This window comes from Populus trichocarpa, chromosome 15 (genome assembly GCF_000002775.5).
Source record: "Populus trichocarpa isolate Nisqually-1 chromosome 15, P.trichocarpa_v4.1, whole genome shotgun sequence".
Taxonomy (NCBI): Eukaryota; Viridiplantae; Streptophyta; class Magnoliopsida; order Malpighiales; family Salicaceae; genus Populus; species Populus trichocarpa.
Window position 1 is genome coordinate 9,134,721 of NC_037299.2, and position 61,326 is coordinate 9,196,046.

The 61,326-nt window shown below is 33.5% G+C and overlaps 5 protein-coding genes across 6 annotated transcripts; 2 read left to right on the top strand and 3 right to left on the bottom strand.

Annotated features, from left to right (window-relative positions):
* Window positions 1-4,143: 4,143 nt before the first annotated feature.
* On the top strand, window positions 4,144-8,471 carry LOC7474841 (grpE protein homolog 2, mitochondrial). Of its 2 annotated transcripts, XM_024585929.2 has the most exons (6): window positions 4,161-4,428; window positions 5,673-5,901; window positions 5,986-6,179; window positions 6,322-6,489; window positions 6,614-6,742; window positions 7,864-8,471. In XM_024585929.2, exons 1-6 carry the CDS (start codon window positions 4,273-4,275, stop codon window positions 7,951-7,953), a joined length of 966 nt encoding a protein of 321 aa, XP_024441697.1. In that variant the 5' UTR covers window positions 4,161-4,272; the 3' UTR covers window positions 7,954-8,471. The 2 variants fall into 2 exon arrangements, with proteins under 2 accessions (XP_006374496.1, XP_024441697.1); XM_006374434.3 differs by having other exon boundaries at window positions 4,144-4,428; window positions 5,673-6,179.
* A 4,263-nt stretch (window positions 8,472-12,734) lies between these two features.
* Window positions 12,735-18,636, top strand: LOC7474843 (trigger factor-like protein TIG, Chloroplastic). Its single transcript, XM_002321498.4, has 13 exons — window positions 12,735-13,081; window positions 13,217-13,300; window positions 13,411-13,539; window positions 13,751-13,839; window positions 14,054-14,237; window positions 14,735-14,825; window positions 15,956-16,110; window positions 16,691-16,783; window positions 16,874-16,966; window positions 17,195-17,275; window positions 17,442-17,591; window positions 17,796-17,891; window positions 18,351-18,636. The coding sequence occupies exons 1-13, from the start codon at window positions 12,818-12,820 to the stop codon at window positions 18,426-18,428; spliced, it is 1,587 nt and encodes a 528-aa protein (XP_002321534.1). The 5' UTR covers window positions 12,735-12,817; the 3' UTR covers window positions 18,429-18,636.
* Window positions 18,637-20,580: 1,944 nt separating this feature from the next.
* On the bottom strand, window positions 20,581-29,238 carry LOC7474844 (ATPase 11, plasma membrane-type). Its single transcript, XM_024586651.2, has 22 exons — window positions 29,073-29,238; window positions 28,900-28,979; window positions 28,669-28,788; window positions 28,484-28,582; window positions 28,235-28,372; window positions 27,910-28,044; window positions 27,642-27,821; window positions 27,345-27,551; window positions 27,139-27,258; window positions 26,939-27,058; window positions 26,693-26,815; window positions 26,498-26,602; window positions 26,188-26,332; window positions 25,609-25,773; window positions 25,213-25,451; window positions 25,106-25,138; window positions 24,921-25,002; window positions 24,444-24,604; window positions 23,913-24,098; window positions 23,646-23,828; window positions 23,359-23,537; window positions 20,581-21,109 (listed from the first exon to the last, which is right to left on the bottom strand). The coding sequence occupies exons 2-22, from the start codon at window positions 28,951-28,953 to the stop codon at window positions 21,013-21,015; spliced, it is 2,871 nt and encodes a 956-aa protein (XP_024442419.1). The 5' UTR covers window positions 28,954-28,979; window positions 29,073-29,238; the 3' UTR covers window positions 20,581-21,012.
* Window positions 29,239-36,720: 7,482 nt separating this feature from the next.
* LOC7474845 (uncharacterized) lies at window positions 36,721-40,668 on the bottom strand. Its single transcript, XM_002322092.4, has 2 exons — window positions 39,990-40,668; window positions 36,721-37,642 (listed from the first exon to the last, which is right to left on the bottom strand). The coding sequence occupies exons 1-2, from the start codon at window positions 40,559-40,561 to the stop codon at window positions 37,198-37,200; spliced, it is 1,017 nt and encodes a 338-aa protein (XP_002322128.2). The 5' UTR covers window positions 40,562-40,668; the 3' UTR covers window positions 36,721-37,197.
* A 5,572-nt stretch (window positions 40,669-46,240) lies between these two features.
* LOC7462523 (calcium-dependent protein kinase 30) lies at window positions 46,241-50,133 on the bottom strand. The gene is made up of 7 exons (XM_024586932.2): window positions 49,264-50,133; window positions 48,991-49,134; window positions 48,727-48,879; window positions 48,277-48,392; window positions 48,004-48,171; window positions 47,140-47,370; window positions 46,241-46,964 (listed from the first exon to the last, which is right to left on the bottom strand). Exons 1-7 carry the CDS (start codon window positions 49,952-49,954, stop codon window positions 46,791-46,793), a joined length of 1,677 nt encoding a protein of 558 aa, XP_024442700.1. The 5' UTR covers window positions 49,955-50,133; the 3' UTR covers window positions 46,241-46,790.
* Between the last annotated feature and the right edge of the window lie 11,193 nt (window positions 50,134-61,326).

Below are 61,326 nucleotides of genomic sequence, written 5' to 3' on the forward strand. Positions count from 1 at the left end.
TGCTTTGCTCTCCTCTCTCTCTGTGGATGTGTTGCATCTCGTGGTTGATTGCTCTACCTCGCATTGTGTTTGGCGCACTCTTGAGAAAGCGCTTGCCTCTTCGTCTAATTCTCGCATCATGCAACTTCATGGCTCATTTCAAGACCTTCGGCGAGGTGACTCATCGGTTAGTCTATACATGCAGCAAGCAAAATCGTTATTTGACGAATTGGCTGCTACTGGTCGCCCCATGTCTCTTGAAGATTTCAATCTTTATGTGTTTCGTGGCCTTCGTGGCGAGTTCAAAGACTTGGTAACAAGTCTCATAACCAAGGCAGAACCACTATCCTATATTGATCTTCACAGCCACCTTCTTACCCATGAATTTCTGCATAAAAACTCTTACCATTCCATGGATGTCGCTCCCTCTCTACTGTCTTTTTCTTCTCTGCCGCAGCAGCCACTCTGCTGCCAACACCACAGTTTTCTGCACACCATGCTATGTCTCATCACAACCCCAACTTCAGCCGCAACAGGGGTTGCTCTAGAGGTAATTGGCGTCCCCACAGCAACCGTTCCACTCCCCAGAATAGGGGCCAATCTGCTGCAGATTGGCGGCCAAACCACTGGCAGCAGATCAAACGCAATTCAGGTGCTGGGCAGTGGTCTGGACAGCAGCATGTACGTTGCCAATTGTGCTCCGATTTTGGGCACACAACTCCTCATTGTTCCCAGTTTCGTAGCAGCACTCAGCAGCCCTCTGCTCATCTTACTGTTGGGAATATTTCTGCTGCGACTTAGTTCCCCGACACCGGCGCAAATCAACACGTCACACCTGATCTTGGAACTCTGACCGATTCTGCACCCTATCTTGGTAATGATTATTTGCATGTTGGTGAGGGTAAGGGCCTTGACATATCTCATATTAGACATACTAAATTACATTCCCCAAAACGCATGTTTACATTATCTAATGTTCTCCATGTGCCTCACATTACCAAACCATTGTTATATGTTCAAAAATTCTGTCGTGATAATCATGTTTATTTTGAATTTCACGCTTCTATGTTTTATGTGAAGGATCTCATCACCAAGGAAGTTCTCCTTTCCGATCAGAGTCATGATGGTCTTTATGTCCTCTCCGAGTCTTCTGCCATGTCAGTTCCTCAAGCTTTTTGGTCTCCTTGCATCTCTGCGACTGTCGACCTGTGGCATCGTTGTTTAGGTCATCCAACCCCTCGCATTTTCAATTTGTTAGTTTCCAGTAATAAAATCGTATGTGCTTCTAGACGTTCTCTTACTCAGTGTCAAGCTTGTCCTTTAGGAAAGTCGTCTCGTTTGTCATTACGACTTACGGGTCACAAAACTTCTGCCCCACTTGAATTAATTTTTAGTGATGTTTAGGGTCTTGCCCCTATGTTTTATTCTGATGGCTTCCGCTATTTTGTTATTTTTGTCGATGCGCATACCAAACATATATGGTATTATCCGCTTGTTGCGAAATCTGATGTTTTTTTCACTTTTCAACGTTTTCAAACACTTGTTGAGCGTCAATTTTCCCTTAAAATTAAATCTGTTCAAACTAATTGGGGCGGTGAATATCGTAAATTAAATAAATTTTTTCAGACCATTGATATTCATCATCGGTTAATTTGTCCTCATACTCATGAACAAAATAGCACTGTTGAACGTCGTCATCGACATATTGTCGAAACTGGCCTCACCCTTTTAGGCCAGTGTAGTGCACCATTGCGATTTTGGAACTATGCTTTTGAATCATCGGTATACCTTATTAATCGCATGCCTACTCTTGTTCTCCAAAATAAATCTTCGTTTGAGTGTTTGTTTCGTCACCCTCCTGATTATAACTTCCTACGTACTTTTGGGTGTCTTTGTTTCCTCTTTTTGCGTCCATATCATGCTCACAAATTAGATTTCTGGTCTTCTCCTTGTGTGTTTTTAGGCTATAGCTCATCCCATCTTGGTTATCGTTGTCTTGATTTAGAATCTCATCGTATTTATGTCTCCCGTCATGTTCGTTTTCATGAAACTGTCTTTCCTTTTGAGAAGTCTGAACAGGTAACATCCTCACCGGTACCTCCCACACCACCTACCTATCTTTCATCCTTGAACCCTCCTCCATGTTTTCCGCCCACTACTCCCCAACCTGCTCCTCCAAATAATCCAATTCTGCCCTTTGTCGCACCCCACCAGACCATCCCTTTAACCATAGCTTCTGCCACCCCTTCATCCCCATTCCACACTGCCATACTATCACCATATGCTTGTCTTTCCAATGATTATTGTGCAGGAACAGGTTCTCCATCATCAGATGCACATGTTCTCTGGTTTGTTATAGCAAAGCAGCCAGGTTCTGCTGTAGAACATCTCAGCTCTATTATAGAATGTACTTATATAGGAAATATTGTCTACATGCTCTTGTGTGGTAACCTCCACCATTGCTATTGTATATTGCCCTACACATATATATAGAAAGGGTTGGCTAACCATTAAGTTAAGTCTCCCAATTATTCTCAACTGAAGGAATTGGAAAGAAGAAATGAGGAACATGAGAAGAAGAGGAAAGGGTCAGGATTTGTATCCCTAAAACAAAACGAGATCGTTTTGTTAATTAAAAAAATACATGTCAAGTCTCTCCCTGTTGCAGGATCAACTAGACTCATCCGGGTCAAATGCAGCTCCAGTTTTTACCATAGTTAAATCAGGTCGACTGGGTTCGAGTTAACCCATAAGGCGGAGTTTTATTACTAATGCTCCCATACCGCTTACCACTTTCCATTCAACACATTTAAAGGCATAATTTTCACTAAAGTATTAAAATCCTCAGTTAAATCATTTACAGTACACAAGGTAGTGACTCAGTACTTTTTGTTTTTTTCTTAATTAATAATAATAATAATAATAATTCAAAATAGTGTTTGTAGTTGTATTATTTAAAGTTATTTAATAGAACTCTAGCTTGACTAGTGCAAGGGATCATTATTGCTAAAATTACGACTCAACTCATAAAATTTAGTCGTATAATTTATGATTTTACGAGTCAATATCTATCTAATATGTAAAATCAAACTAGAAACTCGAAAACCAATAAAATCAGACTTAACTTGTGCAAAATCGGTAAACTCGGTCTGATTTTACGAGTTTACTAAATTTGTGATATAAACCAAGTTGGATCCAAATTTAGCCTTAAAATGTTTGTTGACCAGTGTTGCAAGATTGAACATATCTTTCAAACCGTATATTGGATAAAGCTGAAATTTTATAGGGAAATATTAGACACGTGAAAATATATTATGGTAATTTTTCAGATCAAATGGAGTGCAGGAACATAATATTTCAGAGGTTCAAAGCTAGTAGATGAATATTGTTAAATATGTCAAACTAGATCTTCATGTATTGTTTGAGACATATCTGAAGCTATTAATAGAATTTTGTTACGATTAAAGTTGGGCTGAAAACTAAACATCTAAAACTTTTCAACCATATATTGTAGACCCAGTAATTCATCCAGATGAGAGAGAACGACATGTTTGAAATTAGGACTCAAATCTGACAAGAATATGCGAAAATTGGAGATTCGAGCTACATGGAGGAATTTTAACATGAAGACTTTTTTCATTATTCTATTTTATTTATTTATTTATTTAATTTTAAATAATTATTTTGAATTTAAATTTTTTTCTAGCTTATTAGACATTGTTTAGGGGTTTATTTGATTATTGAATTTATGTTAGTTAATTATTAGTTTAGGTTCATTAATTTTCAATCCAAAAAGGGACCATTAGGTTCATGTTTATTTCATACCTTTCAGTAATTCCTCTATATTAAGAAGTTTTATTCTAAAACTTTTTATTTCTTAATATTATTAATTTATTGATTTATACTATCTATTTATCTCATTTTATTTAGATCACTTATTAATTATAATATTGTTGACTCACTTTATCATATTTTAATATAATTTATTTTTTTAGTTGGAATTGTCACTATATAATTAATTAAAAAAAATTACTTATAAATTTATTATCTGAATTTATATTATATTTTTAAATATTAAAAAAACTATTTTTAACCCCCTTGGAAGGTACCATAAAAAAAATTGAATCAATTAAAGGGATAAAATTCGTGACATTATTTTATTTTTATTTTGCCGAAAAGAAAAAGAAAACCTAGAACTTGCCTCGGCTTACCATTCCTCTTTCAGTTTCCTAATCAACCCTTTATATTTATACTCTCATTTTCTCTGGTAATAATTTATCATACCAGGCAAGGATGTTGATGACCAGGATGTTGTCACGCCTTTCGAGGAGCGTGGGCCGACGCTCTCTGGTTCTACACTCGCCGTCTCCGTCCCATAATCACCACCTCTTGCCGATCCTCTCTCATCAGTTTCACTCTCTTGTTCATGAGTATGGATATCCTGACAAGGTGCGTTCCTTTTTTACTAATCAATTTTCACCTCAGGGTTCTCGCTAGGGTTTAAGGATTTGACTCTTAATATTTTCCTTTTTCTCCTTGGGTTTTTCTTTTCGTGTCTGATTTCCTTTTAGGTTTTTGTTAGGGTTTAAGGATCTGACGTCAGAATTTGGTTTTTTATGGGTTGTTCTTTCTTAGTTTTTATTTTTTATTTTCTAGGGTTTAAGGTTTTTGATTCAAATTACTCAGAATTGATTTCTTGGTAAGTTTTTGCTAGGGTTTAAGGATCTGACGTCAGAATTTGGGTTTATATGGGTTCCTTCTTTTTTTTCCTAGGGTTTAAGGATTTTGACTCAAATTACTCAGAATTTGGCATCATGTCTGAATTCATGGTTATCCTAGGGTTTAAGGATTTTGACTCAAATCACTCAGAATTTGGCATCATGTCTGATTTCATGTTTTTCCTATGGTTTAAGGATTTTGACTCAAAACACTCAGAATTTGGCATCATGTCTGATTTCATGGTTATTCTAGGATGAGGATTTTATTTGTGCATTTTGGTTTTTGTTATTCATGGGTTGGGTTTTGCTAAGGTTTAGGAAATTTCAAATTTTATGACTTGAAGTTGAGATTGAGATAGCAGTACACCATTATTTAATTTTGAAATCATTACATGACCAATGTTCACTTGTTGCCTTTTGCTTCAAATTTGCAAGTTCTAATAGTTTACTGAGAGATCAAGTAAAATCTAATTGCCTTTCTACTATCATTTGGGGGTTTTAATCAAGAGTTTTTATTCTTATTTCATTTATGTTGTTGAATTAATTGAACTAACCTTGAATTAAAACATCTGATTACGTTGTCCATAACATGCAATAAGTTATGTGTGGGTATCGTAGTGGGTATTGTCAGTGCCATTTAAATTTTTTGGGCTCAGCTTATGGAGGGGAGCAGTCTGGAGTTACTATCCAACATTGTCAATGTTGGAGTTCGTTTTTTCTATGTTGAAATATCGTTCCTTTTATGATTGTTGTTTTATGACTTCTAATTAGTGTGCACATGTGTGTTAGTTCCTCTAATCTATTTAAGTGTCCACTAATATTTCTTTCATAATACAAATAGTTGGATTTGACTTTCAGTCATTTCAAAGTACTTCGGGTTTTTTAATATTTGATTGCTTCTTGACTAGTTTGAAATCCCCTTTTTAATTTTTCTCCAGTGTTTTAATGTTTTATAACTTGCATGTCCTATTTCAGTGTATTACAAGGAAGGTGTGTCTGTTTCATCATTCAGCACTAAACTCCCCTCCTTTTCAAAATTTTGGGTTCACTTCATCTGCATCTCCTGAGCCTACTGAAAAGGAGCAGGGGAGTGCTGTAGACTCCAACTGTGATCCCACAAATGCAGAGTCAGGAAAAACAAATGGAAGTGCAGACCTTTCTGATAAGACAGAAGATTCAGTTTTGCATGAGACCAAAGAGTCAGGTTTCAACTCAGAGTCCCAACAAACCATATCCCGATCTGGTAAAAGGAGGAGAGTTACTAAACGAACTGCCTATTCTGATTCAGATTCTGAGGCTGGGAGTGATCTATCTATGGATGATTTGGTGAAGCTTGTGGCGGAGAAGGAGGAACTCCTGGAGGCAAAGCATAAGGAGATTGAGACAATTCAAGATAAAGTTCTCCGCGCATATGCTGAAATGGAAAATGTCAAGGAAAGAACAAAACGTGAAGCAGAGAACTCTAAAAAGTTTGCCATACAGGTCAGCTTCACCTAATGACGGCATGCTTTTCTTCCTTCCTGTCATTCTTTTTTTGTTGGAAATGTGGATTCATTAATTATCTTTTTGGTTATTCTTGTATCTGGAATTTTAACTGAATGTGTTCTCAAAATATGTGCCTCAGAATTTTGCAAAGAGCCTACTTGATGTTGCAGACAATTTGGGAAGAGCTTCATCAGTTGTCAAAGGCAATTTCTCAAAAATCGATGTTTCTAATGACACTGCCCAGGTAGTGCCACTCCTTAAGACGCTTTTGGAAGGAGTTGAAATGACTGAGAAACAGCTTGGAGAGGTATCATTTCTTGTTACATCATCAGCCATCACCTCACCTCACCTCACAGCCTTCTCTTTATGCATACATTTTGCATTGGTATTAAATCATTGCTCAAACAACCATGTGATGTTTTGGATTTCAGGTATTTAAGAAGTATGGAATAGAGAAATTTGATCCAACAAATGAGCCATTTGATCCACATAGGCATAATGCAATATTCCAGGTTCCAGATGCTTCTAAGCCTCCAGGGACAGTAGCTGCTGTTCTCAAGGTATTCATTGAATATAATCAAGCTCTTTTATTGATTAACCATATAGCTCACTGTTGCAAACCATTTGATTGAAATTATTGTTGATACAGTTTCTTTATTTTTCATCAACTGGAAAACAATATTTAGTTATTGATATGTGATTATGATTTTCATTGTTTCTTTTTGTTATTGTTCCATTGTTGCAACTAGAATTATTTCTCGGGGTATGCTAGCAGTAGTCAGTTGACAGCTTTTCGCAACAGTCGCCTTAATATTAAGCCATGTAGTAAGGAGAGTTAGAAAGGAACACGGGAAACCAGTTACACTTGCTATATTAACTTTTTACTTTTAAATCGAAAAAGACACTCTCTTGGCGCTCCCCCCCCCCCCCCCATCCTTTGTCACTCTCCCCTTAAATCATTTTATCAATCTGAGAATTTTGAAACCATTTGTGAACTGTGAAGAGACAGACCCAAAGCATAAATAGAAGGGTGAAACAGACGGACCCTTTTCTTTGTATTTTCAGTTTCTTTCCTACATCCAGCTAATTTGACATGATGCTCTTATCCCCAGAGGTCATGCAATTTCAATTTTGAGGTTTGCCTCCATGATCAATTTGAAAAGAAGCCCTGTTCTCGTACTTTTTTTTTTATGATGATGACCTAGTTGGAGATCTATAATCCAATTTGGTTTTGAGCATACTCATCCTACTGTATGGGGTTATGAGTTAAAATCTTTGATTCATTCTAATCTAACATGGATGGGATCATATATTGGAGATTGTTTATAAGTGAGATATGGGGGGGATGGTGTGGTACTTGCTCTTGTTGTGTTGTGATAATGTTATAACTCAGTTTTTCTTTTTCTTCACTTTACTTTTTAACTGGTTGCCATGGATGTTACTGGCTATGTGGACATTAATGATGGGGAGTGTTACTAGTAACTGTCACTGGCATTCCCCTTTTTATCTTTAGGTAGAATATCTTTCCTTGCCTTTCTCTATGACCAAGCCTGATGCATGTGGTATTGCTATTAATCGCATTTGTAAAGCCTTTCTGGCTGTTTCTGAAAACTCACAGTTGCTCGTGACTAGTATTTGATTTAAAGTGTTACTGAAATGCTACCTTGTTGTATCTTTACAGGCAGGATACATGCTCCATGACAGAGTTATTCGACCAGCTGAAGTCGGCGTTACTCGAGAAGTGGAGAATGGTGCTGAAGCAAATGAATAGGGAGTAGGAAGGCACTTATACTTGAAGATATGACATGGTAGAGATTCCTAAGTTTTGTGTTCTTCCCAGAAGAATGAGATGTAACATTTCTTGTCACATTCAACTGTGCCTTGAAAAGGACTTGGCTTTTTTATTTCTCCCATGATCCCTTATAGTCCTCGAAGATGATGCAATGATAGGGCCTTTGCTCTGAATATTCTTCATGCTTTAGATGCTGTTTTGAGCTAGAGGAGGGCAGACGGCAATTTGTTGACAGTTAGGGATATATCATTGGGAGTTGCTGGTATCACTGCTGTCATGTTATTTTGTGTTCGTGACTTTAGAGGACTGCTCTCTGTTGTGTTGTAGAAAAGAAGTGTCTCATCATGGAAGCAAGTGTTCGCAATTTGTGGGAGGAGATTCAACCAAAATATTCAGATAATTATCGAACCCGCGCGTATTGCACTTCTGGAAGCGGAATCAACAGCAGTGTTCATAATCCTCGCCATGACTTTTGAGTAATTCTGGATTTGAAACAAGTCTCATGACGTAGATGGTTCAACATTTTCAATGGTTTTCTGCTAACGCCTAGTCTTGAGAAGCACTCAAGTCTCGAAATTATAGTGGCATGTGTTCGGAAGAAATAGATAATAACCATTCATATCAAAACCTGCAAACCCCTAATACGCAAGACCGGACTATGCAAATTCAAAACACTCGTGCAAGCATGCACAACGTTGGAGGCGACAACGAGGACCAAGCCTCAGGCAACAAGTATATGCCTGGGGTTGGAATAAGTCACCGAGTATAATAGGCTTGGGGGTTGAAGGTGCTGATTTCCTGGCATTATATCTTCTTGCAAGAACAAAGAATTAGGACTATTGTTGTCTTTGAAAGACATTTGAACAAAGAATTAGTACTATTGCTGTCCTTGAAAGACATTTGATAGGGCAAGACACACATATGGACCCCAAATATAATTCAATAAAAAGAATTAGTCTTTTGAATTTAAATAAAATGTTAGCAATTTCCATTATAAAAATAGTGTTAAGAGATCTAAGAATAGTATGCAATGAATTATTTTTAAACTTTTAGTTTTGAACTTGAATATCCGGGCTACCTCGAATTTGCCTAGAAATTATTATTTTTTTATCTTAGTTTTTGCAATTAAGTCCTTAGTTCCCAAATTTCAATTCACTCCATTGTTATCTCTTAAATCCTCATTTTAATAAAATAACCTGAATCTTTTTAGAAAATTCAATTATAAATTTTACAACTTTAATACATTGAAATGAGATTCATTATAACTTGGTATTAGAGCTACCGATCATGGCAAATGGAACATGCATGTCACAATTAATTGAAGCAGTAGTGGGGATGAAGTAGCAATAAGAGGAGCAACAATTAAATCAACATATACAACAGAGGATACTTGAGGATCTAATGCAACAACTAAAACAATTTCAACCAAAATATATCATATTGCAAAGGCTAAAGGGAAAAGACTAGTAGATTCACCATCTAACAACCCCATCACTTCAATTAATGGGCACCACCGACAAGAGATGGAGCCACCGAATGACCAGTAGATTCAGTTGAGAACGATCATATTGGATTTTTCCGAGGTTTAATAGGGAAGATCCTATGGGTTGGGAGTACAAGGAAAACCATTTCTTCAATTATTATAATACTCAGCCACAACATAGATTGTTCATGGCTAGTTCTCACATCGAGGGAAAAACAATCGTATGGTTCCAAGAAATGGACGAGACAAGAGTAATGACAAGTTGGGAGTCGTTGGTAAAAGCTATACAAATTTGTTTTGGAAAGTCTTTCTATGACGATCCTATGGAATAATTAATTTCTTTAAGACAAATGACCACGATGGAGAATTACAAGTCCTAATTTGAAGTCATTTCAAATAAGATCAAGGGCCTATCGGAGGCCCATAGGTTAAGTTATGTTTCTTTTAATGAAAAGAAGAGGTTAAATTGGGTGTCTGAATGTTTAACCCGCCCAACTTAATTGTTGTTTATGGGCTGAACTAATTGCAGGAGGATAGCTTAAGAAACCTCAGAAAGAAATGGAGGCCCAATGCTAGTTTAAATTCTATTAAGTCAGGGGCAGAGAGCTCAAGAAGGCCAGATGAAAAATCTAGCATTACTATACTGAGGTTAACTCCTGTTTAATTAAAAGAAAAAAAAGGGAGAATAGGTTTTGTTTCAAGTGTAACAAGTGGATTCCATGTCATGATAGGCAATCCTAATCTGAGGATCATGAGGGTCAGGGCTAAGGTTGGTAATTTAACTATAATACCTCTGATTGACATAGGTAGCACTCATTATTTTGTTCCCTCTAAAATGACTAAGAGGATAGGGATAGAGATATCAGCTCAACGATTTATAAGAGTAAAAGTTGTTGATGATACAGAAATTAACAGTGAAGGGGAATATGCAGACTTCAAATTCAAAATTCAAAGAAACCATTTTGTGTCACAGGCTATAATGTTACCCTTAGGAGGTTATGATGTAGTTTTGGGGATACAATGGCTACAAGAGTTAGGATCCATCTTATAGGACTTCTATCAACTCACACTGGAATTTCAATTATTAAGTTGAGGTATCAAGCTATGTGGATTAGAGGTTGAAGAATTCGAGATTGACTATGGACCTAAATTTTTACAGGATTTAAAAAAGGAAGCTAAGGGATTGATCTTGTAAGTTTAGGAAATGAAGGTCGAATCTGACTCTGGTTTGCCTCTCTAGCTACATGAGTTGTTACAAGAATATTAGATGGTATTTTCAGAGCCTCAAGGACTTCCTTCATTCAGAATTTATGACCACCTTATAAGGCTCAAGGATGGAACTCAACCCATTAGTGTCAAACCCTATTAGTATCCATTTTATCTGAAGGCTTAAATTGAAAGGATTGTGAAAAAATTAATGGAGTTAGGAACTATATGACCAAGTCAAAATCTTTTCTCTTCACTTGCATAGTTGGTAAAAAAGTCTGATGGTTCCTAGCAAATATGCATTAAGTATCGAGCGTTGAATAAGAAAACCATCAAAGATAAGTTTCTTATTCCTATTGTGGAAGAATTGTTAAAAGAGTTATATGAGTCTAATTTCTTCTCCAAATTGAATCTAAGATCAGAATATCATCAAATTTATATAAAGACCAAAGACATTCCAAAAACTACTTTTCAAATTTATAAGGGTTATTATGAGTTCTTAGTGATATCATTATGTTTGACAAATGCCCCATCAACTTTTCAGTCTCTTATAAATGAGGTATTTAAGTCTTATTGAGGTATTTAAGTCTTATTCATGCAAGTTTGTTCTAATTTTGTTTTTATCATATAATAATGTATAGTAATACTGAGGTTAAACACACAATCCATTTAAGAAAAGTATTGAATATTCTACCTAAATATCAACTATAAGCAAAGAAATCTAAGTGCAAGTTTGTTTGCTTAGAGGTAAACTATTTGGGCCATATTGTGTTAAGAAAGGATATAGAGGCTAATCCTAAAAAAGGATTTTTGGGTTTGACAGGTCACTATCATCGGTTCATAAAAAAATATGGGTCAATTGCAGGACCATTAAAAAGATTATTGAAGAAATGAATATTCTAATGGAATGATATGACATAAGAGGCTTTTATTAAACTTAAGGAAGAAGTCACTAAGTCTTTTATAATGGCTTTACCTAACTTCATAAAACCTTTCACAATTGAATGTGAAGCTTTTGGAATGAGAGGTTGAGTTATTCTGATGCAAAAGGAAGGCCTTTGCATGCTATAGTAACTGTTTAAAAGGAAGAGAACTAACTTTATCAACCTATAAAAAGAATTCCTAGCCATTTTATTAGCAATTCAGAAATGATATTCTTATCTATTAGGGCAAGCTTTCAAGATCAAGTCTGACTAGCACAACTTAAAATATCTACTAGAACAAAAGGTCGAAAACCCTACACAGTAGAAATGGATTTCTAAGTTTCTTAGTTATGATTTTACAGTGAAATATCAATCCAGTAAGGAAAATGTGGCAGTTAATGCTCCGTGAAGGAGGTCAGAAGGGAAAAATCAAAGAAAGATACATACTTTTACCATGTTTATTGCCAGTTGGGCTGAGAAACTTAAGGAGAGCTATAATACTGACTTAAAGATCCAACAACTACTATAATTAATGAACAAGAACAAGAACATAGTGGAAAGTCTAATATACCAGTTGAAGAATAACATTATTTTATACAAAAGAAGAATCTACATCAATAAGGAACATCCTCTCATTATAACCCTGCAGCTAGTCATTTAGGGTATGAAAAAACCTTAGATAATGTGTATTTAGGGTGATACGTCATTCCTTTACACAATTAATTTTTTTATTTAAATTTTAAAGACTAATTAAGATCCATAATGATCAAAATACCAAGAAAAACTTTATATTTTGTTAACCAATAAAATATAATAATTCTTTATTGTTTTAATTTACACTGAAGAATCATAATTTAAAAAAATGATTTTCACTATGCCGCATCCAAAAAACTTCAAATCCAAATATTTACAATGAAGTTGTCTAATTTAGATGTCTAGAAATTACTTGTCCAGAGATATCTCTTTCATTTGATGGCGTTTCTAAGCGCTGAAAATGAAGGACAATATAGTAATTGAATTTGAAGCCCAATTCAGGAAATAAGACACGTTATAAGGCACATGAAGCATAACATAACGCAGGGGCATTGTAGAGATATTGCGGCCTCTGGGAGTGTGGACCCTTTCCATATCTATATTTCTATCTCACTGTTTCACTGGTTAAAATGAAAGACCAAAGCAGGAAGGGAAAGGGAAGTGATTGCAGCAAGCAAGCAAAGCAAATATCCAATCCATGGAGCTCAGTGTCAGCTCCACTTCATCTGCTCTCCTCAAACTTAACCACCATTTTCTCTCCAAAAACTCTCTTCCCATCAAAATCCCAACTCTCCATTTCGCAAATGACAAAAAGCTCCCTTCGTTTTACCGCCAAACCAAACGCCCTTCGTTCCTTCGTAAATTCGCTTCTCCAGCTTCTTCATCAATTGCTGTTGGACCCAGCAATGACCGCCTTCCTGCCGATATTAAAGTCACTGAAACCCCAGAGCCCAACTCAAGAGTCAGTACTTCTCTCTCTCTTTTTCATGGAAAAACCATTATGCGAAATTCAAGTCATTTATTTTAGGTAATTTTTCATTATCAATTGCTGGCATTCCCCTTATTTGTTTTGCTATTTATTGTTTTAAATGTGCAGATAAGACTGAGTGTAGAAGTTCCACCAGCTGTATGTGAAGATTGTTACAAAAGGGTCATGAATGAGTTCACGAAACAAGCTAAGGTTCGTTGAGTTTTTTTGTTGGCTTCTGATGATATGTTAAATAGAAGAATTGTTTGCTGTATGGAGTAATTAGTTTTGTTGGTTTTTGTACGTATGCTTGCTTTGCTCAGGTGCCTGGATTTCGTCCTGGAAAGGATGTCCCAGAGAGCATTCTTTTAAGTTATGTTGGGAAACAAAATGTTCAAAAGGCTACAGTTGAATCTATTTTGAAAAGGACCCTTCCACATGCCATGTCTTCGGTATGTTCCAGTTAGTTAGGTTTCGTTACATTTAGTTCCCAAGTTCAACTTGCTTCTTGTTTCTCAATGTGCAGGCAACCAGCTAATTGATTATATTAATTAGATGTTGATTTCACTTTAATGGATTAATTACTCCAATTGTTGCCCTGATATTTAAATTATTTTAAAGTACCGTGCAAATCTATTGAGGATCTGTTCTCCCAATCCACAGGTGACTGGAAGGGCTTTGAGGGATTCGGTGCAAATAGCAACCAAATTCACAGATATGGAGAAGACATATTTATCTCTCAACTCTCTCAGGTTGTTACCTACACATCCTCTAAGTTACCTATTGCTTGCATCTTCTTACCTCAGACAACTTCTCAGAGAAGTAAAATGTGCAGCTCTAGCTTTTGCCTACATTTTTTGTGTGTTTTGTTTAAACGAGAGAATCTTATATATGAAATTGGGCAGTATGTGCATTTTGAAATTGCAATTATATGATCTGTGCTCGCTGAGCTGGCTTGTGGTGCAGATATGATGTTGTTGTTGATGTGGCACCTGAAGTCATATGGATCCCTGAGAATGGCTACAGAGATTTGAAGATTGTTGTTGAAATAGATAGTGAGATAGATGCACAGAGAGCTTCTGAACAAGAATTAAGACAGCGCCACAAATCCTTGGGTTTGATGAGAATTATAACTGACAGAGGACTACAGGTAATAAATATTTTAATTTATAGCCCCTCCCTCCTTTTGTTATTAGTTAAAGTTTATTTGACGCTTCATGGAAAGATCCAGGATATTAATAAGCGGGTCTATGCTATAAGCAGCAAATGCAATACAAGGGAGAAGAATTTATATCAGGTCTTAAATTCAATGACTTTGGTAAACGTTGTGTAATGTGGAAAATGGAAGGGAGGGAAGAGGAAGTTGGCTTGTTCTTTTGGACTAAAAGATTATAGTTTAGAAATTGTTGAATATCTGTTAAGTAATCACATATGCCACCATTTTTTTCTTTTAGTTTTTTGGGGCTTTATACTCTCAAAAACTATGAACCCCTTATTTTATTTTTTTATACGACCTTCAGGAACTTTCTCCTTTATGGTCAATTTGATGTGCTCTACAGCCTGTTAATTAAATTTAGAAGGTTGCATTGCATTTGATCTTTCCTATTTGTCATATGAGGCTTACAACTTATGTTGAGATCTCCACAGATTGGTGATGTTGCAGTACTTGATGTTTCAGCAACAAAAATTGACAAGGATGAATCAAATGTTCAGAATATTCCAGCTGCAGAGAGTAAAGGTTTGCCATTATGTTCTTCTTCATGTTTTTTTTTTTTTTGTTCCCGTCATTATTATATTTGGTGATGTTGCAATTCCTATCCGGAACCATGCCTAGAATCATTGTATAAGGGCATGACCTTGACATTGGTGGCACAACTATTGAGATTTTAACTGTTGGGAAATGCGAGTTCTTAATAGTTAATACTCCTTTGGTCCCAATCTGATAGTCCATTAATTCCTTTAGGATCACCAAAGTTTGTTCCACTTTCTAGCCATAATGACTTGGTGTTTTGCAGAAGGTTTTAGAAAGTAATGGGTATGGGTCAGTCTGACTGTTGAAAAAACTGTATTCTTTTTTCTGGATCATTTGTGTCTTGGAGATCCTCCAATTGAATGAGATAAAGTGTCTTCTAAAACTGAAAATTGCTGAGAGAATAAAAAACTGGAAGAACAAGCGCTCACCAGTCAAAAGAAGATTTTCCGAGTTTAGAAAAGTGGCCGCCCAATCTCTCATATTCTTATTGGAGAACATACTTGGAACACGACTTTCTAGTTTTTCAATTCTAGATAAAAAGAAAAAAAAAGTTGGTTGTTTTGGTTTGGTGGGAAAAAAAGAAAGAGGGAGAGAGAGAGCTTTTAATCTAAATATACACTTCATTTTTTTGAATGTTAACCTGAAAAGTTAACTGTCTTGAATTCAAAAGGACATGACACTAGGTTACTATGAAAATATTAAGGCAGCAGTCAAATGATGGTTCATAAGATGCTGATTTATATACCAAGGCACAACAGGTAGGGATTAGCATTTACTTTTTTTTTTTGCTAATCCGGGCAACTGAAATAATTTTACTAATGAAATGTGAACAATAAATTACATGAATGATGTTCCGGTTTTGAACTAGTTGCCTGTCATTTTGCTACTTCAATTTAGTTTATTTTTACAAGCACTTAAATTTAGCTGTTCTCTTTTTCTGCTTTTACAGTATTTGCTAAAACTTGAGGAACATGGTAGCTTGACCAGAGGAGTCCATTGCCTTAAAGTCAAAATATTCTGTGTTTTTTGTTTGTTCCACCTCTAAAATTTGTTTAATAATTTTATTTGCACGAGTCTCAGATTCCTTGACATTGCTACTTCTTCATTCTTTGCAGGTTTTCATTTTGATACAGAGCATGGTGATAGAGTGATACCTGGTTTCCTTGATTCAATAATAGGGATTCAACGAGGTGAAACAAAGTCCTTTCCTCTTGTATTTCCTGAATCATGGAAACAAGAAAATCTCCGTGGTGTTCATGCTCAATTTACTGTGAGTTCCTTTCTGTTTTGAAGAATTTGCCTCTTGAACAAGATATAGCATTCCCAAAGAAAATAATTTGATCAATTAATGGAGACATAAATACATGATAAGTCAGGTTGCTTTGTTCTTTTCTCTTACAATTTTGGCCTGTTTGTTCAGTTTAATTGGCAGTGGTCTTCGAGCCCTCCCCTCAAATAGTGGAGGTTTTAGTAGGCTTTACTATTGTATGTTCTCCCCCTGCATTGATGCAACTTGTCCCCTTATTAGTGTCCCAAAATGCATGCCTGTGATTTTGATGAAGAAGAAATAAAATAATAAAAAAAAAACTCTGTTTGGTGACCTTAAATTATGGAACGGGGGAGTTTTGTGGAAAAGAAATAATTTTAGCAAACTAGGTTGAATCAGCAAAACAAATGATAGCTTCTGCTGTGCTTCAGTTTGAACCTTCATGTTCCTTTACCTTAGGCACTCGGTTAGAATTTAAATTGGAGAGCATCATTGTAGACTGACAAGCATACAAATCGTCTGTAAGTTCAGTAGGTTTTGTATAACTGTATTAACCATCCAAATGTATTATGTTGCTCTTTAGGTGGAATGCAAAGAATTGTTTTATAGAGATCTGCCAGAGTTGGATGACACATTTGCTGACAAACTCCTTCCTGGGTGCACCACCTTGCAGCAGGTGATACTTGCATGTGATCTTGACACAGTTCTAGATTCAGAATTTTTCATAGAGCTCATAACTAAGATATGTTTCCTTGCACGTTTGCAGGTCAAGGAATCACTGTTACAGAAGTTCCTAGAAGTGGAGCAAACAGCAAGAGAACAAGCAACTGATAATGCAATTCTCGACCAGCTTTGCAAGGTTTTTGTGTGTTCTGAAATATTAATTTGTAGATTGTTGCTTGCCCATTGAGGTCTATAGCTAGCTTTTCCATGAATTGGATAAGGGTGACCTTTTTGCTGTAGAGTTTTTTGATTTTCCATGCAGTTCCCCTGTTTGCATTATCCTCAACTGATGATGTTTCATGGATTCAGCAGGTCACTCTACTAACTGGCTTGTAATTTTTTGGATGTTTTATCATACATTCAGATGGTGGAGATTGATATTCCTCAATCCTTGTTCGAGGAACAAGGTAGGCAGCTTTATGGAGCCAAACTTCTCCAGATTCAGGTTGGTTCTAAAACAGAGTGCTAGTTATTTATTTATTTATCCTGGGTGTGTGGGTGGGTGGGGGGGTAATGGGATGCAAAGATTTAATTTAATGTTTCTAGATTCTTTCAATTTAACATTCCTATTGTGTAGGGTGTACTAGTCTCATCATATTACATTTGTGCAGGCAAATATGAAATTAAATGAACAGCAGCTGGCTTCACTATCAAGTCCAAAGGCAGTTAATGAGTTCCTAGAAAACCAAAAGGAGAATATAACAAGGGTGATAAAACAAAATCTGGCAGTAGGAGATATATTCAAACGTGAAAATTTGCAGGTGTGTCTTTTTAGTTGAGATTTTATCCTCCATTTACACAAGTTTGTTTAGCCCAGTCTTACACTGCTTTGTGTAGTAATTTAGTGAAACATTGATTTGACATAACCTGAGTCAATTTCACCTGATTGGACCAACCTTTTAAATGTCAGCTCTTGGAAAGTTACAAAGTTTTTCACTATTCACATATGCTGCATTTTGCTACAGTTTTCTACAGAAGATCTTGTCAAAGAGGTTGAGAACTCCATTGCTGAATTCAAACGACATAAACAAGAGTACAATGAGGAGCGTGTGGAGGAACAGGTCAGTAAATCCCACCCTTGTCAAGAATTGAAGTGTTCTGCTTTCTCTTTTCCACTGTACTTCTGAAAATGTTTTGAATATGCTGTTTATTTGGGTCTGAAATTTGTTGAATTAAAAGAGACTAGAAGAATAACATAAAACATGATTTACATTAGTCAGAAATGGCATTAGCATTGTCAAAGCTTAAAACCAGAGCTTACAGCTACAGTTTATTTTCTGGGATGGGTTCCATTCTACTATGAATACCAAAAGGATGATGGTGGCTCTTATTTCTTGTCTGGTGGATATTGTGAATCCTTTTTATTTGCTTCTTCTTTAAAGGATGTCTAGACCTTGCGTTCCATTCTCTGTCTGGGGGCAGAGGCTATGTTCTTTACAAATTACAGCTGAATTCTGCATTGTTCAAGCTACTTCTTGGGTTAGCTTGTTAACTTTACTGGTGCAATTGCATTTGCATAGGTGCAAGAAGTACTGGAGGGAGCAAAAGTGCTTGAATGGTTAAGAGAACACTCAGAGATTCAATACATAAGCAGGTGATGTAGAGTTCAATATGCTTGGAAAGAGTTGAGAAGAACTTGCACTCTGGACAGAAAATGCCGTTTTTCAAAATTTTGTTTCTGAAATAAATGTTTTAGAAAGTAGATCTTCTGTGTAGCACTTTTAAAAATGATACAGGACATGATTCTGCTGGCAAAGATTAGTACCTGTTCTGAAATTTGCAATGAGACGAGGCCATTGATTCGAAGTTTTAAGATTCCGAAGTCAAGTGTAAGAGATCACTTGATACCAATCCCCTGATAGGGAGCTAATTGAACTAGTTTGTTTGGCTTTTAAAACATAGGAATTAAGAACATGAACTCGAATAATGTTTCAATATTTACCAGTTTATAGTTAAGATAAAAATCACTCTTAAAAACTTTGTACTAATTTATTTGATTATATATTGAAAATAAAATTATCAATAAGTATGATATGCTGGGAATTTTCTGGGTGGTGAATTCAGTATGACACCAATAACAGTATTATTGTTTTTGAATCATATTATTTTAAAGAGGAATAGATATTAACAGCCCATGAATGCATTGAATAAAAAATTTATGAATTCTTTTGTTAAATAGATCTATCTTCTTATGATAGTATAGTTTGTTAAAAGGGATCATCCAAATTTCATGAATCTTTTTATCCAAAACAAAAGGTTACAAGTAATGTAAGAAAAAAATTACCTTATAAAAAATTTCTGTCCAGGGACTAAAAATTAACTATCAAGCTTTGTCTAGATGATAACGTGATTTATCATGTCATGGATGAAGAATCACCGGCGGTAATTTAGGTAAAACTAGAAAGTTAGTATGTGTCTAGGTTGTTGTCAAACAAATTTTATCTTAAAGAGAAATTGTTTGGTTTTAAGATGTTAAAGGGCGTAAATTTGAATCAACATGTTCAATTAAATCGTTAATGATTTGAAGTGAATTGATGTATTGAAAGAGATGACAAATGTCATATTAAGCTTTAATTTAAAAAAGAAAATTGGTTATGAAAATTCATAAGGAAAAATTCGCAACAAGGAGTAATCAAGAGCGTGAAAGAAACAAGTCCTATTACAAATTGAGAAACAACAAAACAGGACATGTTATAAGTGTGGAAAAAACAAGGTATATAAAATGAGAATGTCTAGACGGAAAAACAAAAGGGAGGGAATAAAATAACAAAGAGGATTCATCAAAGTCTATAAATGTAGTAGAAAAGAGCGATTAAGATTTAGAATGTTTTTAATATTTTTAAAATAATCTTATTTAACAGTATGGAATTTTTTATAAGTTTAAATGTATTTTGGTTACAGAAGTAAGTTTTTATAATATCTTCATATTTTTGGGTTTTTTTTTTTAATTTCATGATATCTTAAGGGGGCTTATTGAAATATATTAAAAAATATTAAAGATCCAAATTAATAATTTGATTATTTTTTATAATTAATTAATTTGATATTTTCCTATTTTAATTTAACTTCTTTGAACATAGATCTTTAAATGTATTCTGATTATATATATATATATATATATATATATATATATATATATATATATATATATATATATATTAGCATATTCTTAGCATTATTCGTGCTTCAAGTCTAAAGAATAATCCTAACCATCCATTTGTTCTTAAGGACTGATTGATCTGATGATAAAAGAAAAGAAAAAAAAGGACTTTGATGATGTGTCCTGTTTTATAAGAATAATCCTCATTTTAAAAAAAAAAAAATGTTGGCGATGAGATAAAATTACCATATATGTGTAGAATTTAGGATCCCTGTCAAGTTGATGAGTTTAAAATTTAATATTACTTAAAATTAAGATTAATGTATTGAATAATTAATTTATTTATTTATTTATTTATTTATTCAAATAATTTAATTTATTTTTTCTAGTTAAAATATCTGATAACTTAATATAAAAAACTAAATACCTAATAAGCAGTAAAAATATATGTGAGTTTGAAAACTAACTTTTACACTGCGCTGTATTTTTAATAAGCTATAGCTAGTAGTAATTAAGAGGCAGTTTCCATAACCTAATCCTAATCCTAACTCCAAACTTATTCTTGAAGTTCTACCTTGTCTATAAGACCAGGATATAATGGGGGATGAAATGGTGCGACAACAGATGACAAAAAACAAAAAGACAGCAGCTGAAACAGAAGTTATATCACCCAACTATCAGATTTGCAAAGGTTCTTGGCCCCCAACGACATTGACTACCATGATAATTACTAAACCGAACATGAGTTTGTGTCTGATACAGTGGAGAGAAAGAAGGGCAGTACCTTGATGATCACCCACCACCTACTATGAGTTTGTGCATAATACAGTGTAGAAAACAACCAGCGGCCATGACCTTACTATATAAACATAAATGGCAGAAAGACGAGCTTTCCCTCTTGTGGGCATTGCAGAGGAAGAAGGGACCAGAGAAGAAGTACAGCCGCATCACTGTTAAAGTATGGAACTCCGAACGTTGTAGCCATAGGTGGCGTTGTTGTTTAAGGTAACTACAGACTATACGTCTCTACTCTTCTTCAGCAAGATGCGCCATTATTGTGTTGTATTCTCCCCAGACGATCCTCAGACTGTGTATGCTTGTTGAATTGTGTCTATATCAAGGCCCTTCAGTCTCACCACCGATTCTACATGACCCTTCAGTGTATGGAGTTCCCTCAGCCTGCAATCAATGCAAATATATCAGGGGAAAAACGGAGGAGAATTATACTTCAAATACAATCTTGATCACCGGTCAAAACATAACTTAGTTTTTAAAAAAGCTTTGAAGATGACAATTTAAAAAAAATAAAAAAAACAATAGATTAGATTGATCTATCTCCCCTAGCAACCCTGAACTACATTGAATTTAATAAAAAAAAATTATAAATTTTTTTTTAATTATATGATAAAAATATATATTCGTAAAATTAGGCAACAAACTAAAAATAAAAACTTATTTAAGATAGTGATAACCCTATAGAAAACAAACAAAAATAAATCATGCAGTTTATTTCCAAACTAATATAATATTAAAAGATAAAATCGAGAACTAAAATTAAAAACAATTACCGGATAAAAAACAAAACAAAAATAATAAAAAATTCCAACCCTTGTCCCGGGTCATCAGACTTGAATCACCATACATGACATAATCATGAAGCCCAATCCTTAGAAAATGAAATATTGAAGTATAAAATAAAAAAAAATACAAACAAAAAATCTAAAATTAAAAAATAACAATTAAAAGAATTAAGGTTAAAATCAAAATAAAAAATAAATTAAAGAGCAACAACAAATTTTCACTTTGAGATTTAAACCGAAAAGAACAAAAATTTTAATAAAAGGAAAAAAGATAAGGACGAAAATGAAGAATAGAAAAAAAACATTACTCTATCAATTTGGATTGAAGGATGAAATTATAAACAATTATACTTTTCTAAAATGATTAATTAAAAAAATAAGAAATCATAAGACTAAGAATTAAATTGATAACTCCAATACATGGTAAAAAATTGAACATGTAGAATTTTTCAACGTATTTTCTTACATTAAAATAAATCATAAATATGAATTAAAAAACTTATACACGCATCCAATTAAATCAATCATTAACTACTGTGTAAATAAATGAAAAATAGTCATTACCGATAAAAAAAAATGTAAATGAAGAAATTGAGAGATAAATCAAGATATTTAATATCTAAACACGGGTTATTTAATTAGTTATGTTAAATAAATTGGTTTATCAAAATCAATTTATAATATAGATCAACACATATAAAATGTATTTAATAAAATTTAAAAAATACTATACAAGGATGCACATATTCAAACAATTATAAAAATAAATATTTAATCTAAATAAAATACATTAAAAAAAATTACAAATAAGACATACCAACTTCTTAACAAATTAAACACACCCAATATAATTAAAAATAATCATTATTTAAAAAAAAAGGCTAAATAAGCACACAAACAATATAGAGAAAGGCTATTAATTAAAATATTAATTTAAATGTTTTTTAAAATATACATATAAAAAAGTATTAATTTAAAAAAAAATATTAAGGTCAAGGGCTCCCGCACAGGCTGTATTTTTTTAAGTTAAAGGGGCAGACGATTTAAAAAAATAATAATACATCTAAGATCCCAATATCGATCACTGTGTTGATCTGAAAAATAAGATCCATGGTTTTTTCCATCCAAAAACTTATTTCCAACCCCTTTTTTTATCTAAAACACATAGGAAACACCTTATGAACCTTGTTAAACCAAACCATGGCCTCCAAAAATGCAAAAAACCAGTCCAAAACCAAAAATCTTTCCAAGTTCGGATCTTTTCTTTAGAAGTTTTCAAGGTAAAAAAAAAACATAATCTTAGCTCCCCCCCTCATTATATAAAATCTTTTGACAGAAAATAGACATTTTGGTTGCCTAAATCTTTCCCATCAGCAACTTTATCTCTCTATGCTAGAATCCAGCAATCCTCACTTTCCTCTACCCAAAAAAAAATTGGAAAAAAAAATTAAGTTTGATATCAAAATATATTTTTTGAAAATTATAGGGGCTGAATACCTAATTGCTTGAAAAGATGAGGGGCAAAAATGAAAATTTCAAACAAATTGCATACTTGCCACCAATTTTACCCGCTTTTGTCACTTTAATCCCCTTTCTTTCAATTCAACCCTCACCCTAAAAAAACATGTAATTGGACTCTAATTTGGACTCAATTGTGCACAATAAAAAAGTTCAAGAATCAAATTGAAATTTTTCAAAATTTTCACTGCTTTAATTCACAATAAAATATGAGGGTGAACAGTAATTTAATGAACAGTGAAAAGGCCACCCATTTTAGCTTTATACTTAATACTTGATGTTAGATGTCACATGCAAAGCTGAAAATGACGGCTAAATATCAGTGCCTACCTTGCAATTTCAGCTCTCCTTTTAGCTTCTTCAGCCATATGATTGAGTTCTGTGAAATGGGTTCGCTCTGTGAACATCTTTGTGTCTGGTGCTTGCAGCCCATGCAATGTTCTCTGAGCATGTGCCCACTGAAGCTCACGCTGTTCCTTCCCAAAATCTTTTTGCGTTGTGAAAGCAATCTACAGAACAAGAAATACATCTGAGAAACAAAACACACACACACACACACACGTAGACAGACCACACTCAAGTAAATAGTAGCCCCATTAAGCCAACGGCACCCTTACCCTTTGCTCAATAACAAGATCCCATGCTCTCCCACTCAAAGCATAGCGGATAATGAACTTGATTAAGTCAAGTGGGATGTAGAAGACGATGTTATAGAGCCAAATTACACCAGCCCAACCCCAACCGATCCCTTCAATTGCCGCAAAGCTCCAATTTGCATAGACTGCAATCAGAGTGGCAATCTGAACAAAATCAAAGGTCACGTTAATGTTCACTTCCAAATTATTTGAGATGTCACAAAAAAACAATTAAGGCAATTGGCTCACCAGCTGAGCAATGACAAAAGCCACCACAAGTAATATCCCAGGACGTTCAACATACGACCAACTTCGAGATCGGGTTACAAATATAAGTGCTTGACTGATAGTGCTCACTTGCAAGTAAATTGCTGATGCAAGCTTTCGGAAGTCATCGTGAGCTGTTTTCTCCAGAGTTGACACTCCAAATACCCTCTGGAAATTAACAGCAATGACCAATTAACTTTTGAGTATCATCAGTTCAGTAGATATGCCATACAAAAGATCCATCCTGCATACTGAAATTACAGGAAGACAAATTCCAAATCCACTGAAGATAGGCAACATGCGTACATTGTATCAGTTACCCACAGCCTTTCTAACTTAACACCGGCTACACGATTTTCATATCCCCATGAAACCTTGTCACTCATTCTTACCAAACATGCCAAACATATAAAGTACTTGAGAGTTTATGGTCCATGGTACTTCATAATAAAATGCATCTTCCATGATCAAAACAAACTTCATAATAAAATGAAAGAAGGCTTGTCATCTTACTGGGAAGAAGTTTGTTTTATATGCTGCCCAAAAGAATATGACTGTCATCATAGCCAGATAGCTACCAAGAACAACTCCAGTTGTAAATATCTCTGCCAACTTCCAGCTGTCTGGCAGAGGAGATGGCTTCACCCTATCTTTCGATATTGTCATAATGGTACCTGAAATTACGTGGTGTTAGTAATCTCCCAAGAAAACAATTGGCAGGTCATAACAATGATGCATAAATAAAGACAAGATGAAAAGTGAACCTACTGACAACAAGATACAAGGAAAATTAAACAAACTCAAATCACTTTGCATAACAGAAAACGATTTTCTTAGTGTGTCAACAATGCTAAACTAAATCTGAAACTGGACAGAGCATGGAAATTTTCTACTTTTTTTAGTTTATTTGATGTATTTTACATGTGTGAGTGCATGCGTGCATGTGAGAGAGAGAGCGGAGGGGGAGGGAGAGGATAAGAAGCAACAAACCATCATTGAGAATAGCAATGATAAGCACCATAAAGGGTGGAAAGTCAAACTTCCATATGAGAGCCAGTAGCATGAAACCAAGCTATCACCATATTAAACCAAAACAAGGGTAAGCAAACATCAAAAATTTCTTCCCAAGATCCATCTACTTTACACACTCACCCACACACAGAGATCTAACCTACCACAATACGGATTGTAATGGAAACTGCATAGATCTGCCAAGGGAAAAGGAAAATGTAAGCCAACAGTCTATTAACAAGATATGACATGGTGAGAATCCAGTGCTTACGGTGTAATTTTTCATCCTCTGAAAGATTGCTCGACTTGTCAGGACAGCACTGATAATGACACTAAGGCCAGGTTCAGTAAGGACAATATCAGAAGCACTACGAGCTGCATCAGTTGCATCAGCAACAGCAATCCCAATGTCAGCCTTCTTAAGAGCAGGAGCATCATTAACTCCATCACCAGTCATCCCACAGATATGTTTCCTAGCTTGCAAACGTTTTACTATCTCATATTTGTGCTCTGAAATGATAGGCATGTCAAGCCTGTCAATATTAGCAAGGAAAACTAAAGATCCAATGCCTATATAAAAGAAACAGCTAAAACATTTCTGTCAAGCAATGCATCAAACCCAAGTACAGAGTTCCAAAACTGAGTTAGAGAAATAAAAGAAATGCACCAGGGAAAACGCCAGCAAAGCCATCAGCCTTTTCAATCAATTCATCAATCGGTAAAGCAACAATAGACTCATCTTTGTCTTGCCCTAGCAATGCAGATGAAGGGTACATGTTGGTTCCCATTCCTAAACGACGTCCAGTTTCCTTCCCTATCGCCAGTTGGTCCCCTGATAAAAGCCACAAGGGTCAAAACTCAAAACAGAATGCCAAAGGTAATCCGACATCTTTTGGAATGAAATGGTGTTAGAAAGATTAGACAAGTGCAACACTTGGAAACATGATTAACAGAATTGCGAAGGCAGTGCAGTAAAGCTTGACAGATGAAAAGGGACCCACATAAAAAATTTCTGACACGAGTTTTAAGAAATGTACACTTTCTTGGCAAATAGTAATGAATTTCCCATTCTATAAGAATTCAGGGTTACATTTATGGAAAACCTATACATAAGCATGTCCCAAGTGAAGAATAACATTTTATTCTACATGACATCTTTAACAGCTATAGTTATTTCTCCACAAGTAAACATAACATAATTTAAGGGAAGTTTTCACAAGGCTTGCAACTAGGGAACAGAACAAACCAGTGATCATTTTGACATTTACTCCAAGATTCAAAGCCCTCCTAATTGTCTCTGCACTGTCATGTCTTGGTGGATCAAAGAGGGGCATGAGGCCAATAAATTGCCAAGGGCCTCCAGCACTCTCTTTCCTTCCTTCTGGAACTTTCTGCAATAATGAAGAAGCAGATCATGAAAGCTAGTGGTGAAAAATAAAATCAACAATGAAGCCAGAAACAAACATCTATGAGAGAAGAAAGAGAGAAATAGGATTGTCATTACCTGGTCACAAACATCTAAGAAAGAAGAAAGAGAGAAATAGAATTGTGATTACCTGGTATGCTACTGCAAGAGAACGTAAACCTCTTTCTGCAAATTTATCAATCACAGCATGTACTCTTCGCTCAATATCTGACTTATTGTGTGCAAGATTCAGAATCTAAACAAATATTTGCAGCCAAGAATTAGGATAGAAGGCAAAATATAGAACATCCAATGGCAAGTATAACGAGCATTGTGAGCAGATTACCTGTTCTGGTGCACCTTTGCTGACTCTGTGCATTATACCTCCACTGTCAATATAAGTCAAGGCTGTTCGCTTATCAGTAGGATTAAAAGGAAGGAAATGGACTTCCTGAATTCCAGCACGTGCCTTTTGGAACAAGGAAATAAAATAATTCATCATATATATATATATATAACCATGTTAAATTGATAATTACTAATTAGACAGTGACCAAAAATTAAAAAAGAATATACCATATGGACCAATTACCTCCTTTGGATCAGCCAGCATTCCGACAATAGCAGTATCTATTGCATCTTGGTTCTCTATTCTAGAGGCTTGAGCAGCCATCAACACAACAGTATCTGCATCTACTCCTTTTGCAAAAACCTGAAAGTTATACCGAGGGACATATAAGCAAGAATTGTGCTCGGTAGTAGACGTTTGAAAAACAGTTTTCACTAAACAACCTCAATAAGATTTTTGTCCACGGTAAGTTTGTTTAATGTCAATGTTCCAGTCTTGTCACTGCAAAGCACATCCATGCCAGCCATCTCTTCTATTGCTGTCATTCTCTTTGTGATGGCTCCCTGGATCATATTCAAAACATAATCATTTTACACCAAAAACTCATCATTCCAGGGTCAATTAGAACATTCCCAAGACCTTGGCTAACCTGCTGAGATAACCTATGAGAACCAATAGCCATTGTGACTGAGAGAACCGTAGGCATGGCAATTGGAATTCCTCCAATGAGAAGCACAAGAAGATTGTCAATTCCAGGACGATACTGCCTATCTTGAATGGGGTACATGACAATAAGCTCTATAATCATCCCGATTGCAATTGAACATATGCAGAAGTTCCCTATTGCAGTCAAGACCTGCACCAAAGAGTAAACAAATCAGAATCCGAATCACAAAAGTGAAGCTTAGAACTCAACAAAGAACATGTAACAATTATATCTCCTTGCCTTTTGGAAGTGACCAACTTGGTTAGTTGTATCCACAAGGTGAGCAGCCTTCCCAAAAAAGGTGTGGACACCAGTGGCAATAACTACTGCTTCAATCTCTCCTTGCTTGCAAGTAGAACCAGAGTAAACACCATCTCCAGGGCCTTTTGTCACAGGAAGGGACTCGCCAGTAAGTGCAGACTGAGAAACCAAAACGAAGGTGGTCAGTAAAACAGCCATACATAGACCAAGCCAACATGAAGTGGTAACTAAGTATTCGAAGACCAACTTGGTCAATTTTAAGAGGATCTCCTTCTAGTAAACGAGCATCAGCTGGGATAATATCTCCAAGTTTGATACTAATAATGTCACCAGGAACTAAAACAGCAGCATCTTGCTCACTCCATCTTCCATCTCGAAGAACCTTGAGAACAATATTATGAGAGATGAAACAAAATTAGGACTTCAATCTAATTACAAGTGCATCAGTCAGTCATATTTGCAATTTTGGATTTGGGTTTCGTCCAAATCTCAAGTAGTCGGATATAGAAGTAAATTCACAAATTTAAGGAAACAGATGTACAATGAAACAAAAGTTCGTTAGATTCACAAACCTTTGCTTTGGGAGCAAGACGTGCCATGAGAGCAGCAGCAGCATTACCTGCATTATTTTCTTCGATAAAACTGATGGTAGAGTTAATGAAAAGAAGTGTAATAATACCCACAAAGTCTTGCCAATCTGGAGGCTTTCCCTAAACACAAAAAAAAAAAAAAAGTATATGACCAACTTCTTAACACAAGTCCCAAGACAAACGAATCCATAAGTGGAATTTTCATAAAAACCAGAACATCCTCCTACTTACTCCTCCATTTGCAAGAGCAATAGCCATGATAGCAGCAGCCTCCATAACCCATGACAGAGGATTCCACATAAAACCCAAGAATTTCAAGAATTTTCTCTCCTGAAACACACCCAGAAGATAACTTCGAGTTAAAACCTGAATTAAAAAACAGTAAGAAAAATGTTCACGACGATAAAAGGCACTACCTTTTTCTCTTCAAGCTTGTTGTGACCAAAAATAGATAGCCTCTCCTCAGCAGCCTGACTTGTGAGACCTTCTCTGCTACATCTCAGATTCTCAAACACTTCCTCAATGGGTATGTTCTCCTGCGATAAAAAAAAAAAGTTGAAAATGTTTTACTCAAAACAAACAAAGAACACTAAGACAGATAGCAACCAAACCAAACAATGGCTTCAAAGTATGCTCTGATCTATTACCAAATCCACAGTTTCCTTCAAGACAGCCTCCAAAACTTCAGCTTTTTCCCCCATCTTCTCCTTAACTAAAATTTCTCTCTCTACAGACCAAACCAATTAAAGATCAAACTTCACTACGCGACCACCATGAAAAGATGCGAAAACTTGAGATATTCAGTCAAGCCAAGCAATACCAAGTTAAAAAGACTGGATTTTGAGCATGAACTAAGAGTTTAGGGGCCAAATGAGGACATCCCACCAACACCAAATCTGCGAAGAAAGCCAACAACACGAGGAACCAAACCGCTATAGAGTAGTGGCAAAGAGTGTGGAAGTAACAGTCCACAATCATTTTCTATCTTCCCTTTTGGGTCATTTCCATAAAGGTATACAACTTATGTTTTTGTTTTTGAAAAGGCCCCCACACTTGCTTCGATTATTGTGCTGGATGCAATTTAAAGTTGTACTTCAGGTCGTGTTGAAGATTTTGAAGTCTTTGGAGGACTGAATTTGATTAAAGTATTTTTTTTCTTTTCTCTATCTGCAGAAATAAATGTGGTCTCGATTTCTACAAAAAGACAAGTGTCTCTTAAAAGTAGCCGCTCACCAGACAAACATCATTCCAATGTTCGTTTAACTACTAAACTAAAAATACTATTTAATACCATGTAGTTTACTTTCAAACTAAGATAGTATATTCAAATTCAAAAAAATCTACTACTAATACATTTGTTTTGATTTTTAAAAAAAATTATAAAAATAAGTTTTTTATCATTTGAATATATTTTTTACATCCAAGAAATACATTAAGTTATTATTCTTTAAAAATCATAAAGAAAGTAGTAATAATAATAACATAGTAAAAGTGGTGGTGTTATAAATAATAAGTTGATGCAGTGATTAGGTAGTGAGTGTGGTGGTTCTATTATTGATAATAATTATAAAGCAATTACAGTGGTACAAGACTGTGAATCGTAATGAAATGATCGTGGTTAAGATTATTTAGAGATGATATTAATGAAATAATGTTGTGAGTTCTTGATTTCAAAGAAATATTTAGAGATGATTGTAAAAGAAAAGGAGAAAGATTGTGTTCGTTAAATTTGTTTATCGGAAAAGTAAAAAAATCATCATTTAACTTTGAATTGATTTGATTTAAGATTTGGTGAATGGGTATCCTTGTTTATCTGTTTTAAAAATATTTTAAAAAAAAATTAAAATATTTTTATTTTTTTTTTATTTTAAATTAATAACCTTTTAATATTTTTAAATTAAAAATTAAAAAATATTATTTTAATACACGATAAGAAAAAGCTAGTGATTCTGTTTTCCCTTAATTTCAGCCTGCTTTTCGCTACCCTTCTTTTCTTTTCTTTTAAAACTACAAATCAGTCCCTCAACTATATGCTTAAGCCGTACAGTCCCCAACCTTCAAAACCTGTGCTGATTTCTTCTTAAAGGTGTCTTGGTCGACACCCCGCATTCATTTTATTTAATCACTTGTAGCCATGGGCTGAGTTTCTTTATGTGCTGAGACAATAATTTTATTTCATAAACAGTTGAATGCTTGCTTTATTTCTTATCAATTAATTAATAAATAAATAAAATATCAAGCCTTGGGTGAAACAAAAAAATCGAGTAATATTATACCAATAATTGTTAATTTTTATGCACATACATGTCTGGAAATTACTCTTTTATATAAGATTGATCATTTAAAATTCACACTTTAATATTTACATGTTAATATTAGCAATTATTCCTTCATTTAAAGATTTTCTAAACAGATTTATTTCAAATATTATTGGTTATCCTTCTCAATAGAACGGTCATCAAAGCGTGTGTGTAACGTAAATTATGCTTAATATTATTGGTATATTTCTGACAGAAGTATATATTTTCATTTGTATTTATTAATTTTTTGATTGTGACTTTCAATTTTTTAACCAAACTCTATAAATATACTTTGTAATGCAACATAAAAATAATTTTTTTTTAGCACATTCGTACGAGCATGCATAACAAATTAAATCTCAACATATAAAACATACTAAGAGTATGGTTGCGGTTGTTTTTTAAAGTGTTTTTCACTCGAAAATACATTAAAATAATATTTTTTTATTTTTAAAAATTATTTTTGACATCAGCACATCAAAATGATATGAAAACACTAAAAAAAATATTAATTTGAAACAAAGAAAAAATAAAAAATTTAAATTTTTTTAAAAGCACTTTTAAAATACAAAAACAAATAAGGATTAACATAACTTAAAAAAAAAACAACAAAAAAAAATAAAGTTTTATAACCAAAATGAAAAATGCAAAAAGTTTTAGGCACCTTGAAGGAAAAAAGAGGTTGCTAACAGGGGAGAAAACAAGTACATTTACAATGAATCACCTAACTCTCGATAAAATTCAACATATAATTTATTATTAGAAAATTTATGTATTTAAAATAAAAATATAATATATTATTTTATATTTAAAAATTAAAAATTAAAAATATTTTATAGGAACCCGAGCCTTGGTCCAGCTCACCTCCCCTTGGTTCCGCCCCTGATTGCCAATACGACTCCTCCACCCTCCCCTTCCCTCTTCCTACGTTAAGATGCACGCACTCCTCTTTTCCATTTATAAGAAAAGCAGAATTTAAGAAAAGCAAAGGAAGACTGCAAGTTGCAAGTAAACCTAAAGACAAATCTGTGAAATCAGTGTCACAGAGAAAGTGACAATCTTGGAGATCAGAAGGGTAATCCTTGTACCAATCCAACGGCTGAAATACGCAACTAAAGCCGACGACGATGGTGCTAACATGCACGAAGCTGATGGCAAGTCCCATCAAGAAAGACAGACGAAGCCGATCCTGCTGCTGCTTTTTTTCTTTTGATAATGGAAGATGAGGTGTTACGGCCTTGGTACGGACTGTACTTTTTATTAAAGGGACTACTAGTTCTAGTTTTGGCCTTTGCAAGCGTCTTAGAGCTAGCTTTTTGGTAATTCTAGCATGCAGCCAGACAAACACCTTTGGCCATGTCCACCGGACCACCACCACATGGCTGTGGGGTCGTTTCAGGCCATCTGCTTTACCATTTCACATGCCCTCGCAACCACGCAGGGACCCAGCAGCACTAACATCTTTCCTGCTGTTTTGAATTCTATCTTCATTTCAGTGGATTGTCCACGTAAACCAATGGATCATCCACCAAGATAGTACTTTCCTTTCCGGATAATTACACCCATGGTCCCACTACTAAGGAAGTTTTGATCAATTGGGTCCTCCTTTTTAACTACAATTTGGACTTTCAATCCCCGAGATTTGGCGTATACTAAGTTTACATTTAAAATGGATGCATGGAAAATAAAAAAATTTTTTTTGTTATAATTTCCATAAATTTGCAACAATTTTCTCATATTTGTATCCATTAAATTAAATAAATTTCTAAAACTATCACCCATAAATTAGAGTTAATTACCCCCACTGACCTTCATTTTAATTGTTGTTATAATTTTCCATAATTTTGCAACAATTCTTTACCCTACAACTAATAACGTCCTCCTGTTATTACCTAATTTTTTTACCCTATTTTTCAAAAATAATTGAAAAAATAGTTGTAGGGTAAAAACTTTCTTAGTATTTTATAAAATTAAAAATTAAAAATAATATCATCCAGTTTTTAGATGAGAGAAGTCCTGGAAAAGGGAAGTTAAAATTGTATATTCTCACCCAAAATAAAAAGAAAGCACACACAAAATCCCAAACCACGAGACAGAGTGAACAATTCCTTTTCAAAAGCCAGCTATATATATAACATACTTGGCCAACATCGATCGTGATATATGTATGGGAACCCTGCTGGATGGCAAGAAATTAACGGCAAACTGGCCAGACATGGCCCCATCAATATTAAATAAGCTGCTGCTCATAATTAATGCCAGCTATGGGAGCCCATGTGATGCTGATCTTGATTTTGTGTTGACCCAATGAGTAGTAGATGATTCACAACTCTGGTGATATTGAATCATCCCTTTGGATTTCTCTGTTGCAGTTGATGATATTAGGCCTAATAAGTTGCCAAGGCCTACTTCTTCCTTGCCTGTATCAGCTGCGAAGAATTCATGTATTGCGAAAAAGGTGTTTGTGGAAATGTTGAAGTGAATAATGGGTTGCAAAGGGAGGAGTCTTTATTTGTTTTCAAAGATTAAAGGCAGGAGCTTTTAATGAAACTAACGTTAATGTTGTTGTTCATGAGATTACTAGGATTGTTCATGCAGAAAATTGCACAGCATCAATGGAGAGAGGCTAGATAATGTGGGGTTTCAGGTAGAACCAAAGTTTGATGAGAAAGTATTGAAGAGGTGCTATAAAGGACCACATTTAGCTTATAGATTCTTCAATTGGGTGAAGATGAAAGATGGGTTTTGTCATACAACTTAAGTTTGCACAAGATGTTATTGAATTGCTTGGCAAAGTAAGGAGATGATAGTGCAGTTCAATTGGTGGTTGATGACATGATTAGGGTTTCTCAGATTCTAAAGAATGATGTTTGTTGTAAGGATTTTTTAGCTATTAAATTAAAAATAATAATAGTATGGTAAGTAATTATATATTTTTTGTTGAATTTTTTTTTTTTGAAGAGAATGTTAATATATGATCACAATTTAAACTAAATATATGATGTTAAAGCAAATATATGATATGATGTTAAGGATAATATATATATATATATATATATATAAAGGGCACTAATTAAAACTAAAAAAAAAATCATAATTAAGAATAGAAAACAAAAGAGGCTAGGCGGTGTTGGACTTGGTAGGTCGGACCCATACAACCAATTAAAAAAAAGCCACGCGTGTGGGTTTGCTACGGCAGACTCGTGCTTCTAGTCTTTAATTTTTTTTTAAAAAAAAAGTAGACAACATGTCATCTGTTTTTTTAAAAAAAAAACAAAAGTAAATGATGCACCGTCTCCCTGCCTAGTTTTCGATCACCATACAGTCGATCACCATACAGGTGGTTAAAAAATCAGGTGGTGTTTTTTTTTTTACGTTAAAGTATAATGTTCAACACAGATAAAGACAATAAAAAACAATAAAGATGAAGAACCGACTCAACAAAAAAGATAAAGACATAAAAAACAATAAAGATAGAGAATACGCCATGAATAAATCTTTAAAAGGAATATAGAAGTTGATAAAACAAGACTTATTGTCAAGGGTTTCAATCAACAACTAGGTATGGATTCTTTTAGATACATACTAGCTTTTATGAATAATAACTTTTCATACATATTTTAATAGTTATTGCAATTAACTTTCTAAAATAGCTTTTCTAAAGGATGACCTCAACAAAGACGTCTACATGAAATAACAGGAGAGGTTTGTTATTAAAAAAAAAAAGTATGTAAACTATTATATAGTTTGAAATAAGCTTTTAAACAATGATATAAAAACTTTGATGAGATCACGTTATCAAATGAGTTTATAATCAATGAGATTGATAAATATATTTATTTAAAAAACATAAATAAATATTATATCATTGTATATCTCTACATGTATGGTGTTTTAATCTTGGAAATAATGATTACATGATAAGTTTATCAATAAAATGTTAATTAATTAATTTTATATAAAGAATCTTAGTAAATGTCGTACTAGTAATAAAAAAATTTTAAAATATTTAATGGTTTGGTACGTTCCAATCTCAAATTCTGAAAAGAAAAACAATATTTACTTTCTAAGAAAACATTTTAAAATGATATGTGAACTAATAAATAGGTATTAGTTCAGATATCTTTTTATTAATATTATTATTTCGTAAATTAAAAGACAAGAATTTGCATGGGGCAACATCCCCCCAGAAAAGAAAAGAAAAGAAAAGAAAAAAAGAGTCCCCAAAAGCAAATCGTTCTGTGAATGGACAGTGTATTGCCTTTTTATCATATGCCCAAGTGGATTCTGATATGGATCTTACTTTTACGTCGTTTCACTTTTCCCTCACACAACTACTTTTGTTCTTTACTTTACTTTTCTCTAATCTTTTCTTTTTATTTTTAGGATTTTCTTCTTCAAGAGAATTCAAGAGTGCATATGATTGCAGCTTCATTACTAGTGTGCAGAGGCAAGAACAAGACAGAAATTACCAGGAGAGACGAATAAGAATCTAGGCAGCTAGAGACATGATACAGATGCCTGCTGCCTGTTGTTCTAACCCCTTCCTTGCTTTTTCATCGAATAAAACAAGAGCGAATAATTGAAAAAAGTTTTCACTAATGGAATAGCATACCAGTAGCTGGCAGAGCAGGCCATTTCATATATATATATATATATATATATATACAAAGTGGCCGTCACGTATCATTTTCTACGTGTTGTCCAGGACATACCATCCATCTAAAGAAATTGCATTTATTAGCTGTGTTTTTTTCTGGTTTAGGATTGATTTCACTTCAGTTTAGTTTTGATTCGGTTATTTTATATTAAAAACAAAAATTTATATTGTTTTTTAGGGTTTTTATAGACTTTTCTAAAGGATTCGGTTCGGTTCGGTTTATTTTTCCGATTTAGTTTGGTTTTTCAGTTTTAGGCTTACGAAACCGAAACCAAATATTTTTTTAATTATTCTAATCGGTTTTTCTTCATGGTTTCGGTTTTATCGATTATTTTTTTTGGTTTTCTCAGTTTAATCAGTTTTTTAGTTTTTTTACTCACCCCTAATATTTATGATTTTGCTCGGTAGTATGATAGTGTTTAAATTATTTTTTACTCGGAAATATATTAAAATAATTTTTTATTTTAAAAAATTTATTCTTAACACCAACATATTAAAATAATTTAAAAATATTAAAAAATATATTTATATATAAAAAAATTCAAGTTTTTAAAAACAACGTTTAAAAAACAAACTAAGATGATAGCATAACAAACCAACCCATGGCATGAACGAAAGACTGTGATTAAAGCCAGTGTCACACTTCAGCCTCATGACACAACATGTTCACTGATAATTTCCATTTAAACAGAATCCTTGATTTGACTTGTATTTTGCAACATCATTCAATCCTTCACATCTGTTTCTATTTATGCATGTAATCAGTGAAAACCCTGCATTGAAATGGCCACGTTCAAGTTCAAGCAGAGCCCCTCTTGTTCTTTAGCGTTTTGCTGTCGGCTTTACAGCACGTACACACTCCAAAGCCCAGATCCATATAGAAAACGGGAAGACGAAGACGATCGACTTTCCAGGTCAGAAAAGGTGTCGTGTAGCCGAGAAGAATATTCAGATGCCTCCCCACATACCTTTCCGCTGGGACCATACCGGAGTTAAACAATTTACCAAAAAAGGTTACAGATTCGTCAGTCAGGGGTCCATGCTTGCTGTATAATAGCCATTACCAGCACGAGAGAAAGACAAGAGAAAAGGGAAGAAATAATAACCATCGAATTTACCTGTGGTATAAGCGAGGGGGGCAACTGGGCCTGAGGCATTGCGGTCTTTCAGCAGGGCTGGTTTTCCAGGCCCGAGTCAGAAAACTCAAACAAGTAAAGCCTGCCGTATAGATGGCAAACCCTGCCTTGAAACTAGCCTTCAATCTGTATCAAGGAGAAAACTGCACAGGCAACATCCACCAACAGCATCCCAATAACAATAAGGTGTCAAATATTTTCAACATCCACCAACAATGGCGACCTCTTGCCCGACACCCCAGGGACCAGCCAACTGTTTACGGACGGTGAACTGGACTTTTAGGCCAAGGAAATCAGCATAAGCATACAAAGTTTTGCTGTATCAAATCGCAAGTGGTTTCTATTATAAACAGGCCTACGACGAGGAGAAAATGAAACAATGAATTATATCCATATATTTAGGAATCAAGATAATAACAAGCATTTCCATGGCATCTTGAGCAATAAATGAAATCCATATTTCTCAAAGTGAAAAAAGAAAAAGAAAAAAAGATCAATTTGCTCCACGATGCTCAAACCCATGCACCATGCTTCCAAGTACATAGCATCCAAACATGCAAGCTAAAAATGCTAGGCAAACATCAGAAGCCAGGTAGGATTTTTATTGCCCTCCTATTTCTTTTGGTTAGATGGTGCATAGCCCCACTATCAAATACATCCCTCTTACCACATGAGTTCTCCAAGACTAGACACACTAAACCCTCAACTTCCCATCCAACCAAATAAATTTCCTAAGATTCACAATCTACGATAGCGTGCCAGAGCTGCATGCTATATATTCATCCAACAATAACTGCAGTAATTACTAGTGTTAATATACTCCAGTTCAACAGCTAAAGCAAGGAGCCATCATGAAACTCCTCCCAAAACCCTTCTTAGCTCGAATTTTTGTTCTGAAGTAAGCCTTGATGGGTACCTGACATCAATCTTGACTCTCAAATTTCCCTTCTTCCCAGGTTCTTTAGAGATTGGCATTCCTTCATTTGGGACAACCACTTCAACACCGGGTTTGACAATATCTGTCAGTGGAAGCACGATATTCCTTCCATCTAGGGTAGTCAGGTCGAAGGTTTTGCCTGTGAGAGCCTCCAGCAGTGTAATCTCCTGTTTGATGACCAGATCATTACCATCCCTCACATAAGTAGCATGAGGTTTTTCATCTACCACAAAAACAATATCTGCAGGGATAATGCCAGGCTCTTGGTTGCCCTTCTCAGGAAATGTGATTTTTGTGCCCTTCTTCCAACCAGGTTTTATCTCAATGGTCAATATCTCTTCAAGAGTCCGAACCCTACTGCAATAGAAAATGTTCATATATCAAGTCAATTAATGGAGAAAGGGAAGAAAGGCATGCACTCAAAAGTCAAGTCAACGTCAATCTTGATTTTTTAAAAATTTCAGTGCAAAGAATTATTCATATCTCAAGTAAAAAAAAAAGAAAAACAGTGAACATGCTGGTCCAAAGTCAGCTTCCAAAAAGCAAGTGATAATTGATATGGAAGGCAACCATTTTTCTTGTTATTTCATATCTAAACAAAGCAATTTTTTTAATAATCTGTGTGCAATGCACAGGTTGATCTGAAAATATCTCCAAATTTGACCAGTAACTAATAACATAGACTAGGGAAGGGGAAACTCTTGACCGACAATGTTCATAATCTCAATAGGTGGCCAAAACAAGAAGACAAAAAACATGGACTAAAGTCAAGAAGCCTTGCAGTTTCAGGGAAAAAAAAAACAAAGGAGAAATAAAGTAAAAAAGACCAAGAAACAAACCCCCTTTTTTGTTTTAGTCTGTCATGATGGCTACAGCGAATACACACACACACACACTTACTCTCAGTCATTCATTTAGCTATGTATTTATTTTCTAGGCACAAAGTTTCACTACTTACAAAAGTTTTTACACTCCTAAATTTGCTCCATTTCATCCTCCAAACCTGGAAGCCATGGGAACAAATTTTCATCTTTCTTTTTTCTAAATTCCTTTCATTTGTCATTTTAAACAAAGGAAAATTAGTTTGAACAATAAATGGAGCCATCCAGAAAAATAATTTGAAGTATAAGAAATGACAGAGGATACTTCCCTTCTTGAAAAAATAGTAACAGTTAGCTGCCCTAACATCCCCAAAACATGTAAATGACTAACATTTTAGGATTCAGCTACTATCTAAAAGTCCCACTATAAAGGGAATAGAAAATGACCAACATCCTAACATATAGAAAAATAGTTCCACATAGCAAACTTCTTCCCTTTCTCTTAACCTCACAGGCATATGTGGTCTTCACACTTTAGTAGATCGTGCTGTTTGTACCTTAAGTGGAACACTTCCATCTAGTTTTCAGTTGTAGAGTTTCAAGCCTGTTCTATAACATAAGAAACTGAAGGGTGAAGAATGTACAAGTAGCAAAATCATGTCCACAAAATTTCCCAAAATAAACTTCACCACAAAAATCTATAGCTGCAAAATACTTGATCAAAGCCCTAAACAATGCTTTGCAATATATTTATTTAAAAACTTTTCCATAAGATATGAGTAACAATACAGAAACTAATGAAGCACGTGGAGGGAGGTGCTTCTTTCCATGACTCGTCAAAGAACAAATATCTTATGAGCTTGAATTGCAAGTTGCTTAACTTCTATAATGCTAGTAGAAAGTGGTGAACTTTAGCACTGTATAACCCCAACTCACACCTATTCCATCAAGGGCACATAACACCCAGAACCTAGAATCTGCATAACACACATTTGCTTTCCATTGCAAACATCAGAAAAGGTTCATATCCAAGAGCCATAGCCAGCTGAACCTTGTAGTTCCAAATGAAGATAGCATGATCAATAGCAAATAAAGACAGTAACACAGGAAGCAACACAGTGGACTACCTTATTGCATGATTGTCATCCCTCTATCTGCTTCTTAGACTGTACTGAGGACTTTGATATGGTTATTCACAAATATACTGTCACCACAAATTAGCTTTGTACCTCTCTATCAATACAAGACCGGAGACAATCTTCTCACTGTTAACAATCACGAATAAATCCAAGCAAGGAAGATGGGTTCCAACCATATCCACTAAATCTTCAAAAAAATTATCACTCCATCTACTATGATAGCACCATTCCATGCCGGCATCAAATTAAATGATGATTTCGTACATTAACAACAAAATATTTTAACCACGAGAACCTTACTGCAGGAAACCAAGCAATCGATAACATCATTATTTGAAGGTTTCTTGCAACCAATAAAAATAAGTAGATTGTTCCTTGCAAAATCCGATGATTCCTCAAAGTGCCTTTACACCAGTAACAGAATTATTCAAGAGACAGAATATATGAAACTAGTTCAGGGCTGACCCCTGCTTTAGTTTGAGTATACCGTAAGCCACATCAGGCAAGACCTACAGTCTAAAGAAACATGTTTTAGGATTGAAATGCCAAGAGACCGAACCAACCGACAAGTGTTCTCGTATAATTCAAAATGGAATTGTACATCATTCCAACTATGGTTAACACCATCATCATCATAGAGCAAAAGAATATGTCTAAGAGCTCTTGCTTCCCATTTTCATGAAAAAGTACCGAAAATAAATTAAATTAAAGAAAACTCAATAAATAAAACAAAACAAAACATACCCAGTACCCTCAAAAATGTTCCTGCAAATTTTCATCTTCTTCGTAGCACCTTTATACAGCTCCTCCAAACTACAAGGCAGCAAATTCTCAATCGCATTCGGCTTTTTCATGTCTCCTCCATTACCAAAGTAGCTGCTGCTGCTGCTATTATTAGTATTATTCCTAAAATGCCCTCTACTATAATTCCCTCTCTCATTCCCACCACCACCACCACTCTCCGATCCAAACAACTCCTCATAAATATCCTCCGCGTTCCTCGGCTTGAACCTGAACGACGGATTGGGGTGCTGCCTCTGAAAATAATGCCTGGACGTCGAAGGAGACGGCGGCGGACACTGCCCCGATTTCAACCCCTCTTCACCATACAAATCGTAGATCTGCCGCTTCTGCGGATCACTGAGGACATCGTAGGCTTCGGAGATTTGTTTAAATTTAGCCTCGGCTTCGGTTCTTTTAGCGGTAGGGTTCTTGTCAGGATGCCAAATCATCGCTAAACGTTTATATGATTTCCTCAGATCATCCTCGCTTGCATTTCTGTTCACTTTCAGTATGTTATAGTAATCTACGCCCATCCCTGTCTCTGCTCCCCTGCCTTCTTCTTCTTCTGTTTCTTTATGTAGGTTTTGGAAGGGGGTCGGCCGCTGATGGAGAAGAGGGCTTCACGACCGTCGGATAATATACGTCAATCTTGATGCGAATCTGACGGTTATGGTTTGACTGAAAGAAAGGAGACCGTGTCATGTGGGGTCCTCACCTCCCTTTCGTTTTTCTATTTGGGGCAAACCTTGGCCCATCTGTGGGATGACAGCCCACGGCCCAATCTCACAATCACAACATTACCTCCACCATAGTAAATCCTTGACGCCCCAACGGTTAAAGTTTTATTTTTCTCTATCTAATTCCAAAGTTATCGTTCTTTCTATAATTAAAATTATTTAAAATTTATTAATTATAAAATTAAACCTTACCTTATTTCCTCTAACCAAAAAAAGATGGATTTATATTTATAATTTAATAAATTTTAGTGATTATAACATTTAACCTTGCCTTATTTACAAAGATAGATTTCATAACCTTACCTTCATCTTACTTTAGTCCTTTGCCTCACCTTTTCTTATTTCAGTTCTCATTCTTACCATTTTCTCTCTCTCTCTTTTTTTTTCTCATTTTAATTGTTTTTCTTTCCCAAACCGAATAAAAAAAACTAAAACACAAAAGATAAAAATTATATATAAAAAAAATTAAAGAAATCATGAAATATGCACTTTTAGAGATTTTGGGATACCTCTTCTTTTCATTTTAAGTTTTTCTTACGGAGTTATTGGAACGATGGACAAAGAAAAATCTTTTATGAAGTTATTTGATGTATATTTAGACAATATAAAAATCATAATTTTTTTTTTTATCTGCAGGAGAAATTTTTTATACACTAAAAGATAGGATAATCTTGTAAAATTCAAGATAGGATAATCTTGTAAAATTCTTTGTACAGTACTTTATTTTATAAATTTTGGTTGACAAAGGCTTCTATATCCTGTTAAATCATGAAAAGTGTTATTAGTGTTCAGTTACATTTTAAAAATATTTTTTATTTAAAAATATATTAAAATAATATATATTTTTTAATTTTTATAAAATTATTTTAATATTAATACATCAAAACAATACAAGAATATTAAAAAAATTAATTTTAAGTAAAAACAATTTAATCAAATTTCTTTTCTTTGTTATCTAATTTATTTTTTATTTTTATTTTCCTCCTCATTTTTTTAATTACTATTTTTTATTTCAGATCTTTTTTTTAATTGATTTTTTTCTTGATTTCATCTTTCAATATTTTATTTATTGGAGATTGGACTTCATGGTTTTTCTATATATGGTTATTTCAGTCTAATGACTCGAGTCATGAATTTGAAAAGTTAACGCATGTCAAAATCTTTCTTTAGCTTATTTTCATTTCTTATTTCATTATACGATATTTTTTTTTTTAAGATTGGTTTTGTGGTTTTCTCCAATTTATTTTCTATCGAGTTATTCTAATCTCATAATTTGAGTCATGGATTTCATAGGTTAACCCAGGTTGGCTTGCTATTTATTACCCAGGTTACATGTCAATCACGCTATATCAGGTTGACTCGGACCTGTTCTTTTTTTTTTCTTTTTTTTTATATCCAGGTTCAAACTTCCAAAGTTTTTTTCCTAGTTATTGTGATTTTTTTATAAAAAAAATTGTACATTTACTATCATTACCTATTATTTTTATCATCTAATTAAAATAAAACTAACTTATTAAACTAGATCAGGGTTATAACCTAAGTCGTTTGTTTTTTTTATTTATTTAAAACACACTTGCAGCTCCTAGACTATCGTTGCTCTTTTCTTATATTTTTATTCTAATTCTGGTTTTCATTTTAATTGATACCTTCTTTTAATGTCTTTTTTTAAAATAATTATTTATGTTTCAATTAATATCACTTTTTTAATATTTTTATTTTACTTATTTAGCTTTGTTTGAACAGAGGTTTTTTTTAAAAAAAAAATATTATTTTGTATGTATTTAATTTTAGAAGATACTATTATAATTCATCTATTATTTTTTTATGTTTTATATAAATGAACTTTATTTTTAAAAATAAATAATATTTCTAATGTATACAGTCTTGCATATTATTTTTTATTTAATTAATTTCATATGTATGCCCATTTCTATTATTGTTTGACTGAGTAAAAAAAACTTTAATGAATAAACTCATCAAACATAACCGAGAAAATGATTTATATTGCAAAATCAAATATCTTGATTTACATTTGTCTCTTGATTTTTTTAATTTTATTTTTAGTTATAGATAGTTCTTGATTTATTTAAATAGATACATCCTTAAGTTTTTAAATTTATATTAAATATTATTTTATGAAAAAAAACACCAAAATTAACCTACATATTTAATTTTTTATTAACAAAATATTTAACCTGTGTTGAATTACAAGTAAAATAGCTAATATACAACATAGTAAAAGGGCTCAACACCTCTCTTATTGTTTACCTAGACTCAAAGAATTATGAATCAGAGCAGTGAAATGGTAGCCTAACCCTTGCCACAAAGAGTTGCAAGGATAGCGAGGTAGGGGTGGGGTTGTCTTTTCACTTGGATGCATTTGATATTAAATGGATGGTTGGGGAGAAAATGGTCACTTTAAGTTTTAGTGGGGATGCCCTGGGTATCAGTTAGGTTCACGCCCCACGTGAGGACACCTGACGCTTAGATAGACTTGCCCTTGCACTGGGTCAGGCCATGCGCCACGTGGCGCTGGGGCTGGCTTGCCCTTGCCTTACCCTGGCGTGAGCCAGGCCCGCGACCCCAAGTAGGGACACCTGGCGCTTAGGCTGCCTCGACAATGACGTACAATCGGACCCGCTTGCCATATGGTGAGACCTGGCGCTTGGGCTGCCCTGCCAGTGCGCTGAGTCAGACCAGATGTGGCGCTGGGGCTAGGAATAATAATATTTTTTAGTATTAATACTTTTAATGATAATAAAAATAATAATCTTTGTACCACAAATAATAATATTTTTGATATTAATACTTTGAACTAAAATGAAAATAAATATTATTACTTTCAATTATAATAAAAATACAAATATTTGTACTGCAAATAATAATATTTTTGATATTAATGCTTTGAATTATAATAGAAATAGTAATATTTATAGCCCAAATAATAGTATTTTTAATATCAATACCTTCAAGTATAATAAAAACAATAATATTTATGGCACAAATAATAACAATAATAATAATTTCTAATTTTATCTTTCAAATCAACTGTATGGTTTTTTTTTTGTAGTAATAAGTAATAACATGTTGGTCCTGGACGCGCCCAACCCCACGTTGGGCCTGGACGCAACCAACCCCATGGTGGACTTGGACGTGTCCACGCCCACCTAACCTTAGGCTGGACGCGACTGTGTCCACCTCCATGTTTGAATATTATTATTTGTGTTATAAATATTATTATTTTTATTATAATATAAAATATATTATTATTTGTGTTATAATCATTGTTAGAATTCTTAATATAATTATTTATGTTATAAATATAATTATTTTTATTATAATTAATAGTATGAATATTAAAAATATTATCATTTGTATTATAAATATTATTATTTTTATTATAATTAATATTATTAATAAAATAATTAATAAATTTAAAAAAATATTATTTTTTATATTTTTACAATATTTTTTATAAAAATAAAAAATAAACTCGCGATACGCGGCGGTTCAACGTCCAAGTATGTGGCGGTTTTCTCGCATCTCATGCTTCACTGTTCCTCTTCATAAATTCCTCCCTCTTCTATTTATGTCGACACAAAAGAGAAGTGTATTAATATCATCGTTATCCTGAGAATCAAATTATGTCATTATCCCGTGCTACACTTTAGGTGAAATTAATTTTTTTAATATAAAAAATATATTTGATATTGTTAATAGTTTTTTCTAGTGAAAAAAAAATCATATAAGGATTAATATGATATAATCTGGTTAACTTTACGGGTCCAAAAACAACTTATATAGCTTATAAAAACATAGTTTGACTAAAAAAAATCAAGATGACACATCTTTTTCTAATATTAAGATAACATCATATTATATTGACTTGTATCAACTCAGGTTAACATGTCAAATCTGCGATTCAGATTATGAAATTATGATAACTCAATAGAAAGCAAATCAAAATAAATTATGAAACCTAATTCTCAAACAATCTAATATTGAAAGATGAAATTAAAAAAATCAATTAAAAAAGATCTAAAAAAACAACCCAAGTTAACATGTGAAACCCACGATCTGGGTCATAAGACCAAGATAACCTCATGAAAAGTAAATCAAAATAAATTATGAATTCCAATCCTTACTTTGAATGAAGGATGAAATTAAAAAAAAAAATCAATTTAAAAAAGCACATAAAAATAACCTGAATCAATCTGCCAAACACATGACCTAAGTCATTAGACCGAGATAACCTCATAGAAAATTTTTTTTTGATTTAACCTAGGTTAACCTGTCAAATCCTCGACTTTGATCATGAAACTGAAATAACTCAATAGAGAGTAAATCAAAACAAATTATGAAACTCAATTCCTAATCGTCATTGTTGGATCCAATATTGAATGATGAAATTTGTCAAAAATTTAATTAATAAAATAACACAAAAAATGAGCCAAGTCAACCCGGGTTAACCTGTTAAGTACAATCATTGGATCATGAGACCGAAATAACCTAATAAAAAACAAACCAAAACAAATCATAAAACCTAATTCTCAATCAAACACAATATTAAATGATGAATTTGGAAAAAAAAGTCAATTATAAAAAACTGAGTCAATTGGGTTAACCCGCCAAACCCGCGACCCGACTCATGAGACGGGGACATCCCAATAAAAATAAAATTCATTGTTGAAGGATCAGTGACTTAGATCATGAGATTGAGATAACCTCTTTAGAAAAAAATAAAAAAATAACTCGATTTAACTGGGTTAAAATGTCAAAACTCGCAATCGTGAGACCAAGATATCCCTATAGAAAGCAAATCAAAATAAATTATAAAGCTAAATTCCTAACCGATCCAATATTGAATAATGAAATTGAGAAAAAAAATCAATTAAAAAAATATAGAAAACGACTTGAGTCAACTCAAGTTAACTTGTTAAACACTATTCTTGGGTCATAAGACCAAAATAATATAATAAAAAATAAACAGAACAAATCATGAAATGTAATTCTCAATCAACCTGATATTAAATAATTAAATTAGAAAAAAAAGTTAGTTTATAAAAAAAAACCTTAGTTAACTTGGTTAATCCGCTAAATTAATGTTTCGTATCATGAGAATATGATAACTCAATTAAAAAAAATCTAATATTTAAAAATGAAATTAAAAATAAAAAAAATCAAAGGAAAAAAAATCTATTCAAATAAATAAATAGTGATAAAATAAAATCCCGTATTTTAGTTTATAGTTAATAGTTCCATTTCTAGAACCGTTGAAATCTTCAAAACGGGATGCGTCATCAATTCGTGGACATTCATGCCACTAGACCCCAGTTCGTGCCTGTCGGGTTAAGACTTTTGGTTAATTCTGGGAAAAAACATTAATTTTTCAATATAATAAATTTGGATCGGTTGGTTGGACACTGCAACAAGTAAGTAGCTGCAAGACTTTCTAACAGGCAAACCTCTACGTAATGACAAAAGAGTTATTTTCACATTCCCAATCAAATCAAACTAGATGTCTTCGTCACTGATATTAAGAGTCAAACTTCAGATGCTAGCGTAATATACAATGGTAACTCATCTTGGCGATCTCAGAACCAAAAAACACTCGAGACATTAGCCCACAGTGGCGAAATTACCATTGCAAACTCGAATGGATTTTCTGCAGAGTCAAGAAAATACAGGAAGGGGGAAAGATCATTGAACACCAGGAACCCAGAAAATATACAAGAAAAAGGTGACATTAATTTGGAAACAGAGATCGCCCTGCCACCATTATACTGTGCTGCGTCTGACTACTGCAGGCCAACGAACTGTACCTCGGATGCATGCTTTCATGCAGCCTAATGCCAATCCAATCTGTACCACTGATCCCAACAATATTCATTCGTCTCTTGCACGGGAACAGATTACTTTCATTTTGTGAAACACAAAATCAGGACTCTTCAAATATTGAATATATCAATGACAGGGCAGAAACGTTATGTGAGTACAAGCAATACAAGATCAGGAGCCCTGTAATTTAGACAGCAACTGATTGACCGGTAAGCGCATCGTGGAGATGCAACGAACCATCTTTCATCAGGTTAAGGCTCAAACTCTTGAACCTCTCCCTTGAATACTGTCGTGATGCCTTTCTCCAATCAGTTCCAGCTTTCATCATTGCAACAAACTCCTCGTAACTAATACAACCATCCTGAAAATATATATGCAAATTACTATGAGACAGGTGGAGATAGATAACCTCTTGTACCATTTCAAGCTTCTCTGATTTGCATTAGCATTATTTGGATGGTTCAAAATTGCATAATTTGAAGCTGACGATTCTGAAAAATTGAATTATTAGAAAGGACAGGGAGACTAAGTCATACCTTGTCAGTGTCGACTTCCCGCATGATGTCATTCAGCACATCATCATCAGTTTCCCCATATTCATCTGCTAATCCCTCTCGTAACTCATCTAATTCAATATATCCATTACCATCCTTGTCAAAAAACATGAATGCCCTGCGGAAATGCTCATCATTTTCCATCTTCTGCAAGTGAATTGTGACTGCCACAAACTCTCCATAGTCCAGTACTCCGTTCCCATCAACATCCGCCTGAAGAAAAAAAGAAGGTGGTATCCAGTTCATCAGAAGGTGGTAAACTCCAGACAACCAAACCAAACTACAGATACAGATACTTGTAAGTGGGTGTACGGTATTTTGGTGGCATAACCTCGATACCATGCCACCAAAATATCAAACTCACCCTAAGTAGCATGTAGCATACCAATCATCCTTCATTTCAATTCCAGAAGAGAAAACAAGAATTAACAATCTCACAAATTCCAGACAAGAAAATGAGAATTAACAATCTCACAGTAAATTTCTAACAAACATATACAGTGTCATGAAGGATTGAAGCAAACAGTGCTAACAAGCATTGCTTATGAAAATAAGCATTGTTATGTTTAAGCTAGCTATTGTACACAATGACAAAGCCACAAGAGAAGGATAATTCTGAAGATTCATATAAAAATATTTTCCATAACAATTTAGCATAGCATGAAAAGATATCAAGTATTTAGTTATCCAGATTTACAGAGTGCAGTAAGCTCCAAAGGAAGCATGCACTATTCAATCCAAAAGCAGCAAAAGTGTTATCAGGACATGATATTCATACATAACGCCAAATCAAAAGGTAAGCATAAATAGATTTGAACACAGAGAATGATAGACACAAGGATTTACCACTTCCATCAGCATCTTTATCTCTGGTTCAGCCAGTTGTGAACCAACCTTCCGAAGACCAGTCCTCAGTTCCTCATATGTTACTTTACCATCATTGTCAGTATCCATCAAAGCAAACATATCTCTGATTACTTCAACCTCTTCAACAGATAAGTGTTCCGCAATTACCTACAGCATTTAATTGGAAAAGGCATGCTCTCAACGGATTAATTTTGTTTCAAACTATGACAACGATCAGAATTTGAGCAGATAATTACACATGGAGATGCTTACCCGCAATGCTCTCTTCTTAAATCTATTCATCACAGAGAACTGCTTGAGCCTTGCCCTCACAATATCTCCTAATGGGACATTTGGAGCTTTCTTCGCATTTTGTAACCAGGGATGTTCTGTCACCAAATGAAAAGAAACGTAATAGTTAGTTAGTGCAATTCTTTCACAAACACAAGCCAAAGAGCAGGATAGATTGATACACAGTTTTATTGCTAAGAATAATGTACACATCTAACAGCTTATGAAAATATAAGATTTTAAAGTTATCACCCAGTAACAAATAATTTATCACAAGTGAAGATGAGAAACCTATATCATTTCTCAGTCACAGTTAATCCTACAATGCCCCCAAACAATTTCCAATGTTTAGGGCTCAAGGCACCATCACTTCCCAAACATAATGCTACCAAGAGAAAAAAAATTCAGTACAGCAAGCTGTAAAGGACTTACCAAGAACCTGTTGAGCATTCAAGCGCTTACTGGGATCTGGCTCCAACATCTGTCGAACAAGACTTTTAGCATTCTCTGAAATCTGAGGCCATGGTTCCCTCTTAAAATCAATCACCCCTCTCAAAATGGCAAGAGCAACACCCTGCTCAGTCTCTGCCACAAGAAATCAAAAAGAAAAATAAATAAAAATCTGATGCCATCAAATCCCATAATATTCTAATCACCATGCTCCTCAACAATATCAAGGTCAACTGACAGACATGCCTGCCCAAAATGGAGGAACCCCACATAACAAAATATAAAGAATAACTCCGGCACTCCATACGTCAACCTCCGGTCCATAATTCCTCCTCAACACCTCTGGCGCCATATAATATGGACTGCCCACTATCTCTGAAAACCTCTCCCCTGTCAACACACAAAATTATCCACAAAGACAAATTTTTTCAGTTAATGAAACCCACCAAGACTCCAAATCTCAAAATCAAATTGAGAAAAAGCAACCCGGAAACAGAAAAAGAAACATCCACAACATACCTGGCTTAAAAAGCACAGACAAGCCGAAATCAATAGCCTTAAGAACAGAATTCTCCTTCTTATTAGCAAATAAAAAATTCTCAGGCTTCAAATCTCTATGCATTACCCCATTAGCATGACACATCCTAACAACTTCAGCAATGGTTCTGGCCACATGGGCCGCAGCTCTCTCACTATAATGCCCTCTAGCCACTATCCTATCGAAAAGCTCACCTCCTTCACACAATTCCATAACTAAATGCACATTTTCAAAATCCTCATAAGTAGCTCTCAATTTCACAATATTTGGATGCTCAGGCAAAGTAGACATGATTGCCACTTCTCTCCTAACATCCTCTATGTCCACAGCAGTCCTCAATTTCCTCTTCGAAATTGACTTGCATGCTAATGATTCTTTAGTCTCTCTGTCCGTACACAGGAACGTGATGCCGAATTCTCCACGACCCAGTTCACGGCCGAGTATGTACTTGTCAGAGATACGAGGGCGGTGGCTAAGTGAGACTGATGAGTCCTTTAGGACCCGGATCGGAGCCGGTGATGATCGGTTGTTGGTGGTGGTTTGGTGGTGGGGGTAGTCTTCTGAGTAAGGATTTGACTTTTTGTGGTTTTTTGATTTTTTGTTTCTGGTTTGGTGTTCGTTGGTGTCTTCTGTTGTGGTGTCTGGTCTTACACAGGTGTTACAGTTTCCCATCCTACTCTACTTTTTTTTTGTTGCTCGAAAGAAAGAGATAGAGAGAAACGGAGTTGTTGTTGTGGTGGCGGTGGCGGGTGGCGGTCCGGTGGAAGAAGGGGAGGAGAAAACGCGGGGTTCAGTTGATGAAAAGAGGTCTTTTTGAAAAATGTAAAGTAAACATGCTTTATGGTTAATCACATGATAATGTATTTATATTTTATTATTACCAAGTCAAATACAAGTTATGGATAATTCTTATATATATATATATATATATATATATATATATATATATATATATATATATATATATATATATATATATATATATTTTTATTATTATTTTTTGCATAAGCTGACCTTATTTTTGAAAGAGAAAGTGTACTGGTATGATTGTGAAGGCATTTCAAATTGGAGTTTTCAAAAATCTTATATTTTTATTTTATTTTAAATTATTTATATATATATATTTAGATAATTTTAACATGTTGATATTAAAAATAATTTTGTTTATATTTTTTCAAATGAAAAATATTTAAAAAAATAATTATTACTATTATCTCAATCACTACCTAAATATTCTCCATTTAATTTATATATGAATTGAGTCTTATTTTTAATTTTTAAAATATGTGTTTTTATAAAAAAAAATTCACATCATAATACTATAATCTGAATAAGAAAAAAAACTATTGAAGTTAGTATTAGTGAATTAATGAATGAATCTTGATCTTAAATTTCAACTTTTTCTTCTTCTTCGGCATCATCATTATTACTATCACTAGATTATATTATTAAATACTATGCTACAAATTAAATTATCTCTTTTAAATCTTTTAAAAAATATAAAGGTGTTATTATCATGTTTCTTAAAATAAAATAAAATCAACAATGAATTAGAAATTCAATGCATATTGGATGATACTCTTTTTAAATACTATGATGATGGCATAAGATAATTTTTTTTTAATATTAAGATGATGATATATCGGATTAACTAAAATCAACATTGACCAACCTGCAAAACTCGTGACCAGGGCCATGATAACATGATAATTCCATTGAAAGTAAAGTAAAATAAATTAGAAAGCTCAATTTTCAACAAAAAAAATATTGAAGGAAAAATAAAGAATTAAAAAAATAGCTTAAGTCAACCCGGGTAAACTCGTTAAACCTGTGAATTGATTCATGATAATTGGATTATCCCATAGAAAGTAATTTGAAAATATTTACAAAGCCCAACTCTAAACCTAATCATTGTCGAATGATGAAATTAGAAAAGAATTCCCAACTTACTAAATGTTGAGAGCCAAAATTGAAAAGAAAAGGGAATTAAAAAAAAACCTAAAATAAAAGTGGAGAATAAAAAAGAAGAAGAATTAGTGTTAGTAAAGTAAGAAAAAATAAAATTATGAAAGCTAATTCCTAATTAACTCAATGTTAAAGGATAAAATTAAAAAATAAAATAACAATAAAAACCTTGAGTGAACCCAAGTTAACTTGCCAAACCTGCAATCTAAGACTCTAAGTCATGAGATCAGAATAACCCCATAAAAAATTTATTTTACAAAGTTTCACTTTCAACAAATCTAATATTAAAGTTTGAAATAGAAAAAAAAAAACCCATAAGACCAATATATAACTCAATATAAAAAAAATAAAAATAGTACGAAGCATAATTTCTAAAATAATATAATGTTAAAGAATGAGATTGAAAAAATATTAAATTAAAAAAATTATGTTGTTAAATGATAAAATTAAAAAAAAACAAAAAAAACACTATTACAATAAAAAAACATGTTTACAAGTGTGGTTACAATGATTACCCACACCTTTTAGAGTTTTATTAATTCTAATCAATAAATTTTTTTCTATAGCCAAGAATACAATTTAGAAAACATTAAATTATCATAATATATATATATATATTATAAAGTAGATTTTGGTAGTGCAGATGTATGCTCGCTTGGAAAAGAAATTGTGATCCTCTCATAAGGGTCAAGTCACCAAATCCACAAGCTATTGGAAAAAATCTGTAATCAACGAATCAAACAGAGTGGACAACAAAGCTTTGAAGTTGAGTCATAGGCTGACAAAGGGATAAAGGGCTGTATCAGATTATAATAATAGGTTGTTTTTTAAAGTGGTTATTTTAAAAATGTATTAAAAATATATTTTTTTATTTTTTAAAAAATATTTTTGATAGATCTGAAAATAAAAAAATTAATTTAAAATAAAATAAAAAAATTTAATTTTTTTTAAAACACAAAAATAAACTAGCTTAAAAAAGACCAATTTTTTTTATTAATATGTTTTTTTCGGGTGTTTTAGTTTTGGAATTCCAAGAGAGTAGTTCTGTGCCATCTGTTATCTACCGAACACTTGCATAATTATTGAGTCCAAACTTTTGTTAACGTGAATTCTTTCATTGAAAAGAGATGGACATGTCTGAGCCGTTGATGTTACTTACTCTCTGTTTAATAGTATTGCATGTAGGGTTGAGATGTTCCTGGCCCAGAGTTGTTGGAGTAGGTCAACAATTGAGAATCGAAAGGTCGATACCGTTGACCAAGAGCCACCAAATTTTTATCAATATAGATATTAAATTTTTGTCAATATAATACGCATCGCCGTGCAAGCAAAAGGGCATTCCTTTGCAGGGAGCAAGGAGATATTTCTTTTTGTTTTTTAAAATATTTGAAATTTATTTATTTATTTATTTATTTCAAATTAATATATTTTTTAAATATTTTTAAATTATTTTAATGTGCTGATATTAAAAATAATTGTTTAAAAATAAAAAAAATATTATTTTGATAAATTTTCAAATAAAAAACATTTTCAAAAACAATTATAACCATACTTTTAAACCAACTCTAAATATAATCAAACTGTGATGTGATTCTGTCTTTTACTTCTTCTAGGTGGTAATGTAATTCATTTCTTTGACTTCAATTTCGAGTTAGTACTCATATAAGAATTCTTTATTAATATATTTTTTTAAATAACACAAAAATTTGAATTTTTTTAGTTTAAAATTAATTTTTTATATTTTTAGGTATAAATTTTAAAAAATAAAAAATATATTATTATAAAATATTTTTAAATAAAAAAATATCTTAACCAATAAATGGTAGCACAATGCTATACAGTATACACGCTACCTAATTCTAGTGGAATAACAGGTTTTTGCCGTATTGGGAGGGAGACCCAGTCACATCCAAGGTCAGCTATAGGTGCATAGTACCATTGCCTGTTTACATGGAGAATATTAAGATTCTCTTATCAAAGGATTTTCTTTTGGATTCTAACGTAGTAAAAAAAAATTATCCAGAGAAAAATATAATTTAGAAAAGTATAGATAATATTTATAATTTATGAGTTGCAATGACTCATAAATAATTGGTAATTGGTTTAGTTAGATTTGTTTTATCAAGATTTTTTAAATAGTATTGTTGATGTTGTTATTGGAGCTTCAATGTATCTTCAAGGTTATTTTATTTTATTTTTATTTTTATTTTTTTACAAATTACAAGGAGGAGAGAGAAGAGAGAAAAAAAAAAAAAAAAGAAAATAACACTGAACTCACACCGAAGCCTAATAACGACATCATTCATACATTTGGAAAGATCTTGACAAGATAAATCTAACGATAAAAAAAAATCATAAATAGTGAATGAAGTGGCTCACACAAGCAGTCCAAAGGTGTTGAGACTCACTTGTCTTTGGGCTGCTCGCGTGACCCCTTCGGATCACCATTGATGACATTTTTAGTATCGTTGGATTCATCTCTTTGATATCTTTTTAACAATAGCAGTGGTGTTATCATCGGAGTTTTAGTATGCCTTTGAGGTTTTTGTTTTTCTCTCTCTTTTGTCTCTTTTTCATTTTTTTTTAATCTTGTATCTAATAATTGTATAAAAGAGTCACATACGTGAATTTCTAAGTTATACCATTTCTCTATATTTGCTTTTCACTGTGTTAATTTATCAATTTTTTCTTTACTAGAATCATAAAAAACTCACGATCAAAGTCAACAAAAATGATTAGACTTCTTTGCTCAAAAGCTAATCAATGGCATATATGATTACACAAGCCCTAAACCCCACCTCTCCATCTTTAAACCAATCAATGCATTGTGCTTCTTGTTTAAATTTCATTAAAGAAATGTTTTCTTGCTGCAGTTGAATTAAATTCTATAGTGATTTTTAATGGTTTGCTCATTTCAAAAGGCTTTCAAGTGAAGATTACTTGAGGAACGATTACAAAGAGTGACAACAAGAACACTATGAGTCTATGAGCATCATAATAATAATTAAAATATATTTATTATTTTAACAACCAAAGCAAGATGTCTCTTAATGCCCTCAAGCATTTTATTTGTGATAAATGTTTAGAGTTTCCTAGATTCGGCAATTACGTGTATTTTCCCCTTCATTTTAAAGAAAAATATGTAAAATATAATTTTCAGTCCATTTATTACTTATGAAACTTAATTTTTTTAGGTTGATGGTTGTTGTTAGGCTTTGTGGTTACGTTGGGCTAGATTTCTTAATGTATTATTATTATTATTTAATTAACCCAATAAGCATAGAATCTAAAATCTAATCGAGTTTATGTATGTGAGGGTTAAGTCATCTTATAATGAAAAATAGATGCAAATAGAGAGAATTATGAGAGGAGAATCAAACAGTGCTAGCAAGATGTAGTCGAGTAGAGGTGATTATTTTCGGTTCGATTCGATTTTTATTAAAAAAAAATAACCAAACCGAATTTTTTTTAAAAAAAACCCAAAACCGGTTCAAACCGACCGGTTTCGGTCGGTTTGGTTCAGTTTTTTAGGAAAAAAACCAGTTCAAACCGGTTTTTTCGGGTTGGCTCGGTTTTTTTGGTTTGGCTAAGTTTTTTTTCTGTTTTTTTTCGATTTAGGTTCGGTTCGATTTGATTTTTTCAGTTCTAGGCTTATAAAACCGAAACCGAACCGGTCGGTTTTTTCAAAATTTTAATAGGTTTAAAATTCACGGTTCGGTTTTTTCGGTTATTTTTTTTTTCCACTTTTCTTGGTCTTCTCGGTTATACTTTGATTATTGAATTTGAGTTAGGCATAAAAAAACTAGGCTATCTTAGGTTAAACTGCTTTGACTTTCTTGCAAAAGATAAAGAATGTAAAACTTTGGTCTTCCTTTAACGGACCTTGTTCCAAGCTCATCAAGCCAATCGCCTTAATGCATCCTATAATAGATAACCTAATTCTTGGCCCTCTCAAATATCTAAAAAAAATAAAATCAATCAAATAAAAATTGAAAGAAAAAAAAGAAGAAAAATGAAAAGAAGAAAAATAATAAAAGAAGAAAAAAAACAATTAGGGGTGGAGTTAAGAAGAAATATTGAGAAAAAAGTTAGAATTGGCTAAATATTTAAAAATTTGAAAGCCAGGTACTAAATTGAAAAGGCGAAAACATGCAAGAATTATTTTAAAGTAATCAAGGATGAAATTAAAAAGAAATATTAAAAAAATTAAAATTACCTATAAAAAAAAACTAAAGATCCAATGACCAAATTAAAAAAAAAATTGAGTCTTATTTAAAACATGAAAATTCATTTTAAGTCAAAACGATATCGTTTTGTTTTAAGTGAAACAAATTTGTTCTCTTTCCCACGCCTCACACAAACACCAAACAATACACCACTCCCTTTCCCTGCTGCATATTGCATGCTCAACAAATAAAACAACGCTTTGACCCGAGAAAATAGTGTAAAGAGGCAAAAAAAAACAGTTTTGGCTATAGTGTACAACCATGGTGAATGGTTTATATTAAAACAGATGAACCAATATCCACGATCATGCCACTAAGAAGGGCTCTAGGAACTCCCCTCTCGCTTATAAATAAAAGGGCAAAGCAAGCTAAAAGAAAAGGCAAACATAGAGAGAGAAAATACTAAGAGGGAGAGAGATGGAGAAGGAAAATAAAGAGTTTTAAGCTAAAAATAAAGTTGGTTTAAGCTAGGAGGTACGAGAGGAGAAATAAAAAGAAAAAAAAGAAAAGGCAAGGAAAAAGGAAAAGAAAAAAAGGAAAAAAAAAGAAGTTTAAGCTAACAATAAAGGTGGCTATGCCAGTAAGTAGTAGAGGGGAAAACAAAAAAAAAAGAGAAAAAAGAGAAAGAAACCTGAACTTAGAGACAAAAAATCACAATTTTTTTTTATCGCTAACACACGACTATCTCTTCCACCATTATCCACCATAGCAGCTCCTTCCTTGTCTAGAGCCAACCCGGAGGTAAGCTGAATCCCTTTTCTTTACTTTTTTATTTTTGTTGTAGGTCATAGAAACTTACTATTCCAAATGCAAAATGATGAATAACTCATTAATTACTATTCATCCATGTATTTTATTTTTTATTGACTTTGAATCCATGTTAGCCTCATTTCATAAAACTACATTCTTGCCTTTATATATATATATATATATATATATATATATATATATATATATATGTACAAGTATATTTATTTTCAAAAAAGAAGAAAAATAACATCGACAAGTTTTTATCAAGTTAGGGTCATATTTTTTTATAAAGCTTGAGTTTTAACAGCAAGGTAGCATGTCTCCTAGTTTGTAAAGACTGATGTAGGTCTAACGCGATATTCTCAACCTCAAAACAAGTTAAAAAATGAGTCGACGAGTTTTCATCAAGTTAGCATCACATCTTGATTAAAATTGGATTTTAACTATTAGGTCGATGTATCTCCTAGTTTTAGAAACACACGTAGGCCTAACGTGGTATTGTTAAGTGCTTATAGTGACCTTATTATTTCTTCTCTGATCCTTATAGAAAGTGTGAGATATTAGGACATATTTAAGATATTTGAGATATAAGGTTTTAGGACCCAAAATACAAATGTTCCAACTATTACACTATACTCAAAGTCGCACGTGTGCGGTGTCGCAACGATCATCTTTTCAGAGCGGGATTTGTGTGAAGAGAGAAAGAACGAAAAATTCTTGTTTCTTATCAGTAAAAAGGAAATATGAGTCGCCACCTAGTATTACGTTCCCTAGGAAACCTATTGGTCTACGAGAGTCTGGATAAGGGAACAAGTTGTGAATAAAAAGGACGTATCACCCCTAAAACACCTTACCTAGGGTAACTTGCATTGCTATTTGTCTGAAATAAACTAAAGTTTTGTTGTGTTTTTTAACCGTTAGTCTGTCTAAGATTTAAAAAAATCCCTCTTCAATAAGAAGGTCCTTATCTTATCAGGTTTAAAACTTAGTCATTGTAAAGTTAAAACATATGAAAATAAAAGGAATTGTCCTTTTATTTAGTACCAGAAATACATCTTATGTATAAGTGTTCGTAATCACAAATATTGAAAGAAACAAAATAATTTTTTGGTGTTTTTTTGAAATATAGGCCAAATTTTCATGTCTTTAATTAACTAGTTATTAAATCCAAAAATCTATGCAAAATGAAAATTATTTTTTTAATAATTTTTTTATATAAAAAAATATGCAGATATAATCTATTTTTAAGAGACTTGGCCATAGACAATAAAAACAAATTGACAATTTTTATCTTAAAGCTCAATCAATCATAAATCATCATTAAACAATCCTAAAACCATAGGCACAATTAACAATTTATCCCAAAAACTAACAATTTATCAAATAAATGGTTTGGGGATAGGAATCGACCTTTCAAGGTTGTTGTGGCTGCTTAGGGACTGTTGAAAACCTTCTAAGACTACTAGGTGATCCTGGCAGCGCGTGGAACCACACAGTACCGCCACAACCGATACGTGGAATCACGCACTATCTTTACTAGAGGAGACAAACCTGTTGAATATGAAACTCCTCTGTCTCCTCTTTGATTTTTCACTGACGGTGCAATAAATAGACACCTGTAGAGGGAGCTCTACTCTGTTAAAGTTTCAGTCTTTTTCCTGTTTTTCAATCCAGGTTTGTCTCTTCTTCCTACTGCTATGTTTTAATGCTGACACTGGTGAAAGAAAATTATAGATGATTTGAAACTACTACATCTCCTATTGGATTCCCCACTAGTAAAGCCATAAACAGATCTTTATAGAGGGAGCTCTACTATATTGAAATTTGATGTCTACTCCTGTTCTTTTTTCTTCACAGTTGGTTGCTACTACCACTACTTATAAGGTAAGCTGCTGTAGGAAAATCCTTCATTGTGTTGCAATTGATTGATGATGAAATGAATGTTGTTGTTTTTAGTTAGTTTCCATGTATGAGGAGACTTTAGTTGAGCTGCCGGATGGATTGATGGGCTACTGTGTTGAAGCTGATATTGCTGGAGTTTACGTGATGCAGCGCTGCTATACTGAAGTGCTGGAGCTAGAAGACCACTATAAAGGTTCTCACAGCTTATGAGGAGAGACTGATGTTGCTACTCTTAAAGGAAACAAAGGAGAAATCATAGCTGCTGGGACCTTGGGGAAATATGAAACGGGCATGGCTGGACTGCTATGAAATCTCTTCTAAGGAAATCAACCAAGTTGTTGTTGTTATTGAACCCTCTTTATTACCTTTACTACTACTTGCAGGTATTGTTGCTAACCCCAAAGTCTTTTTAGACCCCACTAAAAAAAATCAAAAATTAAAAGGAAATGACAATCATTGGTCGGGGGGGTATTGCTTAGCTGGTGGCATTGTCGTGAGGATGACGACTCATGGTGGAGATGCTCATGGTTCCTGGAGCTGTCATCGTTGGTTTGATGTTGAAGCCACCTTTCAGAATGTTGTTGAGTTGGTTGAATTCTTGCTACCTGCGAGAGTTTGCTGCTACTCAAGAGGTTCTGCTCACATTTAAAGCACTGAAGTAGCTGAGGAACACAACCACTGTTACTTAAGAAGATGAAAGAGAAGCTGCATAAAAAAGAAACTGCTATGGCTTGTTGCTGTTATTGGAAAGGTGGTTGTCATGGCTGATTGAGGCTCACAGTTGATAGATATGGTTGAGGCTGAGCTGCTGCTAATCTTGACCAAAACCAATGTTGGGGATGAGATTCTTAGTTGAAAGCAAAGTTGTTGATGCTTGGGGATGAACACATGCTATTATTGGCGTGATTGAAGCTCACGGTTGATAGAGGCTGCTTGCTGTTGAAGAAGGAAACTGTTCACGTTTGAGATCACAATGGCTGAGCTGGTATGGGACCAAGGTGCTGTTGCTGGAGAAGAAGAAGTCACCAGCGGCTAGGAGAGAAAAGTTAATTAATTTCTCTCTTGCTCTCTAAGTTTTCTATTTTTTTTCTTTTATTTCTTCTGTGCGTGTGTGCTGGGGAATGAGAGAATAAAAAAGAGTGTTTCAGTGTGGGATCTTTTTCTTTTTTTGTTTTCACCTCTCCCCTAAATTCTCTCCTTCAGTTAGTGTGTGTGTGTGTGTAACTGTCTATTTATAGGTTAAAAGATTTTGTTATTTCCTTTTAACTGTTTGATGCTGAAGCAACACAAAATCACTTTGGTTCTTCAATTTTTTTGTTATTCTTTACACTTTTGGTCTCTTTGTCCCAATGTTTTGTATTTTTCATTTTTTTGTATTTTGATATTTATATATATTTTTTTAAAAAAGTAATATCAACGTTGACTCAATAAAATTGATCAAAAATGTTAAAAAAAGTGCGTTAAAAACCAAACACGTTGAAAGTAAATTTTTGAATTTTTAATTCCTTTTGAAAAGATTCTGAAAATATCGAAAACAATGCAAATACATCAAAGATATGTACTTTTTTATTTTTTTAGCAATTTGTTGCTATTTTTTGGATTTGTTTTGAAAAATTAAAAATGGAGGTAAAAAATCAGGTTACAACACCCTTCTTTACAATATTTACGGTACAAAGTCTTGTAAGGGGCTTTAAAAAGTAAGTTTGTAAAGAAAAGAAAAAGTGTTGGGTATTTGAGCTGAAGATTTAGTCATTTTTAAAGAGTGACAAGCTTGAAGATAGAATGACATGTTGTTTAGGTAGCCTGCTCGTGAGGTGAAAAGTTTTTAGGATCTCTCACAAATGGTCTTTGTTCGAGTGACTAGCCCGTGGTTTGTGATCAGGTAACTTGCATGTGGTCTCTAATTGGGTGACTTGCCCGAGTTTGTGCAAAAGAAAGAAATTTTTACAAATGGTTTCCATTCAGGTGACAGCCTGTAGTTCGTGATCGGGTAACCTGCTTGTGGTCTCTAGTCGGGCGATCAACCAATGGTTCATGATCGGTAACCTGCTCGTGTTTATGAAAAAGAAATTTTTATAAATGGTCTCTATTTGGGTGACCAACTCGTGGTTCAAGATTGAGTAACTTGCCCATAGTCTCTGTTCGGGTGACCAGTCCTGGATCGTGATCGGGTAACTTGCTCATGTTTATGAATTTTTTTTTTTACAAATGGTCTCTATTTGAATTACCAGCCCGTGGTTCAAGATTGAGTAACTTGCATAAACTGACACGTCGCTAACGTGAAGGTTGTGGCCTCACACATTATGGTTGTATAGTTAAAGGCATGGCTAGTCCCTTATATAGGGTAACATAACGACAACGATGGTCGTCGCTAGAGAAGCATTGTGCTAACGCTGGTTGCAACAAGGAAGAAGAATAGATAAGGCCGAATTACAATTTTATCCTTGTAGCCAATTTAGGTTTCTTGGGTCTGAATTATGATTCTACCCCTAAAACCTATGTTTAATTACAATTTGGGTATTTAAATGGTAGAATTACGATTCTACCTCAAGATATATATAATAGAATTAAATTGTTTCATTTAACTTTTTATTGTTATAATATATGAATTTTATTAATATTAAATTAAAATATTTTAATAAACTACTTTAGAAAAAATATTTCTCTAAAATAAAGAGAGTTTTTAAGTTAGAAGTTTATCCAAATGATGCTAAAATAGTTTAGAATGTTAATATGAATTTGAAGATGATTATGTTTCTTAATAAATTTGAAAAATGGTTTTTCAAGGCAAATTGAGTTAATTAAAATTTACAAAGTTTGGAAAATTATCAAATTAAGTTTGTTTTAAAATTTTCAAATGTTATAAATATTGTTTTAAAATTGCACATAAAGCCAATAGTTATAATTAAAGCATGAAATATAATTAATTATATAAATTTATTTTTTATATATATGATGGATGATTATGGACATTAAAAAATCAATGTAATTGTTTTTTTTTTTATAGTTGAATGATTGTAATATTAAATAAGACATTCATGCTTTGTTTTTTTCTATTTTTATTTCAGGATGTAAGATTTTTCTCTCATCTAATTTCTCTAAAATATAACTCGAGATTTCTTATTCAGTTATATATATTTTATGTAACTTAAAATTATAAGAATTTAAATATAAAAATTATTTGGTAATCTAAGACAATGA

Bases quoted from the DNA above. Each gene is read 5' to 3' on its own strand.
- LOC7462523 (XM_024586932.2), bottom strand. From the start codon at position 49,954: ATGGGAAACTGTAACACCTGTGTAAGACCAGACACCACAACAGAAGAC. The intron at 49,135-49,263 runs GTATGTTGTGGA...GTGTGTTGACAG, and splicing joins GTCTGTGCTTTTTAAGCCAG to GGGAGAGGTTTTCAGAGATA. The intron at 48,393-48,726 runs GTAAGTCCTTTA...ATTTGGTGACAG, and splicing joins GAATGCTCAACAGGTTCTTG to AACATCCCTGGTTACAAAAT.
- LOC7474844 (XM_024586651.2), bottom strand. From the start codon at position 28,953: ATGGGGGAAAAAGCTGAAGTTTTGGAGGCTGTCTTGAAGGAAACTGTG. The intron at 25,139-25,212 runs GTAAGCACTGGA...TTCCCTTGGCAG, and splicing joins AGAGGATGAAAAATTACACC to ATCTATGCAGTTTCCATTAC. The intron at 24,605-24,920 runs GTTTGTTGCTTC...ACGTAATTTCAG, and splicing joins CATTGCTATTCTCAATGATG to GTACCATTATGACAATATCG.
- LOC7474841 (XM_006374434.3), top strand. From the start codon at position 4,273: ATGTTGATGACCAGGATGTTGTCACGCCTTTCGAGGAGCGTGGGCCGA. The intron at 4,429-5,672 runs GTGCGTTCCTTT...GTCCTATTTCAG, and splicing joins AGTATGGATATCCTGACAAG to TGTATTACAAGGAAGGTGTG. The intron at 6,490-6,613 runs GTATCATTTCTT...TTTGGATTTCAG, and splicing joins CTGAGAAACAGCTTGGAGAG to GTATTTAAGAAGTATGGAAT.
- LOC7474845 (XM_002322092.4), bottom strand. From the start codon at position 40,561: ATGGGCGTAGATTACTATAACATACTGAAAGTGAACAGAAATGCAAGC. The intron at 37,643-39,989 runs GTATGTTTTGTT...TTTCTATTGCAG, and splicing joins AACATTTTTGAGGGTACTGG to TAGGGTTCGGACTCTTGAAG.
- LOC7474843 (XM_002321498.4), top strand. From the start codon at position 12,818: ATGGAGCTCAGTGTCAGCTCCACTTCATCTGCTCTCCTCAAACTTAAC. The intron at 16,111-16,690 runs GTGAGTTCCTTT...GTTGCTCTTTAG, and splicing joins GTGTTCATGCTCAATTTACT to GTGGAATGCAAAGAATTGTT. The intron at 16,967-17,194 runs GTTTTTGTGTGT...TCATACATTCAG, and splicing joins TTCTCGACCAGCTTTGCAAG to ATGGTGGAGATTGATATTCC.